The sequence below is a fragment of the Lutra lutra genome, chromosome 8 (genome assembly GCF_902655055.1).
Source record: "Lutra lutra chromosome 8, mLutLut1.2, whole genome shotgun sequence".
Taxonomy (NCBI): Eukaryota; Metazoa; Chordata; class Mammalia; order Carnivora; family Mustelidae; genus Lutra; species Lutra lutra.
This window is the reverse complement of record NC_062285.1, coordinates 59316794-59380953: the sequence shown is the minus strand read 5'-3', so window position 1 is coordinate 59380953 and position 64160 is coordinate 59316794. Positions and strand designations below refer to the sequence as shown.

Sequence of the window (64160 nt, the reverse complement as noted above, 5' to 3'; positions counted from 1 at the left end):
CCCTCTGGTTTTCAGTCTCCAAGCCCTGTGTTCTTTGCACCACAGCCAGCCAGCTTACCCAGGACTCCTGAGCCTAGCTGCACAGTCCCTGTGTTCCCAGCACTGGCACAGCCCTGCTCCCAGCAGCTCTGCACTCTCCATTCTCAGCAGGATGTCATTTCCCAGGGAGGGAGAGAGGGCTCTGCAGAGAGCATCCCCGAATGACCTAATACCCTTCCTAGTGCTGACTCCAGGTCAAAGAAGGACCCAGACTCCTTCTGGCTCTGTGTTAGCCAGATGTGCATCGGCAGTCGCTGGGGTCAACTGCCTTCCAATCTCACTGCCCAATCTGGCTCCAGGGCAGCTGTCGACTCCCTCTGCCCTCCGGATTCCTGAGGAAGGGCCACAACTCTTTGCAAGCGTCTTCCCTCCTCCCCACGAGGCTTCTCCCCAGAGCTCGAGGCTGTACCTCCTCTTCTCTACCCAGTTCCCGCCTCTCTTTCATATCCCCATCCCTCATGCCCCTTGGAGCTGGTGAAGAAGCAGTGAGCAGGGCGCCTGGGTGGCTCAGTGGGTTAAGCCGCTGCCTTCGGCTCAGGTCATGATCTCAGGGTCCTGGGATCGAGGCCGCATCGGGCTCTCTGCTCAGCGGGGAGCCTGCCTCCCTCTCTCTCTCTCTCTCTCTCTCTCTGCCTGCCTCTCTGTCTACTTGTGATCTCTCTCTGTCAAATAAATAAATAAAATCTTTAAAAAAAAAAAAAAAGAAGCAGTGAGCAGCAGAGAGAAGAGATGGGGGACCCAAGGGGCAGCAGCTATGAGCGGTAAACATTATGCTCTCTTCAATAATTCATTCCATGTCCTCATTCTGAGCTTGCAATGGGTACCCCACTGGGATCTGTAAATTGAGAGGGGTGGCAGTCGCATGGGGCAGAGGGCTAGTGAGAATAAACAGAAGGGTACCTTCTGAGCCTTCTTAAGGCTGCCTTTAGCCTCTTGCTGGCAGATCCTCCTCTTAAGGGCTGCCCATGTCCCTTTTGTCCCAGACTTTTGAAAGCCCTGGGATGTTTCAGCTGCCCCTGCTTGGGGAACTCTCCTGGCAAAGAGCCCTGACCATTTAGGCCAGTAATCTGAGTCAAACATTTCAGAACGCCTCCCAGGGATTCCCACCCCCACCCATCTCTTCTCAACCCCAGCTTCCCTGGCTAACCTCTGATGTTTACAAAGCTCATAAACATATGGGAGTGAAGGAAGGATTTGAACTGGCCCCTTGGGGTGCACTGTGATTCAGTAGTCCTAAAGTATTGAGGGTTTTGGCAAGAGAAGGAGAGAAAGTGAGGGAGGTCTAGGCCAGGCCCCCTTCCCCAGGCTACCCTAGGGATCCTGCTGCTAATGCCCCTTTCTCCACCTGCCACAGCCCTGCAGTTCTTTTCCTGTCCTAGCCTCCTTCCCCACTCCTGCTCATCCTGGGGAACGGGAATCACCAATCACACGCAGTGGATTTGGAGGGTAACTGAGGTCTAAAACTAAAACCAACATGTACCAAGCGCGTGCCAGGTGCCAGGCTGAGCCAGACTCTGGGGAGCAACAGAACGAGAGCCACGCTCCTCAGCCCTCTTACCTCCCCTCCTTCCTGGGTACAAGAAGGAAACCCCAAATCCACAGAGCAGTCACACTGCCTGTGCCAGAGCTGGCAAGAGTTGGGTCTCCAAGCTGTAGCTGAGAGCCCAGTCCCTCCAGAGAGGCCTGGTGTGGGAAGGAAGGTGCAGTCTTGCTGGGCATTGTCAGCAAGAAACCCTTCAGACATATTTATAGCAAATGCTGTGTCAGGGGATAGAGACTAGAAGTGCCTAGACGCATCAAATATCACCATGGGCCTAGAGGTGGAGGCCAGGGAGAGAAGAAAGAAGTTGCAGCAGAAGGGATCGAGGCGGGATGTTGGAGGAACTTCCCCAGAGTGGTAGGCAGAATTGGCAAGTGGGGATTCCCTGTGGCAGCTACCCCCATGGAGCTTTCTCAGAAGAGTTGGGAAGACCCTTTTTGGTCTCAATAGAATAGATATAAAGAGAATATATCTGCACAAAAACTAGCCAGAAATGTGAGCAGAGGCCCAGCCAGATATGCCGAGGTCCCAAGGCCCTGGGAGTCTGGGAGGTCACAGAATATGGTGAGCTAACCCCAGAGAGATGGGTTAAAGGCTGTGTGTGAGGCCCTGGGGGCCTGTACCTGGGAGCTGAGGACCTGAAGGGCCCAGCTAAGGCGTGGCTCCCAGAAGTGTGTCCAGTCTGGGGTCTCCCTTTAGCAAGGTGCCAGATACTGAGAGGTCAGAGCCACAGATGGGGGACCCAAAGCAGGCAGAGCGGGGAGCAAGAGGGTGTGGGGCCTGCACTGGGCCCGAGAGGGACAACCCTGCAAGTCATCTCACACAGAGGGGGTGGGACAGTTCCGGGGGCCTGCAGGCTGGGCTCCCAGCTCTAGTTCTGAGGTTCCTACCTTCTCTCTGTGGCAGAAGGGAGAGGGGTGTGGTCCAGCAGCTGGAGTGAAAATAAGAAAGAGTGAAGAGTGCAGAGTTGTCCCTAGTCACCTCAGAGTCCCTCTGATAGGCTCAGAGAGAAGTCATTGATATTTCTATTTTAAAATAAGGGGTGGAGAGAGAGATGGTGTTCTAGGCAGTAGGTTCTGGGAGAGTGGAGGTGGGGGGACTAGGAAAGCCAGGGACAATGCTTGCCTTGGCTGGCACTCCCACCACCCCCCTTTCCCATATGGAAACTTAAGCTGCCCCAAGGCTCAGAGGAGCTAGTCCATTAGCTGTGGTCAGCAGGGGTGTGTGTGGGGGGGGGGGGGGCTCTCTCTCCCTCCAGGTCTTATTGCCAAGTGAAAAGCAAAGCTCTGCTCCATCTATTAAAGCCAAAGAAACAAAACCTATTAAAAACAAACAAACAAACAAACAAAAAACCTCCATGCACATTTTAATAACACACACGACCTCTTTGTCTCCTCTGAATAGTTGAAGCTGAGTAACTTGAGGGTAGGTGGTGGGTAGGAGATCCTTGGACCCCCGGACTAGACCACGGAGGGAGGGGAGGAGGTGCCCTCGAAAAGCACTTTCCAGGTTAAGTCCAGCCTGAGGAGGAGCTAGGGGTGGAGAGAGGAGAATTGCTTCTCCCCTATTTAGCTCTTTCTGGAATGGGGACAAGTGGAGGGTCAGCTGAGCAGAGAGGGAGAGAAGTCTTCCAAGATCCCCAGGGGATGGAAGAATTGGAGGAGTGGTTCCAGGATCCCCCCCTCCAGGGAAAGGAATACAAAAGAAGGGCTGAGGAGGGCTGGTGGAGCGCCCCCAGATCTTAAGGGGCAGAGTTTTAGGTGGTGTGAGGGGAAGTTAGGAACTCCTGTCACTCAGCATCAGGGCGTGTCTGTCTCCGAGAGGGATTCCGCCGCCCCCTCCCCTTTAGTCACAGTCTTTGGTATACACAAGAGTCCAGCCTGGGGGTGCTGGGGGTGTGCAGGGACCAATGAGAGGCTGATCCGCTTAGAAGGGTGCAGGAAGAGAGCGGGCTGGGGCTACACCCCCGCTCCCCCCTTCCCCCGCCAGAACTTGGGCTTGTCCTGTTTGACGTGCCCGCCCAAGGGGGCGGAGGGGGTACTGACCGGAGCAGCTGTCCCGCGACTCTGGACTCCCAGCATCCCAGGCCTGGCCGGGAAGCTGCTGGGCTCAGCGGGGACGCCCCTGGAGACCAATATGGAGGTAGGAGCTGTTTAAGGCCCCAGAGAAGCCAAGTGTCTCAAAGGAATCCTACGGGGGTGGAGATAGGGTGCAGCCTGGAGTTCCACCCTGGGGGTCCGACCAGTTGGGACCGCAGTTCTTGGAAAGAGAAGGAGAGGGGTTCGTCCTAGACTTCGGTGGGGGGTCTGGCTGCGGGCTGCGCCCCCTCCGCTCCGGCTAGCGCAGCGCCTCCTGCTGGCAGCGTGGGCCCCCAAGCCGCGCAACAGACTGGACACCCCGGCGGGTGCCGCCACCTGGAGGGCGCGTGCGGCCACCGGGCGAGTGAGCCTAGGGGGCGCTGCAGCCAGCCCGGGAGGAGCCGCCTCGCCTCGCCCCGCGCCTTCGCGGGCTGAGTCCCGGGGGGCCACAACCCGGCAGAGAAGGGAGATTGAGAGACTCCCGGGCGCGCTGGAGACACCGGGTCGGGAACGGGTGGCAGCACGTGGCTTCCCTGGAACCCGGAGGGGGCGCCTTGCTGCGGGGGCCAGCAAGCCGCACTCCGGCATTCCTCCCTGCGCTCCTTTCCCCTGCTGAGGTCGGGGTGGAGCGCGGGCGCTTGGCTTCCTCAGGCGCTCGGAGCCGGGGTCGGGAGGGACCAGAATCTTCCGCCCAGACCTCCGGAATCCGGGCGAACCCGGAGCGACTCCCGCACTTCTGCCTGCGGCGGCGGGAGCTCCAGAGCCCCTACCTTTTCGCGGGGGGGCGGCTTGAGGAGGAAGGGGGAGGCAGAGAACGGAGGAGAGATGGGGGGGGGGGGTGGAAGGACAGGAAGATAAACGGAGAACGCGGGCCGTGGAGAGGAAGAAGAGATGGGTATGGAGAGAGCAGGACTGAAAGGCGACGGGAGAGGGAGAGTGACAGAGGCGGCGAGAAGGGGAGGGAGAGGGAGGGAAGGAGTGGGGGGAAGGGGGAGGGAACCCAGAGAGAGGGACGCGAGCCGGCGGCGAGCCAGGCGGGCGTGGGGCGAGGCCAGGCGTGCAGGCGGGAGCCAGTGTGCTGAGCGGCGGCCGGGTCCTGCTCCCGCCTCGGAGCCCCTGGCCCGGGGGAGGGGGAAAGGCCGCTAGCCCGGTCTATGTCTTTTTCTGACTCCAGTGCTACCTTCCTGCTGAATGAGGTAAACGTGGGGGCCCCCTCCCCAGTGGGTGGGAGGAGAACCCCACTCCAAGCTAGGAAGATGGCCTTCATTTGGGGGAGACTGCAGTGATGGGGAGGGAGGAAGATCGAGGAGGTGAGGCTAAGGGTGGAAGAGGCGTGCAAGAAAGGAGGGAGCAACCAGAGCTGGGATTGGGACGGGAGGGGAAGACTGCCTGGGAAGCCAGAAAAGGGGCTAGACGAGAGGATGGAGATAAGAGGGATCCACTGAGCTCCCCTGGTGCCCCTCTCCAGGCTCCCTGAGGGCAGCCTAGCAGCTAGAATGCTAGGGGTTTGGCTTGGTCTGGATCTTAAAGACTGCTGGGGAGAAGGACTTCCCAGAGGTACTAGCTCCTGACTCAGTTTCCCCACTCAATGCAGAGGGATTAGGATCTGTCCAGCTTCCTGTTGCACTTATAGAAGAAGCTAGAATGTCTTCTGGAGGCTCTCAAGAACTCCAGCTCCCAAACCTGGCTGGTTATCCAGGCTTCCCTGCCTGCCTGCCCCCCACCCCCCCACCCCCCAATGTCCTGCATCCATGCCTTGGCTACCAGCCAGCTGCCAAGCTAACAGCTCTCTCCTAGAACAAAGAGAGCAGGAATCCTCTCCTCGAATCCTTTTTGTGCCATCTCCCTCGCCCCTTATGCTCAGCCACAGAAAAGAAAAGGGGTTAGGGCCCCATGGATGCTGACAGGCGCATTTCTTGTTTCAGGATAGGAAGCTGGCATGGCATGAGAACAGGAGCAGGCAGGTGTGGGTGAGGTGAGAAATGGAAGGGGGCATCGAGTAGCAACTCAGAGATAAGGAAAGAGAGCAGCTCTGAAGCTCCTACAAGACCCAAGGGATGGGCCCAGGTATGAAAAACTTGTATCCTCCCCGGGGTGGTTGGCATGGCAACTCGTGCCTCAGAAACCGACTTAGACACCACTGTCCCAGATGGGGATGAAGACAAGGTGTGTGAGGAAGGAGTGAAGCTGATGGCAGATCTGCTGTGTTACCATACCCCCCCCCCGGGACTCCCTGGTGATGGAAAGAGTCCCGAAAGGAGAGACCAGGAGAGAGTAGATTCAAGGGACAGGAAGGGAAGCAGATGTCTCAGCAGCTGTCTTCATTGGAATCATCTTCCAGTAGAGAGAGCACCTGGAAGGCCCTATTCTTTCATGCTTCCTTTCTGCCCTTCTGGAAAAACAGAAGGAACAGAAGAGGCAGAGAATAAAAGAGGAAGATCTGAGGAATTCTAAGGAACTGGAAGAGGGCACGAAAGTGAAAAGAACAGTGTCTGGGAACCAGCACTGCCAAAGAATCCAATGTATAACCACCCCCAAAGGGTGCTGGACTCTGCAGAGGGAGCTGAGACAGCCGGGTTCCCCCCAACCCCATCAGTTCTTGCCAGGCCGTAGGGCTCCAACAAAGTTGTCTGCCAAATCCAGCGGGAGGAAGAAGCTAAGCAGAGCTGGGCTGCACCACTCACAGGGGTAGACAGACTAAAGGCAGACTAAAGATAGTCTTAAGATGAGGCCCCTTCTCTCCTTTCTTGGCAATGGAACATGAACAAGGGACATAAATGGGGCAGCCAATTGGGTTGGGTGGTCTTCCTCTCCCCTGAGCACAGGGCTTCCCCCCTAGACCTCATCAGACCCTGTCAGTTTCCGTCTTCTGACTCCCCTATAGCTCAGGACATTAAAGCAAGGAGCAGATTCCCAATTCACCCTTCTGGGTGTGAGAAACTGGGACTGGAGAAGGACTGAGCTCAAAGGGCTCCAAGTGTAACCCCCTTTCTATCTCACATCCCAGAGGGGAGTGGTCGTGGTCTGGAAGGGCGGCAGGTAGGTAACCCAAATTCGAAGGAACAGTGTTGCTCAGGAGGTGGAAGAAAGGAGGAAGCTCAAATGGGTGGATCTTTGGGGAAGTTTACTCAAGATGAGGGCCGTGGCTTTGTCTCTCACCTCACAGCTTGGTGCTCCTGGGAAGGAGACTGGTACAGAGTGGCACTGTGGCTCCAACCCGGATACCAGCGACCCCAGCTCCATCCTTTCTCTAAGGACTTACACTAGTGATTCCGTCGTCTTGCCCTCCTCCCTTCCCCCGCGTCCTGACCCCACGTGGCCAGGTTCCCCCTTCTGTCCCAGCCCTGACAGTCCTCCTACCTCCACCCTCTGGTTTCTTTCCTCCTCCCCTTAGGCTCACCTAAAACAGCCCCTCCCTCCCCCAGTTCCCACGGATGCCTTGGCACCGCCTGGCTCAGTCCTTGGCAAGGAAGTGAGGAAGGGAACCCCCATCCTGGCCATACTAGGATGGAATCCGCTCGCGCAACAGGTGTGGGGCGGCCGGACCCAAAACCAATCCCTTTGCACCGGTTGGGCGACAAGGCCCTTTGCTGCAGGATCCCAGCCCCGAGGGGGGCAAGCACCTGTTGGGGTAGGGGCTACTTTCACGGCATTGGCCAGGGGTCGCCAAACCCACTCCTCCCCGGGACCACTGCGGGGGTTTGCTTTCCGAGTGTCCCGACCGCCAGGGCCCAGACCCACCGCCCTCTCACCTGGGGCCCCTCCCCCATTGGCCGCCCGTCCCCGCCCCGCCTCTCCGATCTCCCCCCGACTCCCCAATTTCCTGTCTCCCCCCGCCTTTCTCCCTCTACCTCGACCCCTCCTTTCTCTGCCTCCTGCCTCCCCGCAATCGGCGCCCTCCGCTTTCTCGGCTCGGGTACCATCTCCGCGCCCCCTCCCCTCCCCCGCTCCAGCCCTTTGTTTCCCGGCGGAGTATTTCCTGGGTTGCTGAGCGTCTCTGTCTCCGCATCTCTCCTCGCCCCGCCTCCTCTGAGCCCGGATCCGCCCCGCCCGCAGTCTCTCCTCCCCTTCCTCCCCGCCGCCCCTGTGCCCCATAGGTGCTTGGGGACCCACCTTCTCCCCGGCTGCGGCCGGCCACCCTCTCCCGGCCCGGTCTCGGGCTCGCCGGGTGGCCGGCGCCCCCCGCCGCCGCCCTCGCCAGCTGCCGGGGAGGGGGTCAGGTGGGCGGGCACTATTGTTGTAGGAGCCGGCGCCAGATTCCTCAGCCGCGCTCGGGGTGGGACCGGCAGGGTTTGGGGGGGTGGGGTGGGGGGAGCGTTGATTTGAGCTCCGAGCAGCTGGTCTTCGCGGCTCGCTCTCTCCTTCGCGCTCTCTCGCTCTCCGCCGCCGCCCGCTGGGCTGCGGGGCTGGGCGGCATCTCTCGGGCGCGGCCCGCTGTCCTCGCCCCTGCCTCCGGGCTGCCTCCGCCCCCGGCGCCGCGCGCTTCCCCCCCACCCGGACTCCCCCATGTATGACGACTCCTACGTGCCCGGGTTTGAGGACTCGGAGGCGGTGAGTGCCCACGGTGAGGGTGGGGGTGGGGAAGTTGGGGTGACTCGTCTTCTCCCTTGGACCCTTCCCCAGTTCAGGACTTTGACAAACGCCTCAGTGGAGGGGCAGGGCGTGCAGGGGTTGGGGGGCGCTCCTGGAAAGTGGAGACATGGGTTTTAGTGCCCAGGGCTTCTCAGGACCCCAATTCTAGACCAAGGGGTATATAGGGTGTGTGCGAGGTGGGGGTAGTGTGGGGGAAAGGCTCAAGCAGGTGTCCAGAGCCCAGGACTGCAGGGTAGAGGGAGGAAGGGCTGGAGGCTGAGGGCACAGAGGCTGTAGAGAGGGCACACGCAGTGTCTCGAGTTCCCAAAGGAGGATTGACGGGGGTCGGAACACAGCAGCTACAGGAGAAGCTGGGGCTTTCTGGGGGGAGGACCATTCAGACCTCCTATGCTTCAAGGGAAGGACAAATTTAGAGAGCCTAGGAGAACATCCGAGAGTCAGGTCCCAGCCTCAGAAGGGTCATAAACTTGAGGACCTCCCTTATTCCCTTCTGCTCCCATCCCTGAGCATTGCCTTGTTTCCTCACCCTGTGTGGAGCCCAGCTTCTCTCCCAGGCTGGAAACTAGGCACCAGCACATGGGTGGGCCAGCTGACAGAGCCCATCCATTCCACGCCTCCTGCTGAGGCCTCCTCAGAGCAGTGGGCTTCCTGAGCTCCTGCTCAGCATGGAGGGCCTGGGGGTGAGGCCAGAGGGTTTGAGGGCCTGGGGATGGAGAGGAAGCTCTTTGCTCAGAGAACTAGGCAACTGATAAATATTTAATTCTCCTCTTTGCTTTTATCTCCTGACCCACTGAGACAAATCAGCTCATTAGGCAGTGATTCCCAGAGCTCAGGGAACAGGGAGAGTGCCTGGAAAGATGGGGCAAGGATGGGGAGCAGCTTCTTGGTCCCTTCCCTCAAAGCTCCTGCATGAAGGCCTCCTTTGGAGAGGACCCCTGGATGGCTTGGAAGAGGTCCCTGAGAGGGGTGGAGGGTCAAAAGAGCAGTGTTTGCATTTTCTTCCATCTCTTGCTGCCAAGTCCAGGATACAGGAGTTCTAGGGTTCAGAGTAGACAGCTATCAGTCCTTTTCTGGGACTGGGCTCCTGCTGGGCCCAATTTCCCCACTGGGCCTCTGGGGCTAATTACATTGCAGCTAGAGCAGATGACTTGCAAGGCTCTGGTGGACACCTCTTTCTGACAGTTGAAGGGACAGCTGGCATGGCCCAGGGTGCCATGGTGAGCTTGCAGATGAACCTCTCCGAGGGGCTGGAGGGCCCTAGAAGGTTCCTTCCCAGCCCTGGTGAGATGGTAAGGGCTATTGCAAGGTAAAGACTGACATGTGGCTGGTGTTGGGGCAGGCCTCTTGCCCCCTCACTGGCTCGGCACCCCTTGCTGGTTCCCAGATCACCCTCCCCCCACTTCCCTTTCTCTTGCCTGGCTCCTTGCTCTCCCTGAGGCCCCCTTTGAAGCAGTAGGAGGGAGATCAGGCTCTAAATAAATCCACCGGCTCATCTCCCTCCTCTCCTTCCCCCGTGCCAGGCAAGAGTGGAGCGGCAGCCTGCCCACACACTCACCAGGCAAGGGGGGCAACACCAGGGCACTGTGCCAACTCCTGGCAGCTCCAGAAGTACTGAGCCTCTGGCTGTTTGGGCCTAATAGGGGGTGAGGGCAGCAAGACCCCCCGAGCACACTCGGCAGGGCGGCCCCGGCCTTCCCGGTGGTACCCGCGCACGAAAGATGAGGGAGCTCTGAGGACTCGGGAATCATGGAGATGGGTTCCAGGCTGAGCACAACTCATTAAACATTAAGGGGGAGATCCTGTCCTTCCCATCCTGAGGTGAGAGGCCAGGTGACCCAGATGGCCCAGGCAGGGACATTAAGATGATGAAATTAGGCCAAGAGACTGTGGGGCAGAGGGTAAAGGTCAGACTCCTCTTCTGGCATAAGCCTGCATCTGATGTATACTCATCCAAGTGAGCGGTCATCCTGCCTTGTCCCTTGCCTCCCTTCCCACTGGCCCCTGTTCACCTTAGTCAGCTGTCTCTTAGGGCTAAGACCCCCACAAAGAGGTCCCCCCACTCCAGTGACAGTGCGAAGCTTCTTCCCCAGGGCTCAGCTGCTCTTTATCCTGCTGTCAAGCCAGCCTTATTTTTTTCTCGAGAGATGGGGAAGAGCAGGCCAACTCTAGTCCTCCGTAAAATGAAAGCTTTTTCTCCATTGTGCTAGCTTCATGCCTTCCATCTTCCACAGATGTTGTCTTTAGCTGAGGCTCAGGGCCCTGGGCCGATGGCAAGTTGATCACTTCTTGCGGTTGGTGGGGCTGGGGCGGAGGGCATGACCATATGTGTGTTTGTCTCCCCCGCTGAGAGTCTGGCTTCCTCGGCCTTCTGGAAGTGGTCATGCACAGTGGTCTTGAAGGAATGTTCCCCAGTCTGAGTACATTCTAAAACCTCTCCCCACCCCACCCCACACACATTGCCACATGGACCCCTTATCTAGGGCCCTATCTTCTCTCTGCCACCTGCACCTCAGAAATGATAGAAGTACCACGTCAGGCTTCTGATCATAAAGAGGTAGAAAACAACAGGTAGAAAGAGGTAGAAACCAAAAGATTCCCTTTGCCCTACACTGGGGGGGGGAATCCCAGCCATCCTGACTTCTATCCTCCTGTCCTGAGGTCCAGCTTCCCTTGCTCATTTGTGCATCTCCCTTGGGGCCTCCCTCATATTGAGCTCTGCAACCTTCCAGATGTACCCCTTGCCCAAAGACCCTTCCTATGGGCATGATTCAGAGACTCTCCTGGCTCAGGTGACCAGAGACCCTGTCCTGACATCCCCAGGGTCCTCGGCTGGGTTGCTTAGCACTTACAGGTCCTTCCTCTAGGGCTGATATCCCCTTGGGGAAGGGCTGGGGAGATGTAGGCCAGATGGTAGGCGTGTCCGAGCCTCACTGGGGCCCAGGGAGACAGCTTTGTGTTGCCTTCTCAGTCTGTGTCTTGTTTGCTGCCCACACCTGGCCAGTTGCCCCAGCAGGTGTGAGAGGAAAGAAAGTGGGGGCAGGGAGAGTAGAGAGGAAGTGACTTCCCGGAGTTGGCGGCTCTGTGTCCTCCTCTTCACCCTGGAAGAGTGGGCACTGGGGGAGATGAGCTCTGAGGGGGTGGATGGCTCTATCCTGACACTCAGGACGAGTGCCATGCCAACCAGAGTCTCTCGACTGTTCCCGGCTGACTGTACCCATGCCACGCATTTTAAAGGGATAAGGTCCAGGCTGCTTTGCAGGCTGATGTGAGCAAGAAGGCTGGGTCCTTTAGATTCGGAATCATCTCCAATATATCATCTTCAGCACATCTCCCTTCACTCTGCCCCAGAGGCCAGGGTAGAGGGGAGGAAAGGGGAAAGTGAAAGCTCTATTCAAGGCTGCAGTATTAATAGGCTTTGCGGGGAGGGGCCCAGATCTTAGCACAGACGGATAGGGCTGGCTTTCCTGCAGCCCAGAGGCACCGGTCCCTTCTCGGGGAGATGGAAGGGACCACTGGGGCCCAGCCGCCGGTGTGGACGTGGACCGGCTAGGGTTAGTGGAGGCCCTGCTGTAGGGCTTAGAGGGTGCCTATAATGCCCGTCACACCTGAGCCCAGGGGTCACAGCCTCTCCCCCATGCCAGGGTTCAGCCGACTCCTATACCAGCCGCCCATCTCTGGACTCAGACGTCTCCCTGGAGGAGGACCGGGAGAGTGCCCGGCGGGAAGTGGAGAGCCAGGCTCAGCAGCAGCTTGAAAGAGCCAAGGTATCAACTCGGGTGGGCGGCCAGGCCAGGCTGGGTGGAAACTTGGGCTTGGTCCTCAGTCCCCAGGGGTCAGTGAGCAGGATACTCATGAGTGTGCATGTGTGAGTGTCATGGGTGTTCTGTTGGGGCCTCCTCCCTGTACTAGTGGGGCACTGATGTTAGAAGGGGTGCTGTGAAGCCCCCCTCATTTGCACTGATGGCCCAATTCCCTAGCACAAACCTGTGGCGTTTGCTGTGAGGACCAATGTCAGCTACTGTGGCGTGCTGGACGAGGAGTGCCCAGTCCAGGGCTCTGGAGTCAACTTTGAGGCCAAAGATTTTCTGCACATTAAAGAGGTGACCAACTCCAGTCCCAGAGAGAAGCCACCTAATTCCCCAGCTCTTGCCCTAGCTCCCATGCCTCTTACTTCAGTTTCAGTCCATAAACAAGTCCCCAGACTCTTCAGTTCTTACCCAGAACACACACCTGTATGCCCTTCATATCTAAAACCCAATCCCCGGAGCCTCCATCCTTCTGAGACCTGGCTTGGGCCTCCATCTCCGAATGTGTAAAGTGAGCAGTTAGATGAGTTGCCTCTTAGGTCCCCTGTGACGTCAGGGATGCCTCCCACTGAAAATCTTGGGTGGCTCAAACCTGGTTGCCCTTCCCTCTGGCACCTTCTCCTGCCCCACCTCCCTTCATGCTGCCTTCCTCAGACCAGCTCTCTGAAAGCCTCCCTGGCTCCTTCACACTGAAGAGCCAGGACTGAGGCCTGGGTGCCTCCTCTCACCGCCCCTTCCCCCAGAAGTACAGCAATGACTGGTGGATCGGGAGGCTAGTGAAAGAGGGTGGGGACATCGCCTTCATCCCCAGCCCCCAGCGCCTGGAGAGCATCCGGCTCAAGCAGGAGCAGAAGGCCAGGTGAGAGCAGGGTTTGTGACTCTATGAACATAAACCCCTCGTATCCTGAAGCTGGCACACGTGCAGATATGCATGACGCACATCCCTTCCTCACTAAGATGTAAGAAAATGTATACAACTATTAAGTAACATGTAGAACGTGCATACTAATTGGCCTCTCTGCTCTCAGGAGATCTGGGAACCCCTCCAGCCTGAGTGACATTGGCAACCGACGCTCCCCTCCTCCATCTCTAGGTAGCCTCCCCCTGACCCACTCATCTTGGGTAGGTGGGTGACTAAGACACAGGGGGGAGAGGGAGCAGTTCCCAGGTGAGCTGTGTGGGAAGGGGTTGATGGAGGGACCAAAAGAGCTCAGAGAAACCGAGTATCTCCCCTGGGGAAGGGAATACCATGCCCCCAGGGCCATTCCCCCTTCACCAACTTTAATCTTTTATTTCCTTTTCCAAAAAGCCAAGCAGAAGCAAAAGCAGGTGAGTCAAGGAAGGGATCTGGACTGGGGTGGTGGGGAGCTCATGGCTTATGGCTGTGGGGACAGGTTTTTGGGCAGTCATTGTTGGAAGGGCAGGAGAGCAGAGAAGGGAGGGAGCCCAGAACTTCCGAATCTGCCCTGCACCAGGGAGGCATAGGACAGGCGAGAGGGCCATGGCCCTGCTTGACCTCAGGTCAATTCTGCAGGCAGAACACGTTCCCCCGTATGATGTAGTGCCCTCCATGCGGCCTGTGGTGTTGGTGGGACCCTCTCTGAAAGGTTACGAGGTGAGAGAAGGTCCCTGTCGCCAAAGAGTTGCCTTTACCCAGCCTGCCACGGGAAGGTCTGAGGGATGGTGGAAGTGGGTGTTCTCTCTTCATCAGTTCTGCGTGTGGAGGGGGGGCAGGCTCTAGGGCCATGCCTAGGGATGCTGCCTCTCTCTGAGAGGGCTCCCAGTCAGTTGCATGCCTTTCCCCTCACCCCTCCCACTCAGGTCACAGACATGATGCAGAAGGCTCTCTTCGACTTCCTCAAACATAGGTTTGATGGCAGGTGAGCTGCTCTGGCCTCAGGTGGCATCTCCTTCCAGGTGCCTGTAGCAAGGTCTCCTCTAAAGAGAAAGTTAGTGGGACCTGGGTAAGGAGAGGCCTGAGGCTTGAAATTTAGAGGGGGGCTGTGATTCTCCACCCCCCACCCCAGGATCTCCATCACCCGTGTCACAGCGGACCTCTCACTGGCCAAGCGGTCCGTGCTCAACAATCCGGGCAAGAGGACCATCATCGAGCGCTCCTCTGCCCGCTCCAGCATTGGTGAGAAGCCCCAGTCTCCTGCTTCTCAGCCTGGTCAAGTATTCCTGAGACCCTTCCTCCCACCTTTCTCTTCCCTGGCACCTCGCAGTCCTGCGCAGCCTCTCTGCCTGCCCCAGGACTGGCGAGAACCACCCCAGTCAGCCCGGTTCCCTGTTTCTCTGCCTGCCCGGGGACTTGAGGAAATACCCTGTCCCTCCCGTTCCTTCCCATCTACCATCCCGGAGAGCCCTCGGCCCCGCTGGAGGAAAACGTAGGTGTGGCCCTAAGGTGAGCATTTTGGCTTGCTTGCCCCCTCCACAGCGGAAGTCCAGAGCGAGATCGAGCGCATATTCGAGCTGGCCAAATCCCTGCAGCTGGTAGTGCTGGATGCCGACACCATCAACCATCCGGCGCAGCTGGCCAAGACCTCACTGGCCCCCATCATCGTCTTTGTCAAAGTGTCCTCCCCAAAGGTACGTCAGTGGTGGCTGCGGTGGAGGCCCACGGAGCTGCCCAGCTGCCATGCGGTGCTGCTCTACCTGGTCCCTGCCCGAGGGCTCCTGCATTCCCTTCCCCTGCTGCCCCCTCCTGATGGCCCTCACCTGCTTCCAATACCGTATCCCAAGTGGGGAGACAGGCCCCAGGACTGGGCCCAGCTCTGCCCATTACAACCTTAGGTCCTCCAGCGCCTCATCCGCTCCCGGGGCAAGTCACAGATGAAGCACCTGACCGTACAGATGATGGCTTACGATAAGCTGGTCCAGTGCCCACCGGTGAGTGCCTGTGCCAGCGACTGCTGTGCCCACTCCTGCTTCTCCAGGGCCAGGGAAGTGTTGGAGATGGGTGGGGGGCTGCTACTGAGAAAAAGCCAAGCTCACTGCTTTCCCTCTCCTTCCCAGGAGTCATTTGATGTGATTCTGGATGAGAACCAGCTGGAGGACGCCTGTGAGCACCTGGCGGAGTACCTAGAGGTCTACTGGAGAGCCACCCACCACCCAGCTCCTGGCCCTGGGCTTCTGGGCCCTCCTAGTGCCATCCCCGGACTTCAGGTACCCATTTCCAGTGGGCACAGGTGTTCAGGCTAAGCCAGCCAAAGCACTGCCCCCTCCTGGCCCAGAGAACTGTCCTTGGCCTCCAGCTCGAGGGCCAAAGGATCAGAGAACTCAGCTCTGCTGTACAGAGCTGGGGCAGATGGGCAAAGGAACTTCCTGATGAGAGGGAAGAAATCAAGGAGATGGGTAATCTGAGGTTACTGTTCTGAGCTCGGAAGAAACATACCCCTTCTCTTAGTCTGTCTTGAAGGCAGAGCCTGAATTCTGCAGGAGTCCAAAGCTGGTTTTCCGTGTCTCAAGTGGAAGCTGCTTCTCCTTCCTTGGACCATTTCCTATATCCGGGAACTGAGGGTTGAGAGGGGGAGACTCCCCACCCCCACCCTGCTAGAGGTGGGGGGCGCCTAGGTGAGGTCGACCCCATCTACTTAGAGCTGTTGTGTTGCCCCCAGAACCAGCAGCTGCTGGGGGAGCGCGGCGAGGAGCACTCACCCCTGGAGAGGGATAGCTTGATGCCTTCAGATGAGGCCAGCGAGAGCTCCCGCCAAGCCTGGACAGGCTCTTCACAGCGCAGCTCCCGCCACCTGGAGGAGGACTATGCCGACGCCTACCAGGACCTGTACCAGCCGCACCGCCAACACACCTCGGGGCTGCCTAGTGCTAACGGGCATGACCCCCAAGACCGGCTCCTCGCCCAGGACTCGGAGCACAACCACAATGACCGGAACTGGCAGCGCAACCGGCCCTGGCCCAAGGATAGCTACTGACCGCCTCCCACTGTCCTCCCCTGGCGGGCGCAAGCACAGCTGGCTGGGGGGCCCACTCCGGGCAGGTTGGAGGTAGACTGGCAGTAGGCTGGCACTAGGTTCAGCCCCCAAAACCCCCTGCCCAGCCCCAGCTCCAGGGCTGCCTGTGGTCCCAAGGTTCTGGGAGAAGCAGGGAGCCCCCTTACCTCCTGGGCACAGTGACCCCCCTAGGCTCCCATTCCAGGTACTAGCTGTGTGTGCTGCACCCCTGGCACCTTCCTCTCCTGCACAAGAAGCTGCCCCACTGGGCAGTGCCCTCAGGCCAGGATCCCCTTCACAGGGGCCTTCCCACCAGACTCAGGGAAGGGATGCCCCCCCTCCAAGGGACAAAGGGTGGGGGGTGTGGACAGCATGGCATGCGGCAGAAACAAGGTCCCTGAGCGGGCACGAGTCCTAATGGTCAAGGGACTCAGGGGTTGTGCTTTGGGGTTCGAGGTCCTCCACTCACCTCACTACCACACATTAGAAACCAGACAATCAGAGCCCAACAAGGTGACACTCCTGTCCGTCGTCAGCTGGAGTGGGGCACCCACACACGAGGCCGGAGCAGCAGGCAGGCGAGGCTGGGGCCAGTGGCTCCCCAGCAGATCTCTTCACCTGCCAGGAAAGCTTCTTGACATCTGCCAGCACCAAAGACTGGAGCATGGTCAAGCCCAACGGGTGGCAGGCAGGAGCCAAGCTGGGTTGAGGCTTTGGGAAGGGAGGGCGTGTATAGCGGAGGACGTATGGAACAGCTTCGGGGGCCTCCGTGTCCCCCTCATTCTTTTGCTCTTGCATCCTGTCCTTTCTGTTCTTGGCCCTCATGCCTCCTGGGGAATATGGGCCCAACTTTATTTGCTGATTCATAGCTGCTGCTTGTTAAGTTAGGGTTAGGTGGGGAGAGAGGGACACAGTGGACAGCCCCCAGAGGCCCTGTCTACCTGACTACCCTTGCCTTATGGCTCTAGTGTGTGACCTACAGAGCATGTTCCACAAGATCCCCACCTCACTGTCATCACTAATAAACAACATGCACAGTCTGGTGGGCTCCTGTTCCGTGTCTGCCGGCTCACATGGCCGGGTTCGTCGGAGGAGATAAACAAGTCTCCTGGGCCTTTTCTCTCACAAAGGAGCCACTGAGTGGGAAGGGAACAAGGCCGGAGCTGGCAGGGAACCCGATGCTCCCAGGCAACCCCCCAGCACCCAGGTACCAGAAGGAAAGCACTTGGCACCACAGAAGGGACCTGTCTGGGGAGGTGGGGAAGAAGAGGCTTAGTCATAGCCTTACAATGTCCCTGCCTCAGGTCCAAAAGGCCCAAGAGTCGTAACTTGAACTCCACATACTTGCCCAGCTTTGCAGCCCTCTACCCCAGACTCTGTAATGCCCCGGGTCCCCCATTTCCACCCCTCCTGTGAGCAACGGGCTGGGCCATGAGGGAGCCATGAGCAAAGGTACTGTGAAGACTAGGTGTCAGAGGCACTATGACAGGTGACAACTGTCCCTCACGTGCCCAAGTTTCATAGCTGCTCCCCATGCCCACCCTTGCACAATGCTCCCCAGGGGGTGCCCAGGTGGTCAGAGCTACGTGTGAAGTGAGGCCAGAGCCGGCAGGGGAGCCGTGTTCTGATCCTGCTCTGTTTCTTCTGTCTCCCCTCAAGTGGCCTCCCGTCAATTCAGACTATGAGCTGAGGCCCTGGGCTCTTCTCTGGATGCAATTTTCTCTCATCTCCCAAGTCAACCCAGTGAGCCCAAGGCCATCCTGCCATCTTCTGTGGCAGCAGGGAGAACCCAGAAGACGGACTGTGGCCAGAATGTGACATAGCCTTCGTCTTCATGTATTTATTTTCAGAACATACAAACTCATCTTCTCAGAGAATAAAAAACAGAAATTTCACTCCGTGACTTAAAGATGGGCACAGCTGGCTCACCCTGTCCCCACGTCTACTAAAAAAATTCCCTGGGAGAGGGGTGTCTAGAGCACCCAGCACCCCTTGGCACAGGGGCCGTGCACAGCTCGAAACAAGGCTCTCAACTGGTTTTATAATCCAAAAGGACAAACGGCTGCCAAAGTGACAGAGTCCAAGGTCCCTCACCCTCACCGTGCCAGGCCCCCCTCGGTCAGCTCGGGCAACGACCCAGATGCCCCTTCCGCAGTCAGGTCTGTGCCAAAGAGGTAAGGCCAGGCAGCCAGGCTTTCGTTCAGTTTGTGAGGCAACACCAACCGGCCGCCCCCACGGCGGCAAGAGCTGAAGGCCCAGTGCAATCCTGAAAGCCTCTGGAGGGGCAGAGCTGGGCCAGAACCCGGGGTACTTTGTTCTCCCCGCCCCTGCAGCAGCTCCTCTCCCACTGCAGCCCCACACTCAGGCCTGCAGACCAGAGGTAGCGGCCAAGGAGTCTGATTGTTCCCTAAGGCCCCGTGAGAGTGAGGACCTGGAAAGAAAGATTCGATGGTCCTGAGGAACAGGCTCCAGAACATGCCCTGAAACTGACGGGAAGCACGCTGTGTCAGGCAAAGATAGTCTCTTCCCGGCGCTTCTTGGTGAGGATGGTGCCTGGCTTGTGCTGGGCGTCTGGGTGGTTGGCTAGCTCCGGGGGGCAGGAGGACACCGGGCTCTCCAAGATGGCTTGCTTCAGCTCATAGAACACAGCGGAGTCCTCTTTGGTGAGGAAGGTGATGGCCACACCACTCTTGCCAGCTCGTCCCGTTCGGCCAATGCGGTGGATATAATCTGGAGAGGGGGAGGAATGCCACTGAGGATACCAGGCCTCACTTCGACAGCCATCACCCACCCCAGCCCACCTCGGAAGGCAGTCGATACCGCTCGAGCCACCTGACCCTGCAGCAGCCACCGTGCTCTCCCCACCACGACTGATGGTGATCATCCTGCCACGCCCAGCCCAAAAGCAGCCCCCCACCATGCTTTCCCACAGCCCGGGACTCTGTCCCTCATACAGAGACAACACACCCACGGGAGACAGGAGCAGAGCTCGTCTCAGTGGGACAAGCAATCCCAGACTCAGAGCTGTGAGAAATGAACACCCAACAAGTAGCCGCCCTTTACCTGAATGGAAGCTGCCTTCCCCTACACGTACCTTCAATGTTTTTGGCCATATCATAGTTGACAACCATAGACACATCTTGGATGTCGATACCACGACCCGCCACATCTGTAGCCACCAAAATGTCCTTGGCCCCAGCCTTGAGGTTGGACAGTGCAAACTCTCGCTGCTCCTGGCCTTTCCCACCATGTAGCGTGCACGCATTGTACTGTTGGGAGAATGGTGAGGTGAGGAAGAGCAGCAGGGTCATGGAAAGACAAAGAAGTTACAGGGGTAAAGACTTCTTTGTAGACACCGAAGGAGGGCTGCAGAGCAGCACGGTAGAAGGGGAAGGAAAAAGGAGAGAGGATGAGTGCAACTGGAAGCAAGAGGACAGGCAAGCTGGAGAAAGGGAAGGGAGAGAACAGGGTGTGGTGTGGCCGGGGCAGACAAAGGTCAAAGGTAAAGCAGCTGGGGGGCACGACATGTGGAGCCAGAGAGAAGGGAAGTCATCAAAGAGAGAATGAGACTGAGATGAGGGTGGCAAGCAGGGACCAAGACACCTAAGGAAGTCCAAGTGTTGAGTGGAGAGGACACACCCTCCCCTTCGAACACCAAAAGCAGGGCTAAAGGACACCAGTCACCCCCATCTCCCTCCTGATCACACCACCCCCTTTCCCAAACATGTATCAACACAAAGAACTCTGATCCAACATTCCACAGCCTCAGATCTGGCCAGGATGTGCATCTCAGAACCTATCCCTGGCTCAGCCCCCTTGGAGGAAGACCCAAGGCAGCTCTGGCTGGCACTGCTGATCTGGACAGGGAATCACAGCAAGAGACCCAGTCCCTCATTCCCATCAAGCAGCCTCTTCCCTCAGGCCCTGACTTGTATATTAAAGAGGTTAATAATGGGATAGAACTGAAGGGGCCCTCTATTTTGAGAAAGCCCACTCGGTTCTCCCCTGCCAGACACACCCCCATCTTCTCCAGGGATTTCGCCAAAACATCACAGCCCTTCTTCTGGTTGACAAAAATGATAATGGGTGGATCAAAGCCCTGTTCCAAGATTGCCAGCAGCTTTTTCCTGGGGAAAAGAGGAAGAGGAGAAAAATGAGAAGCATACTTCCGTGAGATGTTCACTGTGGTCTACCAGGACCGACCCCATAACCTTTAAGCCCATGGCACCCCCAAAAAGAAAACAGCAGCTCTTTAACACAGCAGAACATTCATCCTCCAATCCTCATACTGAAAAAAGCCCCTTCTTCATCATGTTCTTGCTGGTTCAGCTGCCCCCGTACCTCTTTTCTGACTCTGACATGAGGAAGACCTTCTGTTCCACACGTTCATGGGGCTTGCCCGCAGAGCCAATGTATACCACAGCCGGTCGCCGAAGATAGCTCCGGGCCAGACGCTCCACCGCCGGGGGCATGGTGGCCGTGAACATGACTGTCTACGAAAACAGGAAGCTCAGCCCTGGGCCTGGGCAGACACTGCCACGTCTCCCCAATTGCCACAGGCAGCGGAGCCTGGGCTAATGAACCTACAGCGAGCCACGGAGTAAGCTCTGACAAGTACCACCAGAAGAGATCGTGTCCTTTGCCTTCCCCCTTCTTCCCTCAGTACCTGTTCACCAAGCTCCTTTACATCCTACAATGGCAGGAAGGGCTGAGAGCATTTGCTGGCACCCCTGGTAGGGACCAGCATGAGGCCTTGGAATCATTTTCTAGGGCATAGCCAATGGCTCCACTGCTAGGACTTCCAGAGGGCTGGCATGCTGGCAACTGTACTCTGGGCCCACCTGGGGCACGAAAGGCCTCAGAGCAGGTTTGGCACTGTGCCCTGATTTCCTGGCTAGGGAAGCAGCCTTACTTGGCGGTACTTGTGTTTTCCTGACTCGAAGTTGGCCAACATTTTCTCCGGGTCCTCAGCCTCATCTGTGTCTGGCTTCTGGTTGCTGACAGGCATGTGCTCCAGGATCTTCTGGACGTCTGGTTCAAAGCCCATGTCAATCATCCGATCGGCCTCGTCCAGAACCACATAAGTACAGCGGCTCAGCACAAGGTAACGGTTCTCCAGCACGTCAATCAGACGTCCTGGGGTAGCAATCACAATCTGGAGGGCACAGGGGAGACATATGCAGCCGCAGCATGCACCTCTTTCTTCTCCGTCCTATGAACCATCCCCCGCTTGGGCAACAGACTTCCCATGCTAAGGAACTTGGACCCTGACCTCCAGTTAGGATTGGCAACAAAGGTTCCTAAGAACTGGCACAAACTCACTTGTTGCCACCTTGGATTTTTTTTTTTTTTTTTTTTTTTTTTTTTTAAAGGAATGAATAGGGTCCCTGAGTAAGGTCCAGGAGTTAGACAGAAGAGGCAAAATCAGAAGGAACTTTCTTAGACAAGAACTAAAGGCAACTATGGAGAGGATTACATAAAGGGATTATGGCAAGAAGTCTGTGAAAGACTCAATTCCTGCATCAGAGTTCTTGTAAAAAGCTCTCTTCCCCCACCCTGAGAAGACATGGTCTATGGCAGAGCAAGAGCACAGATATGAGCTTCAGATACGAACCTCAGCTCTTATCACTGCCAGCTGTGACTCTGGGCAAGTTACTGACCTAAGCCCCAGCTTCCCCTGCACAATGGAGGTACTCTACCTATCATACATACAAGCCAATCCTTTTCTTCAGTTTACTGTACATCCGTGGCAGAAACTAGACACACAGCCCCCAAACGAAGAGCCCTCCTAAAGCGGGCTGGCTGTGGCTAGGTGAACAAACCTCACAGCCCATGCGCAGCCTGAAGCCCTGGTCTTCTCTGGAGATGCCACCAATGACGGCCACAGTGCGGATGCCCAGTGGCTTCCCAAACTTGATGGTCTCTTCCTCAATCTGCTGAGCCAACTCACGAGTGGGGGCCAGAATGATGGCGTAAGGGCCCTGGTCTGACTCTTCGATCCTGTGGTAAATGGGGCATCCCACAGTTCCGTGAGCTTTGGTTCTCATCCAACCACAAACAGGAGCAAGACAAAGTCACTCTTAAGGGTAGCTATGGAGATGGGGAGGGTGGTGGGAAAAGGATGCAAAGATCTCACTTAAAAATCAGAGACTCCAGGGCAACCCTCTTGGGTCCCCTCCCTCTTTGGGAGCTTTGATCTATCACTTTACTATCGCTCAATAAACTTTGCTTTGCTGCCCACCAAAAAAAAAAAAAAAAAAAAATCAGAGACTCCAGGACAGTCAAGTTCTTCAGGGAGTGGTCCTGGCCAACCAATCATATATTTCTTTGATACTGTGATCCAATCATTCCCTAATATCTGACCCAAACCAAAGAAGGTGGCTTCTGATTATAGACTTAAAACAAAGAAACCAAACAGGGGCACCAGACTGACTCAGTTGGAAGAGCATGTGATACTGACTGCGGGGTCATGAGTTTGAGCCCCACACTAGGTGCAGAGATTACTTAAAAATAGGGGCACCTGGGTGGCTTGGTCAGTTAGGCATCCAACTCTTGATCTCAGCTCAGGTCTTGATCTCAGGGTTATGAGTTCATGCCCCATGTGAGTTCAAGCCCCGTGTTAAAATAAACAAACATTGGTTAAAAATGAATAAGGGGTGCCTGGGTGGCTCAGTCATCAGGTGTCTGCCTTCGGCTCAGGTCGTGATTCTAGGGTCCTGGGATGGAGCCCCGCATCGGGCTCCCTGCTCAGCAGGGAATCTGCTTCTCCCTCTCCCACTCCCCCTGCTTGTGTTCCCCCTCTCGCTGTCAAATAAATAAAATCTTTAAAAAATAAGTAAATAAAATAAAATAAAAACAAATACAGGGACACCTGGGTAGCTCTGTTGGTTAAGAAGTCTGCCTTTGGCTCAGGTCATGATCCCAGGGTCCTGGGATCAAGTCCCACATCGGGCTTTTTTCTGAACGGGGAGCCTACTTCTCCCTCTGCCTGCCACTCCCCACTTGTACGCGCTCTCTCACACACAAATAAATAAAATCTTTTAAACAACAAATACATACATACATACATAAAACTTATTTAAAAAAAAGAAAGAGGGACGCCTGGGTGGCTCAGTTGGTTAAGCAGCTGACTTCGGCTCAGGTCATGATCCCAGCGTCCTGGGATCGAGTCCCACATCGGGCTCCTTGCTCGGCGGGGAGCCTGCTTCTCCCTCTGCCTCTGCCTGCCATTCTGTCTGCCTGTGCTCGCTCTCTCTCACTCTCTCTCTGACAAATAAATTAAAAAAAAAAAAAAAAAAAAAAGAAAGAAAACCAAACACTCATTTGCCACTGTGACCTTTCCCACTCAGCCAAACCCACCCCAACGGGTGCCTGCTAACCCCACCTGTCAATTTTGGGCAGAGTGGTGATCCAGACCAGCAACGGAATGAGAAAGGCTGCTGTCTTGCCACTGCCGGTCTCAGCTACACCAATGATGTCACGATTCTGCAGCCCAATGGGGATTGCCTGACGCTGGATAGGTGTCGGTTCCTGCAGGGACCCAGAGAGAGGGATGGGTACAGATGGAACTCTGAGCCCTGGACTACTGCTGACAGAAGTGGGCCCGTGGGCCAGCACAGGAGGAGGATACCAGCACACAGGGAGGAAACAGTCACCAGAGGCCAATACTTCCACCATAAAGGGACAGACAGGGTTACCTGAGTGCTCCCTGGCACAGAAGGCACCAAACAGAGGAGCAAAGGAACAAAGCTCTCTGTTCCCAAATGAAGCCTATTTTCCCTGAAATGTAGGAACATGTCAGGTCTTCTGAGCCAATCTGCCCCTCCTTACCTTGTAGCCACACTTATCGATGACCTCCAAGATATGTGGGGGCAGAGAAGAGTCCTTCCAGGACCGGATGGGATTGGGGATCTTGCCACCTTTGGTGGTGATGCTATAGTCCTCCCTGAAGATCCGCCAGTCCCTGTCCGTCATCTCATCTAACTTCTTCTGGGACCAGTGCCGATCATCCCAGCGTTGCTTGGCTTCCTTCTTACGAAGCTTGCGGAGTCTGGCCCTGGAGTGGGACGTGAGGGGCAAGTGGGATCAGTACCCTGCAGCTCCTTTTTGCAGGCGCTGGGCTCTGGCCAACCACCCCCAGCCCCGCCGCTCACTCCTCCTGCTCCTTTTCTTCCAGCGTCCGCCTCTTCTCCATGAGATCTCCATAGAAACGCGACTGCTCTCGCTTCTGCTGCTTCAGGTCGATGCCTGCGATGAAGCCGCGCCCCAGCAACTGCACCTGGTGCCGCTCCTTGTACCTGAGGTGGAGGCGGAGGGAGAAAAGCAGAAGCGGTGACAGCGGCAGGGAAGGGCGAACTACCAGTATGTCCTGATCTGTCCAACCTTCCCAGCTAGGGGCTTTCCTCACCCAGAGAGCTGGCTGCCTATACGCCGGCCAACATCCCCAGCCCCAAATCTTACTTCTCTATCCGTAGCTGCCAGTTCTCTCCAGGACCAGCTGAAAAGACTAGTTTACAAGACTTAGCACTCAAGCCCAGAGCCACTCACAGGGGGTTGTAGTCAATGGAAGTGTCCTCAGAGGCATCCCACTCAAAGACAAACTTGCGGTCATTGAGATGCCGTGTGCGGCGCCGCTTCTTGATGCCGCCCAGATAACGCTCCTGCCCAGGGACAAAAAGCAAAGCTCGAGGCCCAGCCAGGCTCACATGTGGAAATCAGAAGGGCTTGAGAGCCGAGCCAAATTTCCATGGTGGGTGGGGGAACCGAACATGGAACCAAGGCCTGCACCTTAATGGCATGCAGCTCCTTGCTCTTATCCTTCTCCTCCCGGATCTTCTGCCGCCCTTCCTCATCCTCATTTCCATTGGTCTCCCGCTCCATCCTCTCCCTGCGTTCCCGACGCTCCCGTTCCTGAGGGTCTTCTGCAGACCAAGGAAAGCAAAGCTGCAGAAGAGCTCAGTGCAAGAAAAGAGAGGGTGCAGAGAGGATGCGGACAGCTAATGAGAAGGGGCAGCTCTAGGACACAAGGGAAATGGAGACCTAACACAAAGTCTTCTCATCAACTCCCCCACCCCTCCCTCTTCCAAACTCCAGACCAAACTGGTTTCCTGCCCTCCTGAGTGACTGAGTGACAACGACAATCCCATCCCAATCCTACCCTGCCTGGGGGCTGCACAGGGGAGGGAAACGAACCCAACATTTTCCTGCCCAAGTCTTGGAACTGTTTCCTTTTCTTCCGCTCTTCCTCGAGCATCCTCTGCCGCTCTTCCACCTCCTGCTGCCGTCGCTTTAGGGCTTCAGCCTCTCGTTCTGCTTTCGAGAGGAACTTGGGCTACAAAACAGATTGGAACTGTATATAAAGGACACAGAAGTGGGATATAATCGCACCACTGATGAGGAGATGACAGGGAGCCCGACAGTATTTGCTCAGGCATTACACCAGGTAAAGAAAACATGGATAGGTGGAGGACCCTGCTATGGCCTGAACTATGTCCCCCTCAAAATTTGTATGTCAAAGCCCTAACACCCAAGACCTCAGAGTATGACTGTATTTAGAGACAGAGCCTTTAAAGACTGTTTAAGGTAAAATGAGGCTTTTCTGGTGGACTCTAAACCAACTGACGGGTGTCCTTTTAAGAGAAAATTTAGACACACGGAGACAGTGGGGGCATGCCCACACAGAGGGAAGATCATGTGAGAAGAGAGAAGACATCCACCTATAAGCCAAGGAGAGAGGTCGCAGAAGAAACAACCCTACAGACATCCATCTCAGCTTCTAGCCTCCAGAACGGAGAGAAAATTTATTTCTGTTGTTTCTGTCCCTCAGTCTGCAATGTTCTGTAAGCACAGCCCTGCCAACTCAGAGAGACCCCCACATTCTCACCTTAGCCTCAGCTTCTTCCTCAGCCTTTTTCTTGGCCAGAAGTTCCTCCAGGGATAACGGCTGTGCCTGAAGATAAAACACAGTACTTCAGTCAATAAAGGCTCTCTCCCTTTGGAGACTGGTAACGGAGAACTTGAACTGAAGAGGAAGAAGACAGAAATCTTTCCTCTCCTTTACCTTAGGCTTCTTATCACTGTGTTCATCCTCTTCATCCTTCTTAGAGTCTCTATCTTTCCGAGATTTAAAATCTTTTCCTCGGCCAGGAGATAAGCTTTAAGGAAAAGGAACAGGAAAGGTCCATATCACTCTCTTATCCCTGCCCCCTCAATGAGGGTCAGGCTGAGCCCCGGAAAGGATGGAAGTTTTTCCATGATTCCACAAGACTGGCCCATGGCCATCCATCACACCCTGAAGCTTCCTTCACAGGCATGGTCACTGTCTGTTCTGAAACCTCATGATGGCCCTGTCTTGGCCCTATTCTATCTGATTCTCCTTTTCCTAAACTAATCTCTTCTCCCAAGTGGGTCTTCAGTACCAAGGGCAAAAACATCTCTTCCAAACAGCAGGTGCACATTGAAAAAAAAATCCTACTTAACTTTATAATACAGAATGAATTTAGTCTACAAGGTCCCCCCAACCCATGTACCTTTCCCAGATACTGCTCTGTACCTGCTCTGTGTCCCCATTCTCCCTTCCTAGCAGTCCCCGTGATCCTTCCCCCACAACTGCTACAAGCCCAATCTACAAGAGATCTTAAACAACCCCCTTATTTGTTATGGAATTACATCCTTTGCCCTGAATTCTAACCTACACACTCAGAGCCTAATAAAAACTTTGCATACAAAGTTTCCAGGGCAAAGAGATCAAGATACTGGGGCATTAAGCTATCCCAACAGATACATGTTGTCTATCTTGGGTAGAAACCCAAATGGTCCAACTGAGCTAAGAGAATGTTTTACAGGCTGGTAACCCTCCCAAACTAATTTCTAACCTTTAAGAACAAGTTGACCCTAAATGACTGCGACCCAAGAAACTGGTTATAGCATCTAAGGATACATGCCTTCTAAAAAAGACAGCTCTGCAATCACTGCCAGTAGGAGCCGCTAAGAACTATTTACTTTCCTATGACACCGAGCCAGCTTAGAGGCAGACAGTAAGAGATGGGACCATTTTCCTAAAGCCCACTCCCATTCTCTCAGGTACCTGGATCGCTTACGGTCCTTGTCCCGTCTGTGCCCATCCTTGTCCCGGTCTCGGTCCTTCTTATTCCGATCACGCTCTTTATCCCGTTCTCGTTCTTTATGCCTTCGCTCTCTAAAGACAACAAATTTAAGAAATCATGTAGTATTAGCAGAGTATCCAGCTTCACTGCAGCACTAAAGAGGTTCTCATGCTCTTTTCTCCACAAAGTAATATTTTACAAATTGGGGTATACGTGTCCAGGGAAAGCTATAAGGGAATTCTATGAAAGTCTTCTAGGGGCGCCTGGGTGGCTCAGTCATTAGGCATTTTCCTTTGGCTCAGGTCATAATCTCAGGGTCCTGGGGCTGAGCCCTGCATCGGGCTCCCTGCTCGGCGGGAAGCCTGTTTCTCCCTCTCCCACTCCCCTTGCTTGTGTCCCCTCTCTCACTGTCTCTCTCTCTGTCAAATAAATAAAATCTTAAAAAAAAAAAAAAAAGAAAGAAAGAAAAGAAAAGTTTTCTAGATCAGAGCTGTACTAGTAAGCATTAATGGCAACAATGGGCCATGGCCTATGCAAAGAGAGGGACCATCCTTGATCATCTGGACCTTCATCTTACAAGTTCCCTCTTAATTTTTCTTTTTTTTTAACCCACATTATTTTATTTGGGGATGTTTTTACTTGATACAGTACAGTCCTATTTACCAAAGTAATTTTTTTTTAAAGATTTTATTTACTTATTTGACAGACAAATCACAAGTAGGTAGAGAAGCAGGCAGAGAGAGAGAGGAGGAAGCAGGCTCCCCGCCGAGCAGCCAGATGTGGGGCTCGATCCCAAGACCCTGGGATCATGACCTGAGCCGAAGGCAGAGGCTTTAACCCACTGAGCCACCCAGGTACCCCCCAAAGTAATTTAAACCAATCTGAAGTGGGGATCAGCAAATTTTTTTTTTTTTTTTTTTGACAGACAGATTACAAGTAGGCAGAGAGGCAGGTAGAGAGAGAGGGTGGGGAAGCAGGCTCCCTGCTGAGCAGAGAGCCCGATGCAGAGCTCCATCCCAGGACCCTGAGATCATGACCTGACCTGAAGGCAGAGGCTTAACCCACTGAGCCACCCAGGCACCCCAGCAAACTTTTTCTTTTTTTTTCTTTTTTTTTTTTTTTTAAGATTTTATTTATTTATTTGTCAGGGACAGAGGGAGAGAGAGCGAGCGAGCACAGGCAGACAGAGAGGCAGGCAGAGGCAGAGGGAGAAGCAGGTTCCCTGCCGAGCAAGGAGCCCGATGTGGGACTCGATCCCAGGACACTGGGATCATGACCTGAGCCGAAGGCAGCCACTTAACCAACTGAGCCACCCAGGCGTCCCGAACTTTTTCTGTATGGGACCATACAATACATATTTTAGACTTTGTGGACCATAAAGTCTCTATCAAAACTATTCAATTTTGCTTAGCATGAAAACAGCTATAGATAATATGTAAAGGAAAGAACGTGGCTATTTTCCAAAGAAGTTTATTTATAAATCCCTCTTAATTTTTAAGAGCTACTGGGTTGGGGCGCCTGGGTGGCTCAGTGGGTTAGAGCCTCTGCCTTTAGCTTGGGTCATGATCCTGGGGTCCTGGGATCAAGCCCCTATTGGGCTCTCTGCTCGGCAGGGAGCCTGTTTCCCTGCTCCTCTCTCTGCCTGCCTCTCTGCCTACTTGTGATCTGTCTGTCAAATAAATAAATAAAATCTTTAAAAAAAAGAGCTACTGGGTTACTAGGTATAGAGAAATATATGAAAGACTGTAGAGAAATATATGAAAGTCCTAATACTGGAGGCATGAGAGCAACCAAGAATGAGGAAGTTTGAAATGTACTCTCCCTTCCCATACAAGACATGCAAAGTTACTTTACCTTTCTATAGACTTGGAACGGGAACGCGAGCGAGAACGGCTGCCTCCCCGACGCCTATCCCTTGAACGATGCCGCTTCCTGTCTTTAGATGGGGAAGATTTCCTGTCCCGGTCTCTATCTCGCTCTCTGTCAGGAGTCCGAGATCGCTTCCTTTCCTCCTTGGAAGGTGATGCATCCCGGTCCTTTTTGTCAGCTAGCTCTCCTGCCATCTGTCATGGATAAGAGGAATACTTATTATGTATTAGGTACCACTCTAAACTGTTTATATATAATCTACTTAATCTCAAAATGACCCTATGAGATAGATATAGTGGAATGCCTACTTTTTTAAAAAGGTTTTATTTATTATTTATTTGACAGAGAGAGATAGAGAGAGAGAGAACACAAGCAAGAGGAGTGGCAGGCAGAGGGAGAGGGAGAAGCAGGTTCCCCACTGAGTAAGGAGCCCAATGTAGGACTCGATCCCAGGACCCTGATATCATGACCTGAGCCCAAGGCAGACGCTTAACAGCTGAGCCACCCAAGAATCCTAAGAATGCCTACATAATAGATGAGGAAATGGAAGCTCAGGTAGATAAGTTCTCTTGAGTTCACAAAGAAAGCTCAAAAGAGGGGAAAAAAAAGTTTAACTTTAAGATTTGGGATTATAACGAGGACCTCAAAGAAAACCTAAATTTAAGTGGAGAAACAAACTCACTTTCAGCCAGATCAAAAGAAATGTACTTTTCATTATGTAATGGGAAAAACTTTGTGGAGGGCACACAGAACCTCTATGTACTTTTTTTTTTTTTTTTTTGCAACTCACTGTGAATCTGTAATTATTTCAGAATAGAAAGAAAAAAAGAAAGGTACCAAAAAGTAAAGGTCACAGACGGCCTGACTGGCACTCCCTACTCAGATTCTCACAGCCTTGACCACTACCCTGTCCCATGAATTTGTTCTGTGCAGGAATTTGTTCTTGCCCCTGCTGCCTGCAGGACACTGAACACCATGTTGCACCGTCAACTGTCCTTCAGACTACAAAATCTGCTTCAGCCAGAGGCTAAAATGACACTAAGTCTGAATCTACCTCTACCCCATCACCATCACCATCATGCCTAAGACTCAGAATACATTTCTCAGAAATTATTTTATGCCCAAATAGTTTAGTTGGAATAGCAGCTCCCCAGGCATTCGCTTCTGATCTCCTTTCCTCATATAATATCCTGCCATATATCTTTTTTTTTTTTTTTTTTTTTTTTAAAGATTTTATTTATTTATTTGTCAGGGACAGAAGGAGTGAGAGCGAGCGAGCACAGGCAGACAGAGAGGCAGGCAGAGGCAGAGGGAGAAGCAGGTTCCCTGCTCAGCAAGGAGCCCGATGTGGGACTCGATCCCAGGACGCTGGGATCATGACCTGAGCCGAAGGCAGCCGCTTAACCAACTGAGCCACCCAGGCGTCCCCCTGCCATATATCTTTAAGAAAGGGTAATGTGTAAAGAAAAGATAAATGAACAAGTAGCACTTTCAAAAGGTGAAGACAACCCATCTTGCCTCACACCTGTCTAAGAAATGACTCAATGTTCTGTATTAGTACATCATGCAGTTATACTTATATCTCTTCTATTTAGAACCCTAAGAGAACAATCCAGAAGAAAGGTATCTTCTCTATAAAGCATCCTCAACATCACTCACTCTTTCAACAAATATTCACTGAACACCTGGTAGGTACCAGAAATTGTTCTACCTACTGGAGATATGGCAGTAAAAAGTCTCTGATCTCATAATGCTTAAATTCCAATGAAGCAGATAACAAGCAGAGTAAGAGAATTTCAAATAATAATGAGAACTAATAAACAGGATAAAACAGGGTGGATATGACGGAGAAGGGCAAGAATGAGGGCTCAAGAAAGAATTTTTTAGATGACATGTAAGCTGAGATTTGAATGATGGGAAAGAGACTGCAAAGATCAGGAAAAAGATCTTGTTGGGTAGAAGGGACAGCAAGTACTAAGACACTGGGGCAAGAACTAGCTCAGCATGTTTGCCAATTAAAAAAAGACTGGTGTGGCTGAGTGACAGTGATTGGGGGGATTGGGGGGTACTGAAGACTGATTCAAGCTGAGTTCAGGGAGATAGTCAGGAGTCAGATCATGGAAATGTGTTTTAGACCAGGGGAAAGGAAAGTGGATTTCAACCTTACAGCAACAGGAACCTTAAAGGCTGTTAACAGGAAGTGATGTGATCTAATTTTACATTTTTAAAGAATTTGGTGACTTGCAAGAAAATATAGAATAGGGAGGCAAGAGTAGAAAAAGGACCACTGAGAATGCCATTTATAGTCTAGGCAAGAGATGACAGTAGCTTCTTCTAAGAAAGTGGCAATGGAGATGGAAAGAAGTAGAGAGCTTCAGGATAAACTTGTTGGCCAAGCTCACAGGACTTAACTGATAAAGGGAGAAAGGGAAAGAGGAGATACAAAGATAACTCCCAAATTTAAGGTTTGACCTTAAATGGTGCCATTAGTAACCAGAAATGACAGGAGAAGGAACAGACTTAGGAAGAAACCAAAAGTTTCATTTTGAAAATGCAATTCTAGAACTCAGGAGAACCTGGAGACAAAAATTTGAGTTATCAATGTATAGATGGCTTTTAAAGCCATGGGACACTAAATCATATTACCTAGGTAGGCAGTATAGTTAAGGATGAAACAGAAGAGAACCAGGATTAAACTCTGGGACACTGTAACATTTAGAGGTCAGGCAAAGGAGGAGCCGGAGAAAAAGACTGGGAAGAAGCAACAGCCAGTAAGAAAGGGGGTAAAAAGTAAGTATGACACCACAGATGCCAAAAGTGTGTTTCAAGGAGGGAGTGGCAACTTTTCCAAGTGGAAAAAGACTAGGAGATAGAGGAGTGACCATTGCAGTTGGAAAAATGGAGATGGTTGGTGACCTGAACAAGAGCTGTTTTGACAGCCTGGAGAAAAACAGAAGCCTGAGTGGAGTGGGTTTAGAAGAGAATGAGAAGTGAGAATAAGGAAACAGTAAATATGGACAACTTTTATTATAGGTTATACTTATCACAGGGGCCTGACAACCAGGCTTACCCTGATCATCGATTCCCAGCAACCTTCCTTGCAAACTCCTTGCAAATCTCTGAGTTCCTCAGTTCTTGTAGGGTAGGGGCAGATCCTCTTTCTCATCCAATTATTTATCAAGCATCTACTATATGCAACGCACCGTGCTAGATATTATGTTGAGTTACAAAAGGAAATCAGGAAGATCCTGTCCAAAGGTAGGTTACAGAACAATAGAGGGTATGAGGCACTTACCAAGATGAAGGCTTAGATGAAGTATTATAGAAATTCAAAGAAGTTTTTTTTCATTTGCAAAAGAGGATTTGGAAAGATCTGTGGAGGAAGTGGCTCTTGAGCATTTAAGTATAGGCAGAATTTGAAGATGTGTAATTGAGGGTGCGGAAAAGTCATTCCCAGCAAAAGAATAAATAATACAGGAAGCGCAGAGGCGGGAAAGCATGACTGATTCTGGGAGAAAAGCCAAAGTCCCAGTTTGGCTGGAGCATGGGCTACTCGAAACATGAAGGAATAAGCTCGAATAGAGGGTATCACAGGTGCTGTGTGCTCACGGGCAAGAGTCTGGCCCGTTAACTTCGTCCAGGGACCTGGCCTGTGTCCCCAGGAGCCAACACTCCGCCCTGGGGCCCGCGCCCCTTCGCTCCAGCCCGCCAGAGCTCTCCGGGCTCGTGCCTCTACCCTGAAGCGTTCTTCCCAGCCTCGTCCCGGAGGCAGGGGCCACCGCCGTGCCCCCACTCTCGCCCTCTCTGCAAGCTCATGGGGACCGCCTCCATCGCTCGGGACTCACCACTCTGAGTCTGAACCGCCCAACGCGGCCTCAACGTCTCCGAGCAGTCGCCATCTTTCCCGTTTCCTGGTCGCCGAGATGCATTCTCCGGCCGCGAGGCAAGCTGGGAAGGCGAGTTCCCGGTGCATGGCAGCGTGGGCCAACATCGGGTGCCTGAGAACTACTAATACCACAATGCACCGCGTGAGGGCCGGCCCCGGGCCGAGGGGTCTCCTGGGCAATGTGGTTCTCCAAACATCTGAATTTGCGGGAATGAGAGTTACCTGTGGGTTTGCTTCCAGCCAAAGATTCTCTCGCCGCGCAGTCTTCCTTGAAATGTGCTGGTCTTCCCAGAAAGTCATGACCTGTGGCTTACGACGAAGGAATTTAAGGGCTTTCTGAGCTATCAATATCGCTTAATCTTCAGTAGCAACTACAGTAACAACAAATAGTGTACCGTGTGTGGAAGAGTGTTTTTACAAAAAAAAAAAAAAAAAAAAAAAAAAAAAAGGTGAGGTAGATTAGCCCCATTTTACGGGTAGACAAACTAAAGGTTAGGTTACAGGAGTAACCTAGTGTTTCACAATGAGGATGAGACAATTCATTGTGTGGGACTATCCCCAATTCAAGAGGAGGTTTTAGCAACGTTGGCCCGGCAGGAACAACCCGCAATTATTATCCAACTCCAGATGAACCCATACATGGATTGCAGAGCCCTCCTAGAAGGATGGTATCACCTAGGCTGTGGCACCTGTTTTCTTGACTTTCCAAGTAGGATCCTGGCTTCCTTATTTTCTTGCCCTTTGAAATCTACCCAGTTGTTGGACTACCTTCCTAGTTTTGCTTCTTTTTTCCTCCTAGTCCCCCCTCTTCAGTCATCCACGGAGCTTTCTCTATCCCAAATTGCAGTTTCTCTTTGGTCTTATGGTTCATAGTTCACCAGCCCCACTGCCCCCAAAGAAGCCAAACCTTGCAACTTCTGGGATGGTTTAGATAGATACAGGGAAGTGTCTAATGTCCTCTCCCTTCCCATTTTCCCATCATCAGCATTTTGGTTTCAATACCATGGGGCTGTAGGTCTGGCTTTTCTCTCTAAATGTATGTTCAGTTCTCATCAAATAGAGCCTCAAATAATTCTAAATAATCCTAAGCCCCTGAAACACCACACACAATGGCCCAAAGTAACCCTGGGAGAGACCGGCTTCAGCTCTTAGAACTCTACTGCCATTGGGACACCTGGGTGGCTCAGTTGGTTGGACGACTGCCTTCGGCTCAGGTCATGATCCTGGGAGTCCCGGGATCGAGTCCCGCATCGGGCTCCCAGCTCCATGGGGAGTCTGCTTCTCTCTCTGACCTTCTCCTCGCTCATGCTCTCTCTCACTGTCTCTCTCTCAAATAAATAAATAAAATCTTTAAAAAAAAAAAAAAAAAAAAAAAAAAGAACTCTACTGCCATTGATTTGCCCACTTTTACCCCAGAGGAAGATCTGAGGGGAAAGGATATCTGAGATCTACTCGATGTAACTCATGCAGTGAACACTGGAGGGCTCTTCGCTCATAGAATGGAACTTGAACGATCAGACCGAAGGTGTAGACCTTAAGAGCGGCAGCTGTAGTATTTACTGAGAATCTTCCAAGTGCCCAACTCTATGTTGGATACTTTTAATATTTATCTTACTTATTTCTCATAACAGTATGATGCGAGTATTATCATCATTTTACTGTTGAATTATGCCTTCAGCAGCAACATAGTTACAAGAATGAAGCCAGGATTCAACTCCAAGTTCATTTCACTTTGGAATCCATGCTCTTCCCGTTTCCAGGCTACTACTACTCTTTATAGATAAGTAAACTGAGAAACTAGAAAGGTGGTGAGGTTTGTTCAAGTTCATAGTGGCAGAGTTCCCCTAGTGTTTGTGCACAGCTTTCTCATGACACAAGTAAGCATTGTGCTTCGAGGATACTCACATGCTTTGTCCTACCCTGGTAGTTCTTTCTTTCTTTTTCTTTTAAAGATTCTATTTATTTATTTGACAGAGATCTCAAGTAGGCAGAGAGGCAGGCAGAGAGGCAGGCAGAGAGAGAGGGGGAAGCAAGTTCCCCGCTGAGCAGAGAGCCCGATGTGGGGCTCGATCCCAGGACTCTGAGATCATGACCTGAGCTGAAGACAGTGGCTTTAACCCACTGAGCCACCCAGGTAGTTCTGTCATACACGCGTCTTTGGAGATGGGAGTTTGGAGTTTGGCCCATAAGTAGAATCTCCTGTTTAGGTACAACACGGCTAACAATACGGAGCCCATGGGAGTATAGTTAACATTGAGACCCAGTTGGAATCCTGACTCCACTACTTACTAGGAGTACGAGCTTGTGCAAGTTATACAGCATCTCTGACTTTTCTCTTTCTTTCCTCTTTTATAAAATAGGAGTATTTCTTGCCTCACAGATTAGTATAACAGTTAAAAAAAAAAAAGTGCATATTCTGGAGTCCAGCTGCTGGATTTGTATCTGGGTTCTATCACTTTCTAACTGTGTCACCTTGGACATACTAACGTCTCTGAACTTCAGTTTCCTTATCCGTAAAAGGAGGTAGATAGTACACCGTAGGGTTAGCACAGAATTAAGTATCATAGAAAGAACTCATAAGTGCCCTTGACCCATAAAAAACATTTAACAAATGTTAGCTATTATCATTTATAAAGTTAAGTGCGATAATCCAGGTAAAACTCTCAGCAGTGCTGAGCACGTAGTAGGAGCTCAATACATAGTAACTTTTTATTTCCAGCACACCGTGAAACTTGGAAAAAAGAGCTGTAAGCAACTGAAAGGATGTTAAGGCTCCTGAGCGGCCATCAACAGGCAATGGAACCGGGAGGTCAAGAAAGCAAAAGACGTTACCACTCCTTCAACTCGTAGGAAACGGGAACCCTAGGAACTGTCCCTGAACCACGGCTTCAGTCCGTCCCACGTTCTGCAGGGGTTGGAATTTCAGTTGGATCCTCTACTGAGGATTTCACCAAACCTTGTCTCTCTCCTGTAGATTCTCTAAGGCAGTGTTTCTCAACCAGGAGTGATATTGCCCCCAGAGGATATTTAACAGTATCTGGAGACATTGTGATTGGGGGGGAGGGGCAGGGGGTTGCTACCGACATCTAGCAGGTGGAGACCAGGGATGATGCTAAACATCCTCCAATGCACAAGACAGGCCCCAGCATCAAAGGCATGACCTAGGCTAAAATGTCATTCGTTCCCAGGTTGAGAAACCCCAGCCTGGGGCTAAAGAGCTCTTTACTGGCTTATTGGACTTGGGCAGGGTTTGGATGAGACAGCGAGGAGGAGGAAAGGGAAACCCTTGTTGAAGACACCGGGGAACAGTAGAGGCAGCCACTCTGTGACCCACAGAAAGGGCCCCAGGATAGCTTCTTCCTTGTAAGCAAAGAACAAACAAGGAGAACGGAGAAAGAAACGAAGAAAACAGAGCCAACTGCTTTGTATGTGTTATATTTTTCATTAATAAATAGGTTTTTCTTCTTTAAACACGGAACATAGAACAGATTGAAACACTCCCCCCTCCCCCCGATTCCAAAGACAAGAGTCTATAAAACAAATGCCAGCTGTACTGCCCTAAGGGCAGAAGAAGTCTGGTGACCCCCACCCAGCCCTGCCCCCTGCAGCACCACCACCCCCACACTGCAAGAGAAGGGGGTCTGGGGCTTCTCCCTTGGACCCTGGGGACTTAGGTGAGAAGCATATGAATGTATGATGTCACCTCTCCATGAGGCATGGGCTATGCAAAGATGAGGTTTCCTTCTCATTGGCTCTGACCAGCTCCTGCCCTTCTGGTTTTCCATTATGAAGCACCAGGGCTCAGCTCCCAAGGGAGCCACCTCTTGGCTTCCCCACTCCACTCCTGTGCAGCTTCCTCAGAGGGGAAGGGAAGGGCTCGGGGACCCCTCCCGTCCCCTGGCCCACATGGAAGCGCTGTGTAGAAGAGGCATGATGCTGAAGGTGAGGCTCCTAGAGGCTCCCAAGCCCATGAGGCCAGCATGCCCCCCACACCCCCACACCTTTCCTTCCTCTGGAGCAGGGGGTACACTGGGGCAGCCACCCCCACCACAACCTAGTGCCTGGCTTGGGGTGTGATGGTTCTTTCTCAGTGTCAGGTCCTCAAGCCGGGCCTGGCTCTTTCCTTGTCCTGTTCCTGTCTCCTTCCAAGCCCTCACCGTGGCCATCTGAAAAACGCATGTCCAGTGTCCTAAATTGTCCCATCCTCCCTCTCCCCCGTGCCTCTGCAAACCAAGGGAGGAAGTGGGAGGTTGCCTCCCTTCTCCGACCCCCACTTCACATAATGGAACAGCTTTTGGCCTTTTCCTTCTTGAAGGTAGACGAGATGAGTTCGGAACGACTGGGGAGGTGAAGCAGTCGCTTGGAGAGGCTTCGGACAGGGCTCTTGGGGGGCACCGGGCTGGGCTTGTTCAGACACACCATGGATGCCGTCCGGAAAATGCTGTGGATACTCTTTTCTGAGGTGAAAGCTGAGCCTTCCAGGTAGATTTCTGCACCCAGCTGCTTGGCTATTGCACAGCCCTGTGGAGGGGGTGAGGTCATCAAGGCTGTTGTCCCACATGGCTCCGAGACACTGCCTTCTGTCTTAATGGTACGCCCCCAGGCTCCTCCCGATGAGACAAGGGCCAGTCTCCCACCACCACCCTCTGCTGATTCCCTTAAGGGGAAGCCTATGTGCACCTCACTATCACCCGTAACGCTTCTAGAATAATCCTGATGCCAGACCAAGTAAATCAGAATTTCTGGGGGTAGGCATTCATATTTTTAAGAGCTCCCCAGATGATTCTAACGGCAACCACTGGTTTAAAAGAAATGAGCCTTACACTCACACGTGTGAAAGAAATTACCCAGGAATTTCATGAGAAACGCAATTTCTGTATCTTTCTCCTAGAGTGACTTGATAGGTATGGAGTCAGGAATTCTAACAAGCACGTCTGGTGATTCTAAGGCAGGCAGTCAGCAAAAAACAATCTGAGAAAGACTAGCGCACACAGGAATGGCTCATCTGCCAACCTATGGAATGAATCGGGGTTAAAGAGTTGTCTACCGCCTCTAGCAAGATGACTGGTCTGCTGATTAGCGATGGCTCCCCAGAACACCAGTTCTCCCTTGCCAAAGTGAGAGCTTGAGCAAGGGCCACATTTCAAGTCCTTTGTCTGTAGCCTTCCGCACCCCATCCCACCCCAACACGTGCGTGTGTACATGTACGCGCGCACACACACACACACCTGCTCATAGGAGATAGGTGCCTGTTTCTGGTGGGACAGCTCCATCAGTGTGCTCAGGTCTGTTCGCAGGTCTGTCTTGCAGCCAATAAGCAAAACACGGGTGCTAGGACAATAATCTAGGATTTCCGTCCTCCACTGAAGAGCCATGTGAGAGGGGAGGCGGGGAGGAAGAAGGAAGAAGAGTCAGTGGCTGACAGCTACCTGGGGAAGCCCAGCGGGCAACATCAGACCCGCCATCCAGCATATCACCAGCCCAGCCCTCACTGAGTCACACAGCATCACCAATGCACTAATTACATCATCTTCCCGCCGGTGAGGACTCTGGGGCCACAGGAGTGCTGACCCCGAGAGCCTGCCCCTCATTCAACAGCCCAGTTCACCAAAGGAAGCACGGGGGCAAAATCTCCTCCCACTCTCTACCAAGCATGTGTGGCATAGCTCTGCCCCCTCCACCCAGTGAAAGGGCTTCATGGGTCCAGAAAGCCAGGAACAACAGGGAGGAAGCCAACCAGTCTCTTCCCAAGGGAAGGAGATAATCCCAAAGTCTTCTGGAAAACTACTTCCACAGGGTGGGAGACTCTTCAGGATGGGCAGACTTTGCCCCCCAGACCAGGCGTTTCCTACCTGCATGGCTTGCCCAGTCTTGGTGGGCTTGGGATCAAAGGCAACAGAAGCTCCCTGCAAACACCATCTAAGCCTCAAACTCCGTCACAGAAAGGTTCTGACTCTCGATCCTTCACTTGTTCAGCGTCTTCAACACCACCCTCCCTTGCTGGGCCTCTGGCAGAGCAGTACGGGCTATGGCAAGGGCAGGGGGGCAGAGAGAGAGGGAGTCTGGGTTCTAGCCCTAGAGCTAGAGCTAATCAGGCAAATCACTTCCTTCCCTGGCCTCAGTTTCTTCCTGCTACAGAAGAGGGGACTGGACAGCAATGTCCCCGAGATTCCTTTCTGTTCTCCAGCTGAGCTGGAGGCTGCCCAGTTGCCCAGACTCACCTTCTTGAGTGCACTATCCACTGTCTCCGGGCGGCTGATATCAAAGCATAGTAACACCGCATCCGAGTCACTGTAGCAGAGTGGACGGACGTTGTCATAGTAGGGAGATCCTGGTATGTGGGAGAAAGAGCTGATGGTGAGCTGTGGCATTTGCCCTTCCTAAGCCCAATGAGCCCTGGGAATCCTGTTCTTGACCCCTAGGTTAGCTGGCTCCACCCACCTCCCCAGGGAAGAGGCTGCAGCTTAAAATGTTGGGACCCGACCACCTGCCAGAAAGCAGTACAGAAATATCATCTTCCTTAGTCCTTAAAAAGGGAAAAGGGGAAACAAAAATGGGGGCATAGACTATATTCTGGCCCTGTCTCCTACAGTGGGCTTAATTTCAGGTCTGCCAGTTTTATGAGTCCCAGAGGGGGATGCTCCCACCCCTGCAGAGAGACCAGGGCTTGGGTCAGGTGTCTTTTCTAGAGTCTGCCTGCTGCCCAACCTCTGCTCCCTGTTTCTGCTCTAGGGTCTCTCCAACGAAGAAACAAACCTGCCTGTTACATAACTGGCTGCCTGGCTTCTTTGCCATGGGGTCAGAACTCTAGGAGGCTGAAAGGGGAGAAGGAACAGCATGGATTCAGTGCCTTACTCCTTCCGCTTATGAAACACTGCAGCCCCTATCCCCCAAGATCTCAGGGAGGCAGTTTCAAAGAGAGCAGCACCCATAGCTAGGGATCTGGAGGCTTGAGGAAGGGTCCTTCACCGGGAGGGCAGCAGGCGCTGCAGACCCAGGTGGCCCAGCATGGGAGAACGCTAGGGGCTCAGCCTGCCCCCCGCCCTGGGGAAGGAACAGTAGCAGATTTGGAACCCAGACAATCCGTGCTCAGAATAGCAAGCAGCCCCTCTCCCTGCACCGCAATCGCCATGGAAACTGGGGGGAATCCAAGCTGGGGTGGGGGTTTGGTTGTAAAAAAAAAAAAAAAAAGAAAGAAAGAAAGAAAGAGTAAAGAGGAGTTGCAATAACTATCTGCTCCTTCAGCAATCCGCCCCCATCCCCTGTCTGAGGTGGGGTCTTAGCTCGCCAGCACTGAGCAAAGGGAGCACTGCAGCACTTGGGAAGGGGGAGGGGAGGGGAGGAGGCCTCCATTCTGGCTCCAGGCAATCCCCCTCCCCTAAGACCAGCAAGTGAATAACGGGAACAGGCTCGACCCTGGCCCCGATTTTGGGAAGCCCCATCCCACACACTGCCATCACTTCTTCCTTCCCTGTGGGCACCTAATTTGAAAGGAGTCGGAGGATGACTGATAGGCTGCATCCCTTCTGAAATTGGGGGGTGGGGATGCGACACCAGGAACAGACACCACTTTGCTGACTTTCCATTATCTGGACTGGGATTCAAGGGCTGCCTTCTGACGTGGGGGCAGGGCGGGGGCACTCTGGGCCAGTGGTAGTAAAAAGAGATGAGCTGCAGTAAGATTCTGGGAAGACTCAGGAGGTGGGCAGGGTAGGGCAGCCGAAACCCCATACATTCTGCAGCCGAGCTGCATTCCAGTCGGATCCAGCCAGCATAGCACAGTCCAGGATAACCAGAACCCTGCCTCCCAACCCCTGGAACTGCATCAGAGGAAGGCATACCAGGTGGAGGAATTTCTGTTTTGCTTTGTTTGGGGGAGGGGGGAAGCAAGGGGAAGGCTCATTTTCTGTTTATCTACCCCCCTACCCCCAATCTTTTCAGACCTCAAAAATTAGACCATGGGAACAACAGCTCTTAGAGGAATAGGATGGCATATTTATTATATGTAACAGGAAACCCCTAGTGATTTACAAGATCCTCTTTGAACTCAGCCTGAATGTGCATTTTGGAGGGTGGATTTTTCTTTTCTTTCTGTTACTCTGGGCTTTTAGTCCTTAATTATGACTCGGAGCCCAGTCTATTAAAAAAGAACTGGGGTAAAAGAGATAATAGGAAGGGATCAAAATCAAAGCAAAGGACAGCCTAGCACTGAGGGTTTAGGGTTGAGAGGAAAAATATTGCTTTCTACATTCCAGAAAGACCCAGCATCTTCTACCTCAGCCCAGTATGGTAGGGTGGGGGTGGAGGGGGTGACTGTCACAGCCACCCCCCTCCCTGCACTATCTACAACGAGACTGTGCCCCACATTAAAGCCATCTCCCCCACCCTCCAAAACATCGATGATGCATCACTTCATCCCTGAGCCGCAGCGGTATGACAAGTGGAATGGAGCTGCGGCAGGCGGACAGCAGTGGCCCAAGATGGAATGCAGGAGAGAGAACTGAGTGAGGAGCAGTATTTCCCCAAAGCAGGCTTGTCTCCCAGCCTCAACCACCACTGCCTCCAGCAGCACGGACTCCTGCCTCTTATCTGGCTTGGCTATGGGGCAGTAAAGGCGGGGGTGGGAGCACACGGAGGGCAGGGGCTGGAAACTGAGAAGCCCCGCCTGACTGCCCCCCAGTTATATTCATGGGTCCATTCACCTCACCATCCCAGCCCTCTGAAAGAAGGAGCTAGACCCAGAGAAGTGGCTTCTGGGGCTCATTCACTCTGCGCCCCTGGACATGCCAACCAAGGGAATCTTCAGGTCCCCTTCTGTCAGTTTCCCAGCCAGCATCATACACAGTCCTCCCCAGCAAAGAGGGAAACAATTTCTTAAAGACAGCAACTATAACAGACCAGTGGGGGTGGGAAGGGGGCATCTGGGGCCAGCAGTCTTACCTGAGGTGTCCCAGAGACTGAGCTCCACCCTTTGTTCCTCTGTCTCCAAGCAGGCTGTGTAATTCTCAAACACGGTGGGTACATATGTCTGTGAAAAGAGAGGAGCTCATCACACCCTGGGCTCCCCTACTTTCATAACCCTCTGGTGCTGGCTACACAGGAAGCCACTCATCCTATGAGATACTAAAGTAGCAGGAGACGAGGGGCAGGGGAAGGAAGGGAAGGGGAGGGGGCTACTTTCGGCAGGAGGGACACATGGGACAGGAAGGAGGGCAGTGTAGAGGCACAGGCACTTTGCTCCATGGAAAAAAGAAATCTGAATGACTTCCAATGGGGGACAAGCCCCCTCCCTTCCTGCTCCCCCACCCCAATCCTAGATGGTCAGGGAGGCAAACACACAGATTTCTCTCCTCTCCAGACTTGTGTGTCTCCGGATTTTAGAGCCCCAAGCAAATGCTAGCTCTTTATCTTCTCCCACAAGCCTCTCGGACCAGCAGGACAGCAGAAGCCGGCCTGGAGACGGGCTCCCGGACGGAACCTCTGAGGGGATGAGGACACCGGCAGGTATTACGTCAAGAAGAAACCCCAGACTCTCAAATGCCTTCAGTTCGCTCTCCCGAGAGCAGACCCCGGGATAAAGGGAGGGAGGAGGGCATCTGATCGGGGCCTATGGGTGAAGAGGTGAGGAGGAGCCAGCGGGGCGGCAGAAGTGGAACAGGTCTCAGGGGAGGCTGAGGCAGGGCGGTCCTCCAGCCGGGCTGCTGAGGATGGGGCAGGGTGGCGTGCGGTAAGCTGAGGGGGAGCTAGGTCCCCCTCACCCCCGGCAAGTGGGAATCTAGCCACAGGGAAGACAGGCAGGCAAGGAGAAAAGCTGGCCAGCGGGCGGGCCTCTCACCTCGGGATAACAGTCCTTCGCTAACACCTGTAACATCGCCGTCTTCCCGCACTGCACGTCCCCCACCAGAACGAGCTTACATCTGGCCACGACTGGCTGGGGGGCCCGTCTCTCCTTCATGGCTGTAGCCTCCGCGGGACGTGGACTCAGAGTCAGAGAGGAGAAGGTTGCGCCAGGTGCGTCTCCGCACAAAAACTCAGCCGGGATCCTCGCCTCCCTCCAAATGAAAAGGAAGCTGGCACGGCCGCCTTATATCTCCCCGGCCGAGCCAATCACAAGAGGAGGCGGACTCTGTCAGGACCAATCCCTGAGGTGGGATCCCCTCCGGCAGCCAATGGTAGGAGAATCTGAGTCAGTACCCTTTTTCTCCCTTCCCTTTCTCTTAAAGCTGTATCTTTGCTTCCTCTGCAAGGGGATTCCCACGCTGTTTGCATTTGTATTAGGTAGGGGGGGAGGGGGACGTGAAGCAAAATTAATGGTCCTGAGTGTCCATCAATTAGTGTCAAAAGCAAACTGGCCCTGAAGGCAGAAAATGAGGTCAAGCTGGCTCTGTCCCAAGAGAAAAGCAGGATCTGCCTCAACTACAGACAGGTGGCAGCCGGGCTGGGGGGTGGGACGGTGACCCCACAGATCTCTAACCTCTTTGTTCCGTCTAATACCCAACCAAACTACTTCTGGCTTCCTCTCCCAGAGACTCCTGCCGTACCCCTTTATCAGCTCCTGTTGTACCCCTTTCAACGCCCAAGTCTGGAATCGCCTTCACCTAAATAGACCGACAGATAGGTAATGGATAGATAGGTAGATGGATGGATGGATAGATAGATAGATAGATAGATCTTCTTGCATCATCTAGAAAAAAACCCATACAGTTCCTGACCCAGAGATGGGCAGAGAGAAAGGAATGAGGGTGTCTGGCAACTGGGGATGACATAGAAGAGGAGAACAAAGCAAACAAAGTCCCTCTTGGGCCAGATCACTTCTCACCCCATGCCAAGCAGGAGCTGCTTAAGGGTGTTTGTTCTGCCGCCCAGGGTCCGCTTCCTGGATGAATCAGGCACAGGTCCAGTTCCAGGTTGATACGTACTCATGCCGACACACTCTGTGTGTCATCTGGTTAAAGTCCAGACTGGAAGACTGGGCCTGGGACTCTGGGATCAGTAGGCTGGAGAGCAACCCAAGGTTGAGAGGAGATACATAACTGCCTACCAGCCCTGCCCCTCAGAGCCCTGGCATGTTAAGGAGCCTCTCCCCTAGTCAGAACTGTGGAATATACACAGCTTGAATAGCCCACTGATTATTCAGGAACAAAAAGAGTCTAAATAAGGCCTCTAGGAATTAGGGATTGGAGTAAAGCTGATCTTGGGCAAAAATGAGAGCACCCCAGAGTTTATCATTAGGTCCCTTCTCCTTTTTTAGCTTAGCACCTTTGGAGCCTGCTTTGGATCTTGTCCCATCTGAGCTCTCTCTACCTTCATTGCTGTCCTACCCAGGCATACTTCCCCTGATGTAAAGGATGTTTAGGGACACCTGGGTGGCCAGGTGGTTGAGCATCAGCCTCCAACATAGGTCATGATCTCCACGTCCTGGGATCAAACTTCACCTCAGGCACCTAGCTCAGCAGGGAGTTTGCTTCTCCCTCTCTCTCTCCCCCTGCTTATGCTCTCTCTCTCAAATGAGTAAATTTTAAAAATCTTTAAAAATTAAAATAAGAATAAAAATAAATAAATAGGGGCACCTGGGTGGCTCAGATGGTTAAGCATCTGCTTTTGGCTCAGGTCATGATCTCCATTTCCTGGGATAGAGGCCCAAGTCGGGCTCCCAGCTCAGCGAGCAGTCTGCTTCTCCCTCTCCCTCTGCCTCTCCTCCCTGCTCATGCTCTCTCTCTCTCTCTCTCTCTCTGTCTCAGATGAATAAATAAAATCTTGAAAAATAAATCAATGAATAAATAAAGGATGTTTATAAACTTTTCCCAGACCCAAAGGGACAGACCTCTAAGAGTGAGCTTTCTAATGCACACTATAGACTGGAGAGTGGAGGGTATCTTGAGAATACAGCCTAACCTGTGTGCCTCTTGTCAAATCCTGTGGCATCCAGTCCAAACTACTTGGTTGAGGGTTCCGGGACTAAGTGTCGCATGGTCCTCTGCTCATCTCCTGAGACGCCGCTTCCTAAGGGAACCTCAGAGTAGTAAGACTCATCCAGGGGCCACCATAGCCTCCACTCCCAGGCTCTCTGGAAGTTTTTCCCCCCACTTCATCTCCAAGGCCTCATTCTCAGCCCTCAGATGATATTCTGGCTGTAGAGTTTGTCCTCTTCTTGCCCTTTTCCAGCAGGCTGACAGCCGCTCTGAACTGCCCATAAGTACGCTTTGGGAGAGTTCCAGGAACAGCTGTAAGATTACAGACTGCCTCAACCTGGTGTCCTTTCCCTCAGCCTGACCTTTTCCTCCTCTTCCTCACCCTCAGTCTCATCTGGACTCAGTTCCGGAGCCCACATCCTCTTAACACTTAACTCGGTTAAGCCCCCATTGGACCCCAAACCCCAAAGACTTTAGCCCTCTTTCTCCCCCATGTTCTCTACCAGCCTCCCCCCATACACCCTCTCCACCAGCCACTCCGAAGAAACATTCCATGAAAGTGAAAACTGTTCCCTGCCACCCAAACAGCTTCCTCTGGCTTCTAACAAGATTGCTATTCTGGAGCTCCTCTGAGACAAGAATTCTGGGAGCCTGTGCTAACACTGATTCCTGCCTGGGTGGCTGTGTCTCAGGGCAGGGCAGCAGGAAGCCTGAGCTAAGACACAAAGCAGCCCCCATCATGGTTGATTTGCAAGACAGTTAGTGGGTCACATGGTTATGAGTTGTGGTGGGAAAAGATATGTGTGTGTATGTCTGTGTGTGAGTTCAGAAGGCAGCGTGGCAACTTGAAGAGATAACGGAGTCAAAGTTCAGCAGGTGTGGGTTTTGGACCCTGCTCTGCCCTTAAAAGGCTGTTAGGATGTTTGCCTAAGTCACTTCCTTCTCTGGGCCCATACTTTGCATGTAAGTTAAGGGTTTGGGTTGGAGAATGGGGTTCTTAGCTTTTCTTTCTCTTCCTTCCTTCCTTTCTCTCTCTCTTTCTTTCTTTCTTGTTAGACTCCCTTCCCTAAGTTTGTTTAAACCTTTTCCAAGTCTCTTTATTTAAAAATCCATAGCCAGAGTAATAAACTTACAAGGTGGCTCTTTACTATCAAGAAAGAGGTTATACTTGAAAACCTTATCCTAAAGTGGAAGAAGCCAGGCACAGAAGACCGCATATTGTCTGATTCCATTTGTGTAAAATATTCCGAGTAGATGGGCTGAAGAAGCAGCAAATAGGTGAGTGGCTGCCTGGGGCTATCAGGATCACGAGAATGGGGAGTGACTGCTACTGGATTCAAGGTGTCTTTGGGGGGGTGATGAAAATCTAAATTTGATTAGGTGATGGTTGCACAATTCTGTGAAAATACTAAAAACCACTGAATTGTACAGTTCAAATTGGCCAATTCTATGGTATGTAAATCATATCTTGATAAATCTGTTACTTTAAAAAATTAGGTTATAATCCCAAATCTTATTCATATAGTCTCCTTTACCTTATTTTTTTTAGAAGGCTTTGTGTGTGTGTGGAAATATTCAAACATTTAAAAAGGGAGAAAGAAGGGGCGCCTGCCTGGCTCAGTCATTAAGCGTCTGCCTTCAGCTCAGGTCATGATCCCAGGGTACTGGGATTGAGTCCCGCATTGGGGTCCCTGTTCGGTGGGAAGCCTGCTTCTCCCTCTCCCACTCCCCCGGCTTGTGTTCCCTCTCTCACTGTGTCTCTCTGTCAAATAAATAAATAAAATATTTTTTATAAAGAAAGGGGAGAAAGAATAACACAATGAATCCCTATGCACCTGTTATCCAACTTCAATAATTACCATGATAATCTTGCTCCATTTATTCCCCCCACCTACCTCTCCCCCATTACACCTGTACTGGCTGACTTCCAAACACTCATTAGACATTATATCGTTTAATCCATAGATATGTCAGTACTCATCTCCAACAGCAATGTGTTAACATAACTGTGATTCTATGATCACAACTAAAAATAAATAACTCACTCCTTAGTATCATCAAATATCCAGTCGGTGTTACTATTTTCCCAACTGGGTCATACATTGATTTAATCTAAAACGAGGCACACATGTTGAATCTGGTTGATATGGCTCTTAAATGTCTTCTATTTCATAGGTTCTATCTCCCTTTTTTCCCCTTGTGATTCATTTGTTGAAAAAAGCAAGTTGTTTATTCTACAGTGTCCTCCAGATTTGGGATTTTGCTGATTACATCTTCATGGTGTTGTTTACATGTAGTAAAGCTCCTTTACACATTAAGTCTTATGTAGCATCCCAAAACACACGCAAAAAAAAGATGAAAAACTAAACATCTCTGGTTGAATCAGGGAACGAGGGACTTGGAGTGGGGCTCAAAGATGAAAAACCAAACAGCTCTGGTTGAATGAGAATGAGGGACTTGGAGTGGGGCTCAGTCAGTGTCCCCTCCCCAAACTACAGGGGACATGGTTTAAAAACCACTAGCCTGGATAGGATAGCATGGTGTGGGGGGTGTGTGTGTGTGTACCACAGGTTCAAAGCTCAGGACTGCCCTATCTTTTTTTGGCTCTGATTACTCTGATAAATTCCTTATCTGGGACAGTGACATAATACGCAAAGGTGTTCAGGGTGATGGCAAATTCAAATTCACTCAGACTCTTACCAGAGGGTACACAAGCCCAGTCTTTCTCTGCCCAAGGGATTCTTACAAAGAGCTCCCTATGCTCCCAACCTGCCACCTACATCCCCTATGAGTGTGGCGGGACGATGCCTTTCTCTTTCTTAAGGGGACCAGAGTTCCCCTCATAGGACTCTGGTGCTGGTGCCCTGTTCCTTTAGCCAAAACTTCTCATGATCTCAAGGATCTCTGGCTCCAAGCACTGGGGAGCCCCTGACCTTTGGGCATTTTAGCTGGAGCAGCCCCTGGAGCGCTAACCAAGTTTTAAAGACTCAGTGCTTGCCTTCAGAGAGTTTATAGATGTGAGGCAGAAGAAAGCAAGACCGCTTTGGGTAATTAACACCAAGTGTGGTAGGAGTGATGAGGAGGGAAGGTTCAGATCTGGTTACATTATCAGGGGTGATAGAAGAGGGTCTCAATTCTTTCTAAAAATATTTTATTTATTTATTTATTTATTTATTTATTTATTTGAGAGAGAGAGAGAGAGAGGGACAAGCGAACTCTGAGCTGAGCATGGAACCTGATGTGAAGATTTGTCCCAGGACACCAAGATCATGACATGAGCTGAAAACAAAAGTCTTTTTTTTTTTTAAAGATTTTATTTATTTATTTGACAGAGAGAGATCACAAGTAGGCAGAGAGAGAGAGGGAGAAGCAGGCTCCCTGCTGAGCAGAGAGCCTGATGCGGGGCTCGATCCCAGGACCCTGAGATCATGACCTGAGCTGAAGGCAGAGGCTTAACCCACTGAGCCACCCAGGCGCCCCTGAAAACAAAAGTCTTAATCGAGTCAGACATTTAACTGAATGAGCCACCCGGGTGCCCCCAGGGTCTTGACTCTGATGTAAGACTGGTGAGGGAAGAGTAAGGATGCAGGAAAATGCTAAGCCTGCCCAAGGACTGAAGAATCCATCCAATTGACTGGAAGGATGAGTCAGGGTAGGGGGTGGGGCACTTTGCCTGAGAACAGGATTAGGAAAGGAAATCTGGTGCTAAAATATCATAAAATGGGGGCTGGCTCAGTCAGAGGAGTATGTGACTCTTGACCGTGGGGTCATGAGTTCAAGCCCCACATTGGGTGTAGAGATTACCTAAATAAATTAAACTTTTTAAAAAATTAAATAAATAAAATACCATAGAATGCACTTAAAACCAAAATAGAGAAGTCTGTAGTTTAAAAACATTACATAGGGCGCCTGGGTGGCTCAGTGAGTTAAAGCCTCTGTCTTCAACTCTGGTCATGATCTCAGGGTCCTGGGATCGAGCCCCGCATCGGGCTCTCTGCTCAGCAGGGAGCCTGCTTCCTCCCCTCTCTCTCTCTGCCTGCCTCTCTGCCTACTTGTGATCTCTGTCTGTCAAATAAATAAATAAAATCTTAAAAAAATTACATAAAGTGTATACCTATATGTGGCTCCTGATTCTCAATGCCCTCCAGCCAAAGACCAGCAACTGTGTTGGTGGAGCAAAGCTGGGTGTAGGGATTCATTTCAACAATGGGAACACGCTCAGTGGTGGAGCTGTGGGCATCTGGGGAAAGGGGGGAGAGAAAGGACCTGGGATTTGGACTTTTATTTGTTGTTTTAGGGAGAGGTCAAAGAAGCGAGGCTTTGCTCTGTTATCAGAAAGCTGGGGAATTCTGTGATTGGGAAATTTAATACATCTTATGAGAAGGTGGGAGGAGTACGACTGGGCCAAAAGTGGGATGGGTGGAAGAAAAAGCAGCCACTGCCATGGGCTGGGATGGGGGGGGTGTTTGGTCATATTTGTGGCTTGGACAATGTTCTTGTTTTTGTCTGAGTTTGGGTGTGACTACAGGGAAGTCTTGTTTTTGACCCAGCATGGTCAGAGAATGGCCTGGTTTGATGGTGACATTCTGGGAAATTGTTTATGTTCCCCGGGAGAAAACCAAAGCCAAGGTGTGAGTGCCAGGCCCATTCCTGGGGCTTTTCCCCTTCTCATGCTCTTCTGCACTCCTCTTCCTGGGAGCTGGGTATTGTTACAGGAGTCTGGTGAGAGACTAGAAGGAGAAACAAAAGGAAAGAGGAGAATTTCCCAAGAAAACTTTCTAGAGGAAGTAGAACTGAGCTAGAAGGTAAAACAAGAACGAGATGCTGAAGGGGGCAGGTGGGTTCCTGCGTGGCTCAGTTGGTTAAGTGTCCCCTTTGGCTCAGGTTATGATCCCGGCGTCCTGGGATCAAGCCCCCATCCGGTTCCCTACTTGGCAGGAAGCCTGCTTCTCCCTTTTGCCGTGCATTCTCTCTCTCTCTAATAAGGAAATAAAAATTTATTTAAGAAAAAAAGGTGGGGCCAGGGTATAGGGAATATTCTAGGGGAATGGGGTAGCTTGGAAGCAAGAGCTAGAAGTCTGGAAAGAGGACCTGGGAATGTATGTATACGTGTGTGTGAGTAAATATGTACATGGAAGGAGAAAAGACACACACACAAAGCTCTGTGAGCTGGACTGAGATTTAGGAGGAAGGTATGGGAATGGCAGAGGTTGGGGCAGTCGGGGAAATGGGAAAAAGTCTGTGTTCTGTCTGGTTCCAACCTGGCTGGAGGAACGGAGGAGCAGAAGGTAGCCAGAGGAAGCACAGCTATAACCAGAGCAGGCACTTGGAGTGGGAGACTGGTGAGACCACAGCTGCAGGCCTGTCCGCCTTCTCTCACCATCACCAGGGCTGGGGCAGGACGGAGGTGGCCACTTGCTGGGTGAGTAGTAGGGAGGCCTCGTGCCGGGTTTGGGGGCCAGAATCCTCAGGGAGGAAAAGACCTCAAAAACATGAGAGTGAGCTGGACAAGGGCGGGGACTCTAAGCCAGACCTACTCCCAAGTCCATCCTCCCACGCAGCAATTCCCTTGGCCTCCTCTGCTTCTCTCTGCCTTCTTACCACCTCCCTGGGGAGCCTCACCTGGGTTCCTTGATCTGGTCCCTCTTGATCAGGCAAAGATGGACATAAGTGTAACTCCCCTCTACCTCTCCCCATATATCTTATCTGCAAAAGTGAAGCAAATGTGTTCTGGCAGGAGCTCCAAGGAGACTGTTCTATCTCTGAATGGCTAGATTCAAAACAAAACCAAGAAACTACATAGATCATGGCCATCCTCGGGTTAAGCCTTTGCGTGGGGTCAGGTTCACCTTGAATGAAATCCAAGTTCTTATCCTGGCTTCTGGAGCCATGCATGACCTGCCCTTGACCTGCCCTTGCCCCCAGCTGGCCTCCTCCCCTGCAGTCTTCCTCCCTCCCACTATGCTCCAGCCATACTGAATTTGGTTTGATTCCTCCAACAATGGCTTTCCAACTTTCTGCCGACAAGTCACAGCCAGTAATAACATGTTAATCACAACCCAAAACATATACACACTCACGCTTATATACATACCCATTTATGTATATATACACATAGATAGCGCACAGACACACATATACGTCTACATTTATATTGAAATTAAAATGTGCCAGAGCGTTTACTTTGGAAATTAGGTTCAGGCCTTTTACTGCTCTCCCTGTGCCAGGAATGCCCTTCTTGAAGGTCCCAGTTGGTACCTTTTCATCCCCTAGATCTCATGTTTAGTGCCACCTACCCAGAGAGGTCACTTAGGCTAAAGTTGCCATGCAATCATTCGCTTTCATGTTCTCTGGCATTTGTCACTACAATATTTTCTCGTTTATGTTCTTTGTCGACTGATTTTCTTTTTTTTTTAATTGCTTGTCTTTCTTCTCTGTTCTGACAAGGGTGGGGGAGGAAGTGTTGCTGAGCCTTTTCTGTGTGGTTCCTGCCTTTCCCTGGGGCCTTGAACAGTGCTGGGACCATAGCCGGTGCTCAGGAAGTATTTGCAGACCTGAAGGAATGACTGAATCAAGACTCTTTCTCCCTTTGGGCCCTAGTATTGTCATCTACAGAATCCGAACTTGGACTTGCTCTCTGAGAGCCCTTCTGGTTGTACCTACAGTCAGTCTTCAAGGACACACCAGAGAATGCACTCCGGACAGCAGGGTCCAGCAGGGAGAGAGGAAGACTGGAGGGTCTGATGGTCAGGCAGTCACCTGTCTACCCGCAATCCTATGTCCCGCTGAAGACAGGGCCTTACTTCCAGGCTGACGAAAGCCAAGGTAGATGCCCAGGCACCAAGCAAATGATGAGAAGGCTGAATTGGAGGCAGCCAGACACAATGAAACCAGCCCTGTTGGCTTCTCTCTGTGTCCTGTGCTCCACCTGCATCGTCTCACTCAGTCCTTAGTGCTCCGAGGGGAGAAGGGGATCGTCAGAGTGCTGGCTCCAGAGACAGCCAGGCCACATTCCCAGCCTGACTCCCACACCTCCAGAGGCAGCACAGGTAGGAGTGCGGGCTGGAGCCCCTGGCCTGCCTGGATCCAAGTCCGGACCCTCACAGTCACTAGTCATCAGAGTCACTAGTCATGGGACCTCGGGTAGGTTACCCGACCTCTCCCCGAGCTTTCTTTAGTATTGCAAGGCATTACTGGCCTTACCTCATGTTCTTTCCAGGCCTCCCTATGGGGTGCAAGTCTTAAGTGAACTGGGAGTCTCCACGCAGCCCGCCTTCCACCTGCCTGCAGGGCCCCGCCAGCCTCCGGGGCAGGCGCTTATGGGAGCCTGGCCTCAGCGCTGCGTGGTTTGAGGTCCCATCCAGGGCGCAGCACAGTCTAACTCGTGACCTTCCTTAAGCCTTGACCTCTGGGAGCCTCAGCTTCCCCAGCAAGGACTTCGGATTTCCTGAGCCAGAGGTTTCATCCACAGCTAGGACATTCTTTGCGGGCCAGCCTCAGTCTCTCCAACCCTTCCATTTCCTCTTCCCCGAAGGAGTCAGGAGAGTTGCCAGAGAGCCCTGAAGGCTGTTCTTAGGAAGCCTGTCCTTCCTTCTTCCGGTTTTGTGCAGACTGAGTGAGTCCCTTTCTCTGTCTCCCCAGGCAAGTTCTCAGCCCTTCCCACATCTTTCCTTCGCACCTTCCCTGTGTCACCCATGCCTTCTGACACTGGCGGCGGCCTAGAGTCCATCCAGGTGACTCTGGCTGCCGGGTGAACTGAATTGAGGGAAACAGGGCTATGAAACTGCCCTGTGTCCTGGGGGGGCCCTCTGTTGGGGGAGTAAGAGCTTCACCATCGAGGCCTCTGCCACTGCAGGGCACTGCGCTGGGGGCTCTCCTCGAATTATTGCGCTGAGATCTCTCTGCAGCTGTCCTAGGTAAAATCGGTTTGCCTGAGGATGAAGCCTCAAAATAACCGGGGGAATAGGGGTGCCGGTCCCCAGCTCCTCTGATGCCCCAGCTCCTTCTTTGAATCAGTGGGACCAGCCAAGAGCTGCCTGGATAGAGTTGACTCTTCCGAAGGGAGGAAAAAAATGCAACAGTGGGGGAAGTTTCCAGGAGGGAAGCAAGATAAAAATATAACCAGGATAAAATACCCAGAGGCACGTACAGTTCAGAATTGCGTTACAATCTGCTTTGATCGGTGCTGAAGGGGTGGGAGAGGCAGAGTGATGAAAGATGGGTGGGGTAAGTCTGGGAATTTTCAACTGAAGGTAAGGAGGTAGCGGTGGGAGGTAGAGTTGAAGACCGGTCAGGGGAAACAAAGGCCCCCACCCTCAGGCCTGCGAGGAACCCAACCATCAGGAAGGTGTTAGTGTGTGAACTGTGTTTATTTTTTCCTAAGTCTAAAAATACAGTGAAAAGGAAACACACACACACACACACACACACACACAAACTAAACTAACCAGAAATGGGGAAAAGTGGTCAGAGCCACAGCAGAGAAACCAGAGGCAGGAATTTCAGGAACTGGGATCTCAGTGACCGGAGCATGGAAATTCCACCCCATGACGAGTTCAGGAGAGCTGCCAGCTTCCGATAAGAGTCCTGAGAGCACTTTCCAGCAGCCCAGGGTGGGGCAGAGAGGGAAACGGGGCCCGCCGTGGCTGGGGGGGAGGTTCATGCCTCCCAGGTTAAGGACCTGGCACCTTGAGGGCTATCAGTGTGGAGCGGAAAAGCTGTGGGGGTCTACCATTTCACTGTCTCTCATAGTAACAAACACTCTTAACAACAGCCCCTTAGTCAGCGCTCAGCGGATGCCACCAAGCTTGAGATACTAACCCCTTTTACAGATGAGGACCCGGAGGCACAGAGAGGTTAAGTAATTTGCCCAAGGTCTCACAGCTGGCAAATGGCAGAGCTAGGGACCATTTGGAGCTCACAGATCCCTTTTGTGGATCTGATAGAAGCTGTGTACCCAGTACCCCAAAAAATGCTTGTAATGAACTTCTATACATTTTCGATTCACTTCCCTTCAAAGAGCCCCTGAACCCATTCCACGGTAAAGCATTTGGATAGTAGGGTCAATGTCCAAGTATCAGCCACCCCAGCCCTAACCAGGAAACAAAGTAACAGTGTACACGGGGGAGGGTGCCCACCGCCCCTCAGAACCCCCGCTATCCTGGGACATGGAGTTTGCCCTCGCTGGTTCACGAGGTCTCCCCAGTCCGCTCTGGTTGGGGTGGGGACAGGGGTGGCAGGTGGGAGGGGGCGGGCTGGGAAAGCTATAATGGGCTATGTGGAGAAGCCAGAATTGTGCTGTGCTGGAGGACAATGCTTCTTCTCACCCCCTCAGGGTATCCTTTTCGGGTAGAGATTTGGAACTGCCTGGACTAGAAGAGATGAAGGCCTCCTCCCTTAATTAAATGCCCAGGGGTTGCTATGGAAACCAGAGCTTCCAAATCCTGGCCAGACAATGGGGAGAGGAGCTGCCTCCTGCCCAGACAAGTGAAGCTTTAGGGGCCTTGCTGAGGACAAGATTGGGGGCCAGAGGCTGAGAAAAAGGGGGTGCCAGCAATGAGTTCAGTCTCTCCTCTCCCTGGAACTGTGGGAAGGGGCCTCTCAGAAGCCAGGGGTCTGCCTGAGACAAGGAGGGGCGATGCTCCTGGAAAGGGAAGGGAGTGGGGGTGGGGTAGTGGGAGCCAGGCACTACCCAGAACTGAACACCTTCTTTGTTCCCAGAGGAGAAAGCCAGCCAAGTTGGTAAACAAAAGGAAGAGGCCAAAGGGCAGACGGCTAAGTGATAAGGCCTGGAACTGTGAAAAGCTGAGTAATGGAGCCTGACAGAGGGAGGGGAATCTTGAGTCCCACTGAGACCGGTAGAAGGTTCGCACACGGTGTCATTCTGACGCATAGTGTCAGCAGAGCTGTGTGGGGCCCACAGAGACACACACCCTGCAGAAGCAGCGTGTGCCAAAGCATGATGGGGCTTTGGTGACACTCAGACACCCTATGCCCTTGTCCCCCTAACTCCCCTCTGGAGTCCCCTCTTCGAAGCCATCCTTTGGAATGTCTCTTTAGGATAGCAGAGGACTGTCTTCACCGTTATCAGCTTGGACTCCCTTCCACAGACGGGAACAGGGCCTGCTGGCTTCAGGGACTTTAGCCTGTCACCTCAGTGGAGGGGGAAGACCCCCATTCTGAAAACATGACAATACACATCCCCCATCAGTGTTCCTGTGCCAGGCACCATGCTGAAGGCAACAGGCAATCTCTCTTTCATGCCCCCTCCAACTCTCTCAGGTAAAAACTACCGTCCTCCTTAGAGAAAGGAGCCCGAAGGGAAGTTAGATCAAGGCAGCAGGTCTCAACAAACATTAAGTGCAGAGCTGAGATTTAAACTGAGGTTTGTCTGAGGTTCGTCTGACTAACGCCTGTGTGCCTTACCACTTTCACCATCTTTGCTCCAAAAACCTCTTGGAAACTTCTCTGAGCAAGCCCACTCTGTTCTCATCCCTTCACTCTCCCACTCGGTGTTACCTAAATACTTCTATAGAAGCAGTTCCCAATCCGTAAGCTGGTTATCTAAAGGGTTTATATATAACCTGGCTGTTTGGAACCCAAACACATTTTTCCCAGAGAAAAAGTATTAAATGGGTCCAGAAAGACCGTTTGACCCAGAACGAAGCTGACAATGGTACATCTAGTTCAAGACTAGCCCGGGGCCCCAACCATCCCTAATAACATTGTTTCCTGGGGAAATACATCCCCAGTTACACTGGGGAGGAAGAAACAGCTCTCTTTTCTCACTTTCTCCTCCCTGTTCCCCCTTATCCTGCTGGCCTTGTATTCCAGGTGGGGGTGGCTGGGGAGGATGATAATAATTCATAAGTCAGGCTACATCCTGTGTGCTGACCAAAGGGGGTGTTTCTTGAGAAGGGGGAAGAAACCGGGCCTACCAAAACGGAAAGAACTGTTTAGGTGACACAGAGGAAAATGGAGGGCAGAAGGAGTGAACATGATGGCTGCCTGCAGCTCTGTAATACAAAGACTATCTTGATTGTATCCAGCTGCAAAGGGCCAAACTAGGACCAAGAAGTAACAGGGAGTCCAATTTTTCTTTGATAAGGAAGACTGTCTAACTATTGAATCTCTTCAAAAGTAGAATGGGCCTCTTGGTGACATAGTGAGTTCTCTGTCACTGGTAGTATTCAAGGAGAAGGGAGAAGCATCAGACAAGTAGGCCTCTGAGATCCCTCTAAATTCATGAACTCATTAAGCAAAAGGTTACAGAGTATCCCTGTGTGCCCAACACGATGCCAGGAGCAAGGTTTCCAGTGGAGAAGAAGATGGGATCCTTGCCTTCAACGAGCTCACAGTCTAATGGGAGAGTCAGGCATTAAACAAACAATTGGATCTATAATTTCAACTGATGACATGGGTGATAAAGGAAAATAGCCTGATACTGCTATGAGACAATAACAAAAGAAATCTAATTCAGAGGTTGATTCCCAGAGGGCCTCTCTGAAGAACCCACAATAAGACTGAGATCTGAAGGATGAGTGGCGGGGGGGTCAGCCTGGGAAAAGTGGGGACAGTGTTTACGTATGCTTGTTGGCAAAGTGTTCAGGGCAGATTCAAGAGCAAGTAGGAAGGCCCTGGGGCAGGAAAGAACAGTGTGATGAGAAGCTTGTGAATGAGGAGAGAATAGCAAGAGATGAAGTTGACAAGAGAGAAAGAGACTAGACTTCCTAGGCCACAGTAGGAGTTTCCATTTTGCCCAGCCCCTTAACCTTCTCTCTTAACTACTTGCCCCTCCCTCTCCAGTTCTGGATCCCCAGGCCTTGGTCTCCAGCAGCTCTCCCCAGTTGCAAAGCCCCACCATTCCCCATAGCGCCTCCCACTGCCCTGGGCCCTCCCACATAGAGGGTGCTCCTTGTACTTTCTCAGTGTCCTAGGAGCTGCAATGGTGGAATTCTCATGGGTCTTATGTGGGAGGCCGGGGTTCAATTCTTAACCCTTGCAATTGCCTTTCCTCTTAAGAAGTAGCATGGTTTAGTTGTGAAGAGCCCAGACTCTGGACCCAGCCAGGCTGGGTTCAGATGGTGGCTCTTTGCCACTTACTTGATCTTTCCAAGTTACTTAACTGCTCTGTGCCTCAATTTCTCCATGTGTGAAATGGGGATGATGATCATGCCTATCTCCTAGGTCATGAGTTAACATTTAGTAAGTGTTTAGGACAGTGCCTGGCATGTAGTAAGCATAATATGAGTGTTTGTTAAATCAAATAAATCATTGGCAATAAATCATGGCGACATCTGCTTCTCCGTTTCATTCCATGCTCTCCCAGTCACCCCGCCCCACTCTCAGACCTCCAGCCATGGGCCAAGTCTACTACTCTCTTTCCTTCTCTGCTTTTCTACCTATGGCTGCCTCTGGCCACAAGTCTGGTACTTTAAAAAGGAGGCAGAGCTGAGTTCACTCCCACCCAGCCCTGGTCACCCGAAGAATAAAAGGTGTTTGGAATGGTAGGCTGCAGTCAAATCACGGTGCACTTGGGACTCCTCCCTGCCTTTTCCCCATCCAGCTGTTTTCAGAGCTGAAGGTGTTCTGGGTACACAGAGTATATCACTGAGCCCCATTTCCTGGGCCTGGGCCTGATCCCCAAGATTGAACTTAAAGCTCCTCCCACTGCTCCCCTATGACTCTGTTTTCATTCCCAGTGTGCCACTGACCACCCACATCGTCACTGCCGGCTTTCTTATGCGTGTCCTTGAGGGTGGCAACTGTCTGTCCCCTCTTCTCTGTTGTACCCCTAAACTGGCACTTATCCCTCCAGCCTCATTTCTTTTTCTTTCTTCCTTCCTTCCTTCCTTTCTTCCTTCCTTCCTTCCTTCCTTTTTTAAGATTTTATATATTGGTGAGAGAAAGAGAGAGCACAAGCAGGGGAGGGGCAGGCAGAGGGATAGGGAGAAGTAGGCCCCCCACTAAGCAAGCAGCCCATGCAGAACTCAATTCCAGGACCCTGGGATCATGACCTGAGCTGAAAGCAGACTCTTAACCCACTAAGATACCCAGACATCCCCTTCCAATCTCATTTCTCTCCGGTCCCCCATCTGGCATCTCTGGGCCAGCCACACAAGCCTGCTCTCAGTCTCAGGATGGCTGTTCAACCTCCTTGGGGCCTTTCCATGTGCTCTTTTCCCTGCCCAGTCTTCTTCCTCAGGTCTTTGCCTGGCCAGCTCCTACTCCTTCTATGGGTCTCAGCTCACCTGCCGCTTCCTCCAGGAAGGCTTCGGTAAGTTTCCTGGTCTAGGCCAGTGGGTCTCCTAGCATCTGGATTTCCCTGCTGCACTTTAAGCATCCCTTTACTTAGCTATGTCTCCCACTAGCCTGCCAAACTCAGGCGGGGCAGAGATCATATTTATCTCATCTGCTATTGGATCCTCAGAGGCCAATACAGGGCCCATAACAGACAGGAGCTTATGCCCTGGGGCCCACGGATGAGCTTCCAAAGGTTCACAAGGCTTCTCAAATCATATGAAAATGTTTATGGATTCGTAGTGTGTCCTTCCTGGGAGACAGTCTGTATTTTTTATCATAATCTCAAAGGACATGTAACACCCTTCTCCAGCCCCCACCAAAACAAGGTTGAGAACCACAGAGTAGGCAGCAGTAAACACTTGTCTTTGATTGCATTCATCCATCCATGAATAGAGTTGTTGATACTCAATGAACAGTTACTGAGTGGATGACTATGCCTCCACCTCAGGATTGGGGTGTTTCAAATATGTTCAACGGAACCAGTCCAACCTCAGAAGAAACCTTTGCCAGTCCAGCCCCTAACTCCGTGGCCTCAAACATCCCTCCCGCCATGGGGCCCACGGCTTCAGACCAAAGCTCCAGTGGCGGGAACCCATCTCCAGTCCCGACATAACCTACTGAGCCTTTGCAACCTGTCGCTGAAAATAATCGTGGCGAGAGCAGAGGGGCAAGGGTGGCGGAGGAGAGGAAGGAGTCCTGCAGGAGCTCTGGACGAGGGAGACTCTGCCCCCTGCCGGCTGCCTTTCTCCCCTTCAGCGCCGCGCAAAGAATGAGGTCAGAGCCCGAAAGCCGAGAGTCAGGCAAAACATTGCAGGCGGTGGAGAGGGTGGGGTTGTGGCTGTGTGGTGGGTGGTTTGGAGGGTCCCGGGCAGGGGGCGGCCCCCCACCGGGCAGTCTTTCCCTGCAAGGGAAGGCTTTATTTTCCATCGAGGCAGGGCCAGCGGCTTCTGCTTTGGAGCTCTCACTGCTTCCCTTCCCAAGGGTCCCAACTTCTCCCAAATTGGGAGTTTGGGGAGGGCCGGGGGCGCTGTGGGGGTGGAGGTTCTTCTAGAACTCCAGTTCCTCCAGTCACTCGGCTTTCTGCGAGATCCATCTTCTTTCCCGGAGCCTGGCTACTGCCGACACCTTTGGATCCGGAGCCAATTCTCTGCTTCGCCTGCCTACACTTGGCGTGGGGGTGCACCAGCCTCCCTCCCCGCATCACCATGGAAACAGGAGCCTCTGCGTCCATCCCAGAGCTGATTTGTGAAGCTATGAGAAGAATCTGGATTGGGGTAGGGGGTGGACGGTGCAGAGGAAGGCCAAAGAGATAACGTTCACAGAAACTGGGGAGAGGAGGAGAGACCTGGGGCGGGGGAGGGGTTGCTTGATCCGGGTTATTAGCATACTTTGTGCCCTGTGAAGAGAGGCATCTTCGTGGACAGGCCATAAGAGCAGTCCCCTCGTGGGCCACTGGTCAGTCCAAACTGACCAACCCCTCCCCATGGGCCGGCGGTCCTTCGTAGAGGGGTGAACTCGGGTGACTTACTTGACACCCTAAGCATCACACTTCTCATCTGTAAATGTAAAATAAAAATACTAGCAGCACTTACTTCTGCTAAGTGCTGGTAAGTACTTCTGGTAAGTACTTCCCCGGGTTATTGCAAGAATCCAATGAGGGGATGCATATACAACATTGCAAACAGTTATTAGCACACAGTGAGTACTCAGAAATATGGTTATTGTTGTCTGTGTCTAGCTATCATGTGTGTCTCTCTAGCTCAACCGGCAACCCTTCGCTAATAACACCTTAACACTTTACAATTTTCGAAACACTTTCACACACATTCTCTCATGTCCCACCTCCATCCTGAAAAAGAGAGAAGAGCTTATTCTCCCCACTTGGCAGACAAAGATGCAGATTCAGAGTTTAAGCTTGTCTAAAAGCTCAGCTCTAACCTGAGGCTGTAACTCATCTCGTGTCTGTGTCTCTGTGCCCAGTGCAGGGCCACAGACAGGACCTCATGGCTGTCATTGCTGACACTGAGCCTGGAGCAGGAGTCTCAGGGAAGAGCTAATCCTGGAATGTAGGCATTGGGTTTGACCCTGAAGGAAGCAGAAAACTCTTAACTGAATCTGTAATTTAAAACAGTCCCACAAGATACCTGGGTGGCTCAGTTGGTTAAGCCATGGCCTTCAGCTCAGGTCATGATCTGGGAGTCAGGGATCGAGTCCTGCATTGGGCTCCCGGCTCCACGGAAAGTCTGCTTCTTGCTCTGACCTTCTCTCCTCTCATGCTCCCTCTCATTCTCTCTCTCAAATAAATAAATAAAATCCTTAAATAAAATAAAACAGTCCCACAAAAGGGGAGTGACTGCCAATGGTTTGGGGTTCTTTTGGGAGTGGTGAGAATGTTCCCGAATTGATTGTAGTGATGACTGCCCCACTCCGTGAATGTACTAAAAACCACTGAATCGCATATTTTAAGTGGGTGAACTGTATAGTATGTGGCTTACATCTCAATAAAGCTCTTATTTTAAAAATTCCCACAAGGGGTGCCTGGGTGGCTCAGTGGGTTAAGCCTCTGCCTTCAGTTCAGGTCATGGTCTCAGGGTCCTGGGATTGAGCCCTGCATTGGGCTCTCTGCTCAGCGGGAAGCCTGCTTCCCTCTCTGTCTCTGCCTGCCTCTCTGCCTACTTGTGATCTCTGTCTGTCAAATATATAAATAAAATCTTTAAAAAAATAAATAAATAAATAAAAATTCCCACAAATCAAATACCAAGCCCTGAAGTGGCACCAGTGAGCTCCACCAAATATTTAAGGGGAAAATGCCAATTGAACACAAATTCTTCCAAATAATAGAGGAAAAGGCCACGCTCTTCAACTCATTTTATAAGGCAAGCATAACCTTGATATCAAAACTGACAAAGACATTATGAGAAAGGGAAAATAGATTCATGATCACAGATGCAAAGTCCAATAAGCAAAGTCTTCCAATTGTTTATAGTATAAACACTTATGCTTGCCATTTATTTTTTTTAAAGACTTTATTTATTTATTTATTTGTCAGAGAGAGAGTGCACAAGCAGGGGGAGTGGCAGGCAGTGGGAGAAGCAGGCTCCTCACTGAACAGGGAGCCAGATGTGGGACTCGATCCTAGGACCCTGGCATCATGACCTGAGCCGAAGGCAGATGCTAAGCTGACTGAGCCACCCAGGCATTCCTATACTAGCCATTTATAAAAAGAATAATACATCATGATTATGTTCACCTCAGTCAAAAAATGAAGTTATTTTACCATTTGAAAATCAGTGTAATTCACTGTATGAACCAAACACTGAGAAAAATGAAATAAGTGTGCCCACATATATGGACACTTAATTCATGACAAAGGAGACAGCACAGAGCAATAGATGCAGAAGAGTGGTAAAATTCCACATTCATTCATGATTTAAAACAGTCAAATCTAATAAACTAAGGAATAAATGAAAAGTTTCTTCATTTGATACAGAATAATTTCAAAATCCCCATGACTGAACATCACACACTTGGCAGTGAAATGTTGAAAGTCTTCCCTTGGAGGTCAACAACAAAATACCCCTTATCATTTTTTTTTAAAGACTTTATTTATTTATTTGACAGACAGATCACAAGCAGGCAGAGAGGCAGGCAGAGAGAGAGAGAGGAGGAAGCAGGCTCCCTGCTGAGAGAGCCCGATGCGGGGCTTGATCCCAGGGCCTTGAGACCATGACCTGAGCCAAAGGCAGGGGCTTTAACCCACTGAGCCACCCAGGCGCTCCCCTATCATTTTTTTTTATTCAATTTTGCTTGATGTTGTCCTGGAGGTCTTAACCAATGCAAGAAAAGGGCATAAAAGATTTAAGGAGAAATAAACTTGTCATTATTCACAGATGATATAATTGTGATATAGAAAATCTAGAGAAACCTACAAATAAATTAAGAATTAAGAGAGTCCATTTAGCAATATAGCTGAATACAAGATCAGTTTCCAAAAATCAATGTTTCATATAAATCAATATATCAGCAATAAACAGGAAAAGTAAGTTATAAAAGATACCACTTACATTTGAATTAGAAATATCAAATATCAAAGAATAATTCTAACAAAATATGTTCAAGACTTCTAATAGGAAACCTATATAATAATATTAAAAGAGGGCGCCTGGGTGGCTCAGTGGGTTAAGCCGCTGCCTTCAGCTCGGGTCATGATCTCAGGGTCCTGGGATCGAGGCCCGCATTGGGCTCTCTGCTCAGCAGGGAGCCTGCTTCCCTCTCTCTCTCTCTCTGCCTGCCTCTCCGTCTGCTTGTGATCTCTCTCTGTCAAATAAATAAATAAAATCTTTAAAAAAATATATTAAAAGAAATTAAGGAAAACCTAAAGAAATAGAGGGATATATCATGTCCAAGAAGTGGAAGACTCAATATTATAAAGACGGCAATTCTCCCTCAACTTATCTAGAGATTCACTGCAATGCCCTGTAAAATATCAACAGGTTGATACTGACAAGCTGGTTTATAATTTTACATAGAGACTCAAAAGGCCAAGAATAAGCAAGATACTCTCCAAGATGTGAGTTCTTGGTGTAGCATATATAAAGACTTACAACAAAGCTATCAGGATTGAGACAATGTGGTATTGGTACAGGAATAAAGAAACAGGCAAGCAAAATAGAATAAATAACTAAAACACAAACCCACATATATATGGACATTTGGTTTATGATAAAGGGGACAGTGCAGAGTGATGAGGAAATATCCCTGAGGGATATAGAAAATTACAATATACAAAAATCAACTTCAGGTGAATTATAGACATAAATGTAAAAGGCAGAACAATAAAGCCTCTAGAAAGTAAGGCAGGAAGGGACGCCTGAGTGGCTCAGTTGGTTAGGCAGCTGCCTCCGGCTCGGGTCGTGATCCCAGCCTCCTGGGATAGAGTCCCACATCAGGCTCCTTGCTCAGCAGGGAGCCTGCTTCTCCCTCTACCTCTGCCTGCCACTCTATCTGCCTGTGCTCACTCTCTCTGTCAAATAAATAAATAAAATTAAATTTAAAAAAAAAGAAAGTAAGGCAGGAAAATATCCTGAAAACCTTAGGATAAGGAATTTTTTTTTTTTAATTTTTAAGATTTTATTTATTTGAGAGAGAAAGCACAAGAGTGGGGAGGGACAGAGGGGAGGGACAAGCAGACTCCCCGCTGAGCAGGGAGCTCTGACACAGGGCTCCATCAGATCCAGGTAAAAGGCAGACATTTGCCCAACTGAGCCACCCAAGCACCCTGGGAAAGACATCTTAAACAGTATACAAAGGAAATGATAAGCCTATAGAAAAACACCAATACATTTGCCCACATGAAATTTTTAAAATATTCTGTTGGCTAGAAACAAGCAAAACATAATTAAAATGGGAGGCCTGGGTGGCTCAGTTGGTTAAGCCTTGGCCTCTGGCTCAGGTCATGATCCCAGGGTCCTGGGATCCAGCTCCATATCCGGCTCCTTGCTCAATGGAAAGCCTGCTTCCTCCTCTCCCACTCCCTCTGCCCCTGCTCATGTGCACTCGCTCTCTCTCCCTCTGTGAAATAAATAAACAAAATCCTTTAAAAAAAAATTGAAATGTGAAAAAGAAAAGGGTTAATAATATAGTACGTGAATTAAACTTTGTAAAAACGAAAAGAAAGTGCACAGAGAAATGTACAAAAGTGTTGAATTGCTGTTATTATACACCTGAACCTGATATAACACTGTATGCTAACCGCATTTGGATAGAGAAGGAAAAGAAAGTGAAAAGTTCAGCCACAAAGTAGAACAAATTTGGAACACATATCCTGATAAAGGACCTCCCTCTGGTATATAAAACAAAGTATTACAAATCAATGAGACAAAGACCTAAAACCCAACATAAGGGGCACTGGGTGGCTCAGTGGGTTAAGCCTCTGCCTTCAGCTCAGGTCATGATCTCAGGGTCCTGGGATCAAGCCCGCCTGGCATTCGCTCTCTGCTCTGCAGGGAGCCTGCTCCCCTATCACCACCCCCACCACCCCTGCGCTCTCTGCCTGCCTCTCTGTCTACTTGTGATCTCTG

The 64160-nt window shown here is 51.6% G+C and overlaps 3 protein-coding genes across 5 annotated transcripts; 1 reads left to right on the top strand and 2 right to left on the bottom strand.

Moving 5' to 3' along the window:
- Positions 1 to 3590: 3590 nt before the first annotated feature.
- CACNB3 (calcium voltage-gated channel auxiliary subunit beta 3) lies at positions 3591 to 17046 on the top strand. 3 transcript variants are annotated; one of them, XM_047740598.1, is made up of 13 exons: positions 3591 to 3721; positions 11892 to 12014; positions 12228 to 12350; positions 12800 to 12915; positions 13085 to 13149; positions 13366 to 13385; positions 13591 to 13671; positions 13878 to 13936; positions 14084 to 14193; positions 14494 to 14645; positions 14850 to 14945; positions 15072 to 15221; positions 15674 to 17046. In XM_047740598.1, exons 1-13 carry the CDS (start codon positions 3716 to 3718, stop codon positions 15986 to 15988), a joined length of 1416 nt encoding a protein of 471 aa, XP_047596554.1. In that variant the 5' UTR covers positions 3591 to 3715; the 3' UTR covers positions 15989 to 17046. The 3 variants fall into 3 exon arrangements, with proteins under 3 accessions (XP_047596554.1, XP_047596553.1, XP_047596552.1); XM_047740597.1 differs by lacking the exon at positions 3591 to 3721 and adding an exon at positions 4703 to 4853; XM_047740596.1 differs by lacking the exon at positions 3591 to 3721 and adding an exon at positions 7452 to 8208.
- Positions 17047 to 17831: 785 nt separating this feature from the next.
- Positions 17832 to 32965, bottom strand: DDX23 (DEAD-box helicase 23). The gene is made up of 17 exons (XM_047740592.1): positions 32826 to 32965; positions 28966 to 29174; positions 27093 to 27203; positions 26067 to 26160; positions 25890 to 25955; positions 25199 to 25337; positions 24794 to 24927; positions 24554 to 24666; positions 24160 to 24303; positions 23837 to 24062; positions 23391 to 23536; positions 21829 to 22006; positions 20919 to 21161; positions 20348 to 20499; positions 20025 to 20133; positions 19101 to 19275; positions 17832 to 18736 (listed from the first exon to the last, which is right to left on the bottom strand). The coding sequence occupies exons 2-17, from the start codon at positions 29172 to 29174 to the stop codon at positions 18513 to 18515; spliced, it is 2463 nt and encodes an 820-aa protein (XP_047596548.1). The 5' UTR covers positions 32826 to 32965; the 3' UTR covers positions 17832 to 18512.
- A 3320-nt stretch (positions 32966 to 36285) lies between these two features.
- RND1 (Rho family GTPase 1) lies at positions 36286 to 42937 on the bottom strand. Its single transcript, XM_047743049.1, has 5 exons — positions 42702 to 42937; positions 41807 to 41894; positions 39088 to 39197; positions 38095 to 38229; positions 36286 to 37387 (listed from the first exon to the last, which is right to left on the bottom strand). The coding sequence occupies exons 1-5, from the start codon at positions 42819 to 42821 to the stop codon at positions 37142 to 37144; spliced, it is 699 nt and encodes a 232-aa protein (XP_047599005.1). The 5' UTR covers positions 42822 to 42937; the 3' UTR covers positions 36286 to 37141.
- Between the last annotated feature and the right edge of the window lie 21223 nt (positions 42938 to 64160).

Coding starts and splice junctions, on each gene's coding strand:
- CACNB3 (XM_047740596.1), top strand. CDS start 8,164: ATGTATGACGACTCCTACGTGCCCGGGTTTGAGGACTCGGAGGCG. Junction 12,916..13,084: donor AAGCAGGAGCAGAAGGCCAG/GTGAGAGCAGGG, acceptor CTCTGCTCTCAG/GAGATCTGGGAACCCCTCCA. Junction 15,222..15,673: donor GTGCCATCCCCGGACTTCAG/GTACCCATTTCC, acceptor TGTTGCCCCCAG/AACCAGCAGCTGCTGGGGGA.
- DDX23 (XM_047740592.1), bottom strand. CDS start 29,174: ATGGCAGGAGAGCTAGCTGACAAAAAGGACCGGGATGCATCACCTTCC. Junction 24,928..25,198: donor CTTGGGCAGGAAAATGTTGG/GTTCGTTTCCCT, acceptor CTTGGTCTGCAG/AAGACCCTCAGGAACGGGAG. Junction 24,304..24,553: donor TCCATTGACTACAACCCCCT/GTGAGTGGCTCT, acceptor CCTCCACCTCAG/GTACAAGGAGCGGCACCAGG.
- RND1 (XM_047743049.1), bottom strand. CDS start 42,821: ATGAAGGAGAGACGGGCCCCCCAGCCAGTCGTGGCCAGATGTAAGCTC. Junction 41,895..42,701: donor CGAAGGACTGTTATCCCGAG/GTGAGAGGCCCG, acceptor CTCTTTTCACAG/ACATATGTACCCACCGTGTT. Junction 37,388..38,094: donor CACCTATCTCCTATGAGCAG/GTGTGTGTGTGT, acceptor CCCCCTCCACAG/GGCTGTGCAATAGCCAAGCA.